Raw genomic sequence first — 72,089 nt, 5'->3', positions numbered from 1 at the left:
TTTAAGTCATCCATTTCCTCTGGGTCTTACAATCTTTCTGGCCCTCTTCTGAATGGGTCCCTGAGCCACCTTTAAGAGAAGAATTTGATAAAGTTGTCCTATTTAGAGCTGAGTGCCTCAAAGTCTCTCACTCTGCATGTTGCTCCTTTGTGGATCTCTTTGTTAATTATTATCTACTGTAAGAAGAAGCGCGTCTGATGAGGGTTAAAAGATGCACTGCTCAACAGGGAGTATGTCATTAGGAGTATTTTATTATTGTTAAAACTATATTTTAATATGTATTTTAGTTGATACTACTTGGGTGAGATAATATAACAGAATTTTTTGTAATTGAATGATTTCTATATTCATGAGTATTAAATGATCTCTTAAAATAAAACTTAATTTAGAATTTATTTTACACTGTTAGAAAAAGCTCTACTGCATTTCTGGATGAAGATGGACATATGAGACCACCACCACAGCAAACAAGCCTTAAGATAATATTGTTAGTCACGGGGAACACAGTGTAGGCTGCCTTTAATATTTCTGTTTGCCCTTTGTTACTGCTAATTTGTGTGCAATCTACCTCCAAATTTCATCTATAAAAATTACCTTCCTTTGCATTTGCAAAGATATATAAATATTAATTCTTTTTTTTCAAATTCATATTTTATTATAGTAGAAGCTACTTGGTAATATCTTCTAATCAAGATAGTTGTCACCTGTTACTTGTAGTAAAAATTCTTATAGTGAAAGGCAACTTTGCACAGTGAAAAATTCCAATGTGAGGAGTCAAAATCCGTGTCCTAACCAGAAGTTTGTACCATTGACCTGTTTCCTATAAAATGCACTGGCTTAGTTTGTTATAAAGAGCAATAATAATGTATATTAAAAGGTCACAGATTAGATGTATAAGAGATCTTATTTTATTTTTAGAAAACATTCACATGTGGTGGAGAACTACACAAGGTTCTGGAAAGATGGTTCAGTAAGTACAGGCACTTGCCACCAATCCCAATTACCTGAGGTCAATGCCAGGAACCAACCCAGTAAAAGTAATCTATTCTCCTAAGTGTCTTCTGACCTCTGACTATATATGCATTTCTGTGTCTACAAAGATAAAGATATAGACACACACACAGACACAGAGAAAATAAATAAGTTTTTAAAACTGCATGAAGCATTTCATTGACTATATTATGCTCACATATTATTTTTAAATTTGAGGTCTAAAATACATATATATTTATATACATGTACTTATATATTCATATACATATGTACACATTTATGTATTCATTCCCAAATAAATACCTATTTGACTTCGCAGTGACTAAAGAGAATGAAGAACTTAAACATTTACGTCTTTCTATGATATCTTTAAAATGTTTATTTCAATAAACTATTGGGTGAAAAGGATCATCTTAAGGTGAACAATAACTTAGCACCTAACTATAAAAGTAAAATAATTTTAAGTGCCATTCAAACATAATATGTACATTTACATTTTGTTCTTTAAGAAACCTTTTATTTCTTTTTATTACATTACTTTTCGTTTACTTATTTATTTCTTTGTCATGCAATCATTTTTACTTCTCTAATAGTTTCTGTTACAGATTCTATTTTGAATAATTAGTACATGGTGCTGATACTTAAAGTTTTAGCAAAATATTTGAGATAATATTTGACATAATTTTTGGCATTAAATACCTATGCCATAAAGAAGAGCTGCTTTAATTTCTAGACTAGAATGAGAAAGTTGTAAACATCTAATAAATAAAAGTAAATAAAGCTAGTTAATTAGGAATGTATTTGATCCACTTTTGGGTAAGATTCTCTTATGCCCTTTATTTGCTATAAGCCACAGCACACCTATGAGAGCTTGAAAAGGCTGTAATTGAGGAAAGTTCTAGAAAATATCTCTATAAATTTTAAAGCAGTGAATGGGTATACACAAGCTGAGAACAAAGAAATTTGATTGTCACAGTGATCTGATTAAATGATATCCTGTTTTAGAAAATACACTTTTCCCTTTAGGAAATGTGAAATTTCAATTTTCTCTTTCACATTTGTTGTTTTATTCTCTTAACTTTTATTTGAAACTATTATCCAAGTTCGTTCCATGTTTTGAAAAGGGAATGCCTTTTAAAGAGAAGAAAAGACAGTGTTCATACACATGTGTATGTGGGCTGGTCTGCTGACTACATATGTGTTTGGAGACCAAAGGATGAAGTCATGGGCCCTGTTTCAAAGCTCTCAACATTTTAGGCTTGAAACAGGATCGTTACTTGAGCTAGGATGGCAACCAGAAGCCCCAGAGATCCTCCTGTTCCTGTCTTTCAAGGTGCTATAGTTGCATGGTATAGGGCACACATCAGGATTTTTTATATGCCCCTATAGATTTGAATTCAAGTGCTTACAGTTCCATAGCAATTGCCTTTATCCAGTAAGTCATCACCCCACCCCCAAAGCAAACGTTTTATAGCTACTGATGATCCCCTCCCCACCCCCAAGTGAACCACACTGAGCTGGAGATCAATGTAAAAGCAAGAGGAGTTTATTGCTCCAGTATGCTGGGGTTGTCCTGCATCCAAAAGGAGAGGCAACAAACTCTGGCAGCCTGTTCAGCCAGTTTTTATACAGTTTTCAGGAGTAAAATAGAGCCACTAGGCATGTGATTGGGAGAAAATTGTGACTGTTAAACTGATTGGTCCTTAGGTTGTTCTGCCCTGAGGAATGTGTCTATGTGCTCTGGGCTTCCCTTGTCTGCAAGTTGTCAACAGTTGCTTCTGTACCCCTGACCTGTGGTTTTCCTGAGAAATGTAATTCAGCCTCTCCCTTCTAGAAGGAAGGGGTGTGTACATGTTCTAAGACCTCTCTTGTCTAGGAGGTAAGGGGTGCCTCTGTGCTCTAAGGACTTCTCCTTTCTGGGAAAGGAGGGGCCCTAGTAGAATTTTCCAAAGGCTCTAAGCTTGTCTCTTTAATTCATGTATACAAAAATTATGAACAAAAACATTTACATTTGTAAAATACAGAGATGTAAGTAGCTGAGGAACTGTTGCCATAAGAATGCTCACATTAAACTCAGATTTGGCACCAATTCCTTTTATGACCAACTTGCTCTTGGTAAGGAAGATCTTTAATTAAGTTGCTGGTAGGCATGTGACCTCAGGATGTGAGGCATACATTTAAGACATTTTAGTCAGATAAAAGAGAAACAAATCCGAGATCTTTCTTTTGTTCTGTAAAATGAATGTGACCTTAACAAAAGATTTTTTTTTTATCATCTGATTTTGATTTGAAATTTTATCAGAGTTTTCAAAATTATTTTGCTTTATGCATTGAAATTTTGGAGAGAAATGAAATTCTGTTGGAAAATAGAAATTATGGAATGGGATAATACTAAAATCTTTTTATTACCTCGTATTCTGAAAATTAATGTTATCATTAATTCAATCACTTTTCTTTTCTTGCCTTGGAGGAAATTGTAACCTTATCCCTGTATGTCATAGCAAATTAAGAGTGGAAAATTAAGAGTCATGTTTCAATGAAAAACAGAAATTTACAGGTAATTCATAGTTTCAAAATATCATTTATACTTCCTACTCTGCCCTAGTAATAGAAGCATGACTTCTTTTGCTTCCTGTGTGGAATCTTTATATCTCCTCATAACTTACCCAAACTCACTGCTTCTATTTTCTTTACTTTATCTATTAAAGGATAAGTACTTACTTATCTTTTAATCCAGATGCATTGCTTTAAGACTGCCAAGTTATTTTCCTTCTCTACATAAGTAATTTTTTTCTTCATTGTGACAAATGCCTAAGATATAAAGAAATAAAAAGAGAGAGGAGAGACAGGGTGAGGGAGAGATAGACAAAAAGAGAGAGGAAGATAGGAAGGGAGGGAGGGAGAGAGAGAGAGAGAGAGAGAGAGAGAGAGAGAGAGAGAGAGAGAGAGAGAGAGAGAATTTGGGGTCATAATTGTGGGCATTCTAATTAGGCTGTACTTTGGGCCAAGGAAAACACAGACATTTTTACAGACCAGAAGCATGCATCTCATTTTCAGCTTTAGAAAAAGAAGAAAGGCATGAGTTACCATCCCATATCTTCACAAAAGACTCATTTCCTATGACTAATACCCTTCCTCCAACAAAGCATCACAATTTATAGGAGTTACTACAACCTATCCTGGGGTAGAAAAGCAAGACTTTAACAGCCAGGAAGTACTTAAAATTCAAACTACAGCACAATTCTAGAGCTCGACTTTGAAATTTGATCATGTGTACTCAATTTTCTTTCTAAGTAGTCAATTCAACATTTTAAGAAAGAGTCACATCACATTTTCAGCAAACCACGTCTTTTCTAAGGCACATTTTTCACCTGAGCTCCTCTCATTTTAATCCTCAAAGAACCCTTTTCTTAGAGCTAAAAGAACATTTGGTAAAGATTGGAATAATTTTTTGTTGTCACAAAATGAGTAACAGTTGTCACTTCCATCTACTGGCTAACTATTGTGGTTATTGGTAATCAAATAAAATGTTACTCACTCTAAACTTTAATAAATACAAAGATTCTGAAACCATGCTCTAGTTCACCCGATATCTTGAATGTTTCCTGGATGTTCACACTTAAAGACCTTTGTACATGCTGTATTCTGAGTCTGAAATGTAATTCTGATACCTTTGCACACTCTACTCAAAAATCTATTTAAAGAATAATTCCCCAACATCACTATATAAAATTATTTTTCTATGTCTCTGCCACACATTCCTGGCACTCATTATCCTCTTATTTACTTAATGATTTTGAGAAATTTTGTTGCAACTTTTATTATTTTTTATTGACCTTTTCATTTGTCTTTTTTTATTGAACTATAAGTTCCATACTCAGGAAGAGTATTTTATCTGTTTTTGTCACATATATTCTCTCAGATTTTATGATAGCACATTGTAGGTGCTCAAAACCTCTTTCTAGGAATCAAGACTCCAGAAACCTAAAATATCTTAATCCTCAACTCATGTATTCACTTCAAAATTTCCAAGAACTGTACCATCAATCCAACTATTACCCCACCTGCTCAGTGAAATGCTAATACAGTCTTAAGTTTCTAGGGTGGAAATTACATTTAAATGTTTACAAGAATCTAGCTTATATAAATAAGTTGAATGACATGGGCCAAGTGGATCCTGTCATCAGACAAAGGGACTGAGAAAGGAAGCAGGGAGATGTTCAACACCTTGGGTACTTTTTACTGAGCTCATTATGCAAATTAGACTGCTCATTTTTTCAGGAGAGTTTTTACTTGAGTTCTCACGGTTACTGAAAGTTGGTAGTTAATTCAAGTGTAAGAAGATATACCTAGAGGCCTTCCCACATGCTGTCCTATAAGAACAACATCTCATTTTATTGGTGTTTATATCCCATATTCTGTTGTGCTTCTACTCTTGGTAGATTGAAATGACATACATATCTTAGACCATCTGTAAGTCTTGACCCTTTTATTTATTTATATATATATATATATATTTTTTTTTTTTGATTACTGAATTCAAAACCAAACCAATTGTGATCCACATTTTCCCTTTCCTTTGTCTTATTTGGGGTGTTTTGGTTTTCTAAGAATATTGAATATTGATATTTTTCAGACAAAAAATACTGCAGTATGGACTTGGGAATGAAACAGAAAAATTAAAGAAAAAAATCAATTATTATTATTTCTCTTTCTATTCTATATTCAAAAAGTACAGATAAATGTGGTATTTGTCTGTTGGCCAATTATGAGCTTTTTCTAATTATCTTATGTAGTGATTTATCTCTTAAGAACAAATTAGAAACAGAGAGCATGTGCAATTGTTTAAAGAGTTTTTAAAATTAATCACATAACTCTGTACAAAAATACATTATTAAAATGCATTACTAAAATTATCAAAATAATTAATTACTATTACTTGAATGATAGGTCTCTAGAAATAGGAGGGTCAGTCAAGAAATAGAATAGAAAAAAAAACTTATAACAGAAAATGAAAAGTATACCCAGAGATTTATACAAGAAATAATGATACATGACTATTATATTTTGGGTGATTATTATTGGTTCTCATGATCCTAAATCCAAAATAATTATTTAGTATATGATGAAGATGATTGATGAGGTCATAACCTGTCTTTATTGCTATTTTAGAAGTAATTTCTTGCAATACCAAGTATGAATCATATAAAAAGCCACAAGGATAATAAATGAGTTTCTATAGTGTGACATTTGCTAAAGGCTAAAAAAGAATTTAAGTTTGTTACATGTAAGAAAAACATGGCCTGGTAAGCTCATAAATCTGAATCCTAAGTGCTTGGATAAAATAATGAGTCAGACCTTTCATAAATGAATGATAAATAATTCCAACTTTGTAGACAAAATAGCAAGTCCCTTAGCTGAGGTGTTACTAGAGAAGTCACTCTTTATTTAGGGTGTACAATGATGTGGAAGACGCAGTCATCAAAAAGGGCAGACTGCCATGTCTCAACAAAACTCAACATGGTATCTGTCTGTCCACAGACAAATGGGTTAAAATCCAAAATGGGCTCCATCACAGTGTTATTTCATCCATACAATATGTTTATTTCTCCCATTTTTAATCAAGTTAGTTGCCTTTATTGAATTTTCTGTTTCACATAAAATACTTAGGCTTCTACTTTTCTGAATAAAACAAAAACTCTGGAAAATATGAGTCACCAGTCCCATAGCATGGTGAATCTGAAGTTCTCAATGGTGACTATTCCCTCCTATGATCTATTCTTTTAATTTTGCCTTCATCTCAGGTCTCCATTATGGGCTATATCCTGATTGAGTGCTCTTTTCAATTTTCCATGTGGCCTACGTCTTTTTCTTAAAACAAATGGTATAGAAGAGAAATACTTAAACTTATTCTCCAGACTCCCTTATAACCAGAAAACAGACAAACAAACCAAAACCCAAGGTCCCCTAGAAATTTGGTGATTGAGATTATATCTGCTCATAATTTGTAGTATGAAAATTCAGAATGGGAGATGTTTCATTACTTTCATTGCCCAATAAACCTTCATGTTTTATGAAAACTGGTAAAAAAAATTTCAAAATTAACACTTTATTTCTTTTCATGTATTTTAAATGCGTTTTGGTTCTATACCGTGTATTGAACAGCAGGCCTCATATATGCTACATAGCTGTTCTACCACCAACATACCTTTCCAGCCACTGAATGTTCTTTATTAGTATATCAAAACTTCAGAAGTAGTATTTAATGATTAGCTACATTATAAAATATAGTTTCATAGCAATACTTTTATGTTTGATTTCATTAAAATCAATTGGTATAACCTGTACTTTCAACATCACCTGTTACCAAGCATGACTTAGAACATCTTGTATTGATTATTTGTAAAATATTGACTTAGTGAACTTTTCAGGTTTTCCTAAAGTTGACATATCTAATTGAGCATCCTTGGAGTTACTCCAGTTGTGGTGAGACAGCCACTAGGCAAGAATTGCCACTTTCTTTCTACAGACAAATTACTGTCCAGAAAAGGACACACTTGCAGAATAGTCGACTGATTATATCTGCCTAGACAGAGTAATCAGCCCTTAATAATTCTGCAGCACTAAGGTCTGTCAGATGAGCATGGGCCAGAAGGCAGAAGAACAGATGCTCCAACGTTTTGAAGTAGAGCGAGTGTCCAGGTGTTCAGAGGTCTCTATAAATTGGCTAAGTTTTAGAAGCTATGCTTTGTGCTTCCCACAATTATAGTCAACTCAGTCATTCTGGATTTCTGATGGGTTTGAAAACATATAGCTATTGACCTTAAGAGAAAAGATCTGAGTGGATGGTCGTCAGCTGACATTCATCCTAAAGCCAGGTTCAGAACTAAATGTTTTAGTTAGAATAGATGACAGAGGAGCTGGTTAGTCAACAAAAGGATGGACTGGGTATTAGGACTATCCTGTACCTCACTGGTACAAATTGGCATAATTATTCTCTAATTGTATTTTGAGAGAAAAGTTTCATTTTAACAGGAAGGGTGATGTGTAGGAGGAGCTAAGGTAGAAGGAGTACTGAGAGGAAGAAAAGGAGTAAGAAGAGGAGAAGAAGAAGGAGAGGAGAAGCTAGGTGATGAAAGAGAGAAAGAGGGGGGAGACAGGGAGGCAGATATTCATGTATCTCCACCAGCCAAAGATAGTTGTTATATCTAGGTTGGTCAGTGGGTTACACCTCTGATTGAACAATTCCAAACTTATAAAGCCTATGATTAACATTATTTTAAAAAAATGTATAAATGCAAAAAGGAAAAGGGGGCATGGGATAGGGGTTTCCTAAGGGGGGTGGGGGGAAATGGGGATAGGGGATGCCATCTGAAGTGTAAATAAAATATCTAATAAAAAATGCACTAATTTAAAAAAACTAATCACAAAAAAGAAATTTAATATAAAATATTAGATAACATTAATGAATATAATTACCAATATTATTAAAATTTTTAACTGGAAGATTTTATTCAAAATAATATTTCTTCCAAATCTTACTTTTTTCCATTGGCAATTAATTAAATACCACCTGCTGTTTTCCTGGAAATAATGAATTTATTCTGTTTTTTTCAAAATATCTACAAGAAACTCGAGTGTCAATAACCACAGTTAAAAGAAATAAAAAGATGTTTTACGAAAAAAGAAACATAACTAGCTTAGTTCACAATTCAGTTGTACAGATGTTTTTACTCAGGGCAAAGTGTTGTACAGTAATCTTTGGCAAGTATGCTAATATGTGTGTTTGCATGTGTGTATGCGTGTGTATATTATATTAAGTATATTATATATGTGTGTGCATTTATATATATATATGTATACATATTGCTTTAATACTCAACGGTTTATTAAAATTAATTAACATTACAATGCCATCAAGAATATTTTTCAGAAAACAACTGTTTTAAATGCATAAAAGTAGAAAACACTCTGCAGCATTATTTGATGTCACTGTTTTGATTCTTTCTATAACTCCTCCATGTTCAAACATGTCTTCCATCATACTCTCCAAAAGCCAATGCAGTTAAAGACAAGGTATCTTAATTTTGTTATGTAATAGTTATGGATTAGAGAATCAACTTCCAATGTTTTTAAAAAGCCAGAATTGTTCTTTAGATCAATAGATACAGAATCTAGATTTCAAATATTGACTCAAGTTAACAGCTCTCCCCTCCAAAAAACAAACATACAAACAAACAAACACCCAAAAAACAAAACAAAAAACAAAAACAAAAAAACAAATCCATAATAAAATGAGTGAGAAAGTTAGTTAATAAACATTTTAACAAAAGACATTATTTTGGGATATACAATCAGAATGTGTTTGGTTACACAGATAATTTCTACACTGCTCGTAAATCAGTCAAATCTTGCCAAAACAGTCATTATTGTAACTTGCATTACTCACATCTTGTAGTGTACATAGCACATTCTAGCATAACAAAAACTAACTAGTAGTAATAAAGCTTATGATCAAGACCAGCTTTATGTGACTGTGTTCAATTATTCAGGCATGTGGTATCTTCAGCAACAGGATCATACTGTCAAATGTATAGGGTAAACAAAAGCAATGATAATATCCTGTAATGTTTGGGATCTCTGGGACCTCATAGAGTTCAGGGAATTACTAAGGGACCATGAGGAGGAGACTTCAAGAAGAAATATAGAATACACTGATATAAACGTTAATTAGAAATAGTGGAAGAGGAAGAACCAAACTGGAGTGAGGGAGTACAGGACAGGCAGAATATGGAAAATAATACATAATACTAAAGCTTTCAAAAACAATGTAGAAACCTACTACTGTGTAAGTTCCCTAACACACACACACACACACACACACACACACACACACACACACACACTATATATATATATATATATATATATATATATATATATATATATATAATATTTAAATTTTATTTATTTATTTATTTATTTATTTATTTTACAAGCGTTAAAATAGGGATAACCCATATTAGGGCAATAACTCGTCTACTAGACATCAGAAGATAACAGTAACCCCATACCAGAAATGTGTTAATTCTTTTGTTAGACAGTTAGGCTACATTTTTCTTTACTTGTAAAATAAGTTTATCACAAATCTTTAATCAGAGCAAATATTGATATTTAATCTCATTAACTATTTTAAAAAATTTGTATTAAAGCTTTTGGAACTTGAGAGACCATCTATTCAGGGATTTCACTTTGTCTGTGGAAATCATTTGCTGAATAAGTAAAGTGAATGGTTCCCTTCTCTGAATTTGTATGGCAATGGAGACAGTCTTCCATAAGGCCAAGCTAAAGCTTTAGTTTCTATGGAATCTATAAACAAAATTTCAGCTCATCTAATATAAAGTTAAACTCAGATATTCAGAATTTGATTGCCAATATTATTTAATTATTTCATTAAGAAATTTTAGTCTTGAGTCAAACTGGATAGTTGCATGAGGAGAATGGGAAAAGATACATATATCTCATACTTCACAAAATTCAACTCTAAATAGATTGAGGACTTTGATGTAACAATAGATATCCAGAATCTTATTTAAAAAAAAAAAAAAAAAGCAAGTGGTAAATATACCTAAACCCTTATTTATTTATTTATTTAATATTTTTATTGACTATTTTATTTACATTTCAGATGCCATCCCCTTTCCCCACCCTAGAGAACCCCAATCCCATCCTCTCTTCTCCTTTTTGCTTTTATACAATTTTTTTTAATGTTAATCAAAGGCTTTATAAGTTTGGTAATGCTCAATAACAAGATGCCCATACAATCAGAAGTGTAACCCAATACTCAACCTAGATATATCAACTATCTTTCACTGATGAAGACACATGAGCATTATCCTCCATGTCCCCACCCCTCTCTCGTCACCTAGCTCCTCCTCTCCTTCTCCTCCTCTTCTCCTTCTCCTCCTCCTCTCCTTACTCCTCCTCTTTCTATCCCTACACCTCCCACCTTAGCTCCTCCTACATATCACTCTTCCTGTTAAAATAAAACTTTTCTCTCAAAACACAATTAGAGCATAACTATACCAATTTGTGTCAGTAAAATACAAGACAGACCTAATATCCAATCTATCATTTTGTTGGCTAGCCACCTCTATTATCCCTCCTAACTAAAAGACTTAGTTCTGAACCTGGCCTTTTTCTTGACTTTAGAATGAATGTCAGCTGAAAATCATCCTCTCAAATCTTTTCTCTCAAAGTAAATAGCCAGGATTGGCTATGAGACTGTAAGTCTTCAACCCCATCAGAAATCCAGAACGACTGAGTTAACTGAAATTATGGGAAGCACAAAGTATAGCTTCTAAAACTTAGCCAATTTATAGAGACCTCTGTACACCTGGACAGTCCCTATACTACAAAACTTGGGAGCATCTGATCTTCAGCCTTCTGGCCCAGGATCATCTGACAGACCTAGTGATGCAGAATTATTAAGGGCTGATTACTCTGTCTTGGCAGATATAATCAGTAGACTATTCCACAAGTGTGTCCTTGTCTGGACAGTAATCTGTCTGTAGATGACAAGAGACACTTCTTGCCTAGTGGCTGTCTCGCCACAACTGGAGTAACTCCAAAGATGCTCAATTTCTTCTTAGAATCCAAGACAGGAAGCTGTCAGGAGCAGACAGGTCTCTAATCAAAATGAACATTAATACAGAAATGTTTGTAACATCAATTCTATGAACTTCTGACGTTTTGAAAACCAAAATATACCTAAACTCATTGGCTTAGGAAAGGACTTTCCTAACAGGACACTCACAGTGTAGGCACAAAAACAAATAATTAATAAATTTAACCTCACAATGATAAAACGCTTCTGAAAAGCAAAGGATACATCATCATTCTGACAAAGGCAGCCTAACAAATAAGAAAAAATATCTATCAATCATTCACTTGACAGAGAAGTACTATCTAGACTGTACAAAGAACTAAAAACTAAATAAATGGAAAATCAAGAAAACAAATAACGTACTTAAAATGGGGTTTAGAACTAAACAGATAATTCTCAACCGATGAGAAAAAACTGACTAAAAAACATTTTTTAAGTGTTAAGCATCTTTATATATCATGGAAATGCAAGTTAAAACTAATTTGAGATTTCATTTTACTTCAATCAGAATGGTCAAAATCAATAAAACAAATGTTAGCAGATCCTGACAAGAATGTGGAGAAAGAGGAGCACTTACTCTGATGGTGGGAGTGTAAACTGGTACAGCTACTATGGAATTAAGTGGGGAGGTTGCTCAAAAAACTGAAAACAGACCTGTGATAAGATCAGCTCTTGCACATATAACTAAAGGGCTCTACATCTTATTCTAGAGATACTTACTCATTCATATTAATTGCAGCTCTATTCATAATAACCAAAAATTTGAAACCACCTAGAAGTCAATCAACTGATGAATGGATATTAAAAAGGTGGACCATTTGCATAGTAGAATAGTATTCAGCTTTTAGCAATGAAATTATGAATTTTGTAGATAAATAGGTGGAGATAGAAACAATCATTCTGAGTAAAAGAACCTGGATACAAAAAGACAAACATTTTATATTTTCACTTAAATGTGGATGATAGCTTTAAAATTGTATATATGGGTGTATTCAGAATATTCCTAGATATTAGGTGGCTAGTAAGAGACCAGGGAGAAACAAAGGGTTATACAAGAAAGATGAAATAGAATGTATTGTTCTAAATGGATAAGAGAGAAAGTAGTAGAGTAGGAGCTGAAATGGAGAGGAGGATGGGAGTCATGGTAAGGGATGGAGTTTAGGGAGCACAGCTTGCATTAAGGGTACCAACTTTTGTCACCCTTACTTTTCAATTGCTTTGGAAAAATACCATGACCAAGGCACCTTAAAAAAAAGTTTTGAGTTTTGGGGAGGAGGGGGAGCTTTTAATTTTAGAATTCTATACATCATGGCAAAGAGCTTAGCAGCAGCAGGTAGGTAGGTAGGCATGGAGCATCAGATAAGAGTTGCATCTTGATTCAGAAGCATGAGGCAGGAAGAGCACTATATGAATAACAGGCATTTTGTTTGTTTATTTATTTTTACTTTGAAACTTCTACTCAATGATACTTGTTATTTTACAAAGCTACACCTCCTAAATATACCCAAACAATACCAAGTAGTCAAATATTTTAGCCTATAGAAGCTATTCTCATCCAAACCAGCAAAGATACATAGTCCATCATAGAAGGTTATGTGTGACTACACAATAGGCTCATGGGTGTTGCTGCAGAAGTATGAGGCAGCATTATCAGGTTACATTATTGTGGAACTCAGGAAGATAAAAGCACAGCTAGATTAAGAACAAACCTAGAATCCCTAGAAGCCACTGCTATGCTTTTTTTCTCTGTACTAAGCACTGTATCCAAAGGTTCCATAGTTTCTCAAAATAGCACCACCAAAGAGTCCAGGTGTTCAAACACATTGAGTATGCAACATTTTACATTCAAAGCGTAACAAGTGGGCAGACAAGAAGAAGATAGGGATATAGGGAAGAAACTGGAGGGAAGAAAGAAAGAAGAGAGGAAGGAAAGGAGGGGAGCAGAAGGGAGGAAAGAAAGAATGGAGAATAAAGGGGAAGGGGGATGCAAGAGGATAATGTTTGTTCCTTTATATTTATATGTTCCTGCTATATTTTTTCATAAAATACTTGTTCAGTAGAGATGCTTAAGCATGACAAATTTTTTACACAAAGATACAAATATATAGCATTCGTAGAAATAAAAGAGAAAGAAATAAAAATAAAAGCTATTCTAATGAACCATTTAAGTGGCTAAAGTATTACATACCAGTAAAGAGTTTTAATTCATAAGACTGAGTTAGCCACATATTTCCAGTATGTGCAATATGTATAAACTTCAACTAGATCTTCTGTAATACAAATGTGTTGCTTACATAAAGTGATATTCTCAGAAAGGAGTTCCTTTTGGCTTTGAAATATTATTATTTCAAAGCTGCAAGTTTTGAGTATAATGTTATCTAAAAAACACCAGATGGTAGCCATATCATGGTATAATGAAATTTGCAAATGAAAACCAGAGAGGGAAATAATATCCCCACTGGTAGACACACTGAAATAATTATTTTGCTAAAGAGATAAAAATTAAATCAATCCATATGTTAAAACAAAAATTTACCATGTAAATATTTCACAAAAGAATAATCTGTTGCATTTATATTAAAAGATTAAGCTTAGGATGCAATTTACAGAAAACCATACAGAAATACTAAGTAAGCTTGTTGTTGTTTTAAGAAGAAGTCCGACCGCAGCTCAGAACAGACCACTCCAGACCATGCGGTTCCAAGGGGGAGAAAGTTTATTCAGGGGAAAGGGCAAAGGTGGGGAGAGAAGAGAAGTAGAGGCCGGCCATGACCAAGTGGAGAGACAGAAAGGTGGGGGAGGGGACAGAGAGGCAAGAGGCAAGAGGGTAAGAGAGAGGAAGAGGGCAAGAGCAAGAGAGAGAAGGAGTAAGAGAGAGAGGAGGGGGCAAGCAGCCCCTTTTATAGTGGATCAGGCTACCTGGCGGTTGCCAGGTAACTGTGGGGAGGAGCATACCTGGCTGTTGCCAGGTAACTGTGGGGAGGAGCATACCTGGCTATTGCCAGGTAACTGGGGATGTGGAGTTTAGACGAAATACTAACATTCCACCGTTTTGGTTTAATTAAAAAGAAAAAATTAGAAAGAGGTGACTGTGAAGCAGGAATAGGGACGTCGTCGTGATATCTGGCTACTTCCTGCTGGCATTGGGGGCGACGTGTCTCTAGGGGAAACACAGAAGAATGGGTATGGGGGTGTTTGTCCGGTCGTAGGAGAATTGGCTGTTTCCTGCTGTCCAGGGTCCATGGAGCCATCTGAGGACAGGTCAGAAGGAGCAGGTCCAGTAGAAGCAGCTGTGTATGTGTCAGGAGATGGACCATCTAGAGGTTGCTTCTCTGGAGTTGTTCTGGATGTGCCTGGACTTGACAAATTGTAGGGAATAAGATTACGTACATTTGGGGGAAAGAAAATTTTTCTAAGATGTACATTTGAAACCCAGAGGGATCCCACCCTTTGGAATAGGTAAGTGGGAAGTTTAGGCAGATATACTTATCCAGATGGCATCTATTTGGTCCATGAAAGGTAAATCTGAGTGGATTTCCTGTAGCTTGTAAGTTTACAAAAGAGATAACAGCATGAGTTAACAACAGTCTTTAAGATGAACCTTTGTTGGATCGTATAGTGGCATGTTTTATTAGAGGTAGGCAAGTTTATAGGAACTCAGATATTAGGACAGTGGCATAGTAAGAAGAGGAAATAAGAAGCATTTAATTGATGGCAACTGAGTTTAAGTAATGAGGTAACAGATAATATCTGTGAAAGCTTAGCTGTCAATGTAGTCAGAAGTCTGAAAGAGTAAACAATAATCTAGCAGTTATATATTATTTTAAAAATGACAGAGTCCACTAGCCAGCAGTTCCCGTGGTCTCCATAGTCTCTTGAGCGAAGTCAGTTTGGCTTCCAAGCACAGAAGGCGCAGGGCTTTTTCTCTGTGGAGTGGATACGCGTGACATGAGAAATGACTTACCTTGGTTTAGCCAAGTCATTTGACTCACAGCATCCAGTTTAGCCCACTGCATTTGTTAGTGACCGTATCATCGCATGTAATCCAGGCTGTACCTTCTAGGTGTCCAAGTCTTCTGAAACCATCTTGGGTCAACTGTTACAGGCTTTGGGAGTTCTGTCGGCTACAAACTTAAATATACTATTAGCAGACTTCTGACAGGATTGAGAGCCATAAGGTTTGGTTGTAACTGAATAGAATTTAATAGCAGTAGTAAAAATCTATTAAGACAGGATAGGAAAGAGGTTTAAGTAGCTTTGGCGGGTACTGTAGGTAGAGAAAAGCACATTTTAGTATTAGCAAGAAAACATTTGGCTAGAAACAGAATAAGAAAGCTGGCAATAGTGGCATACGATCAAATGGCTGGAAAGCTGGGACTATGGGCCCGCAGCTGAGGGCAGAGGTCAGGTCCGCTGTGGCGGTAGGGCGGGACTTCCTATTAGCAGCTGGAAGCCACTGCCCAGTGTCTTTAGCGGCTAGGGTCTGCACTCACTTTACAGGAAAGCTGGGGCTATGGGCAGAATGTAAGAAGTAGACCCAGAGCAGAGCTAAGGAACATAGGGGAAGGGAGCAAGCAGGGTCCTGGACCCGCTGCTTTTCAGGCGAACCAGCTGAGCTAAATGGCCACAGCCAGTCGCAAATGACAGAGAAGGCAAAATGGGGAAGAGGCCTGCATCAGCAGGTGGCGGACTGACCCTTGGGGCAGACACACTAGGGACTAGAGCTTGGAGCCAGTGCTCCTGCGAGAGAGAACAGTCTGTCCAGGCCCGGCCTGGGGTACTCAGCTGCGAGAAACTGTCTCAAGAGGAGAGGGGATGTGTCTCACCCAAGAGGAGTTCTAGAAGGAGGGTCAGGGAAGAAAAGGGTTAGCTCTGAGCTCAAGAAATTTTTCTTGGGACCATGAGGATGGTTACTCTGATCAGTGGCGGATGGCTAAAAAAAAACCTGAGGTTAGGAACAGACAGAACACATGGAGGGATTAGAGCGAAAGTAGATTGGATATAGGGAATTTTTCCGTTTACCAGACTGCTGTATGTATGTATGAAGACCCTTTTAAATGACTGGGTCTAGTGTGCCATTAGGTGGCCATTTTAAGCCATTACCTAGAGTATACCGAATCCAGACTTCATTGTAGAGATGTATCAATTTGGAAGGCCTCAAAGTAGGCGTTAATTTTAGAGATCTGAGGTTTTTAAGGAGACAACCCAGTGGGGTGCCTGAGAGTGCGGCCGAAGACAATGTAGCGCCTATTGGGTGACAGGGAGGGCTTACCAAGCTATCGTATCGGCGTCCCGATAGAAAGGCGGTAAGAAATCAGCCAACGGCCTGGGTAACCAGGTCGTCACGAGGTTACCCAAGGGGCTAGCACGAACTCCCGGAGTTCGGCGGGAAGCAATTTACCCTGGTACCAGGCTTTCGACAGCTGCTAGAGCTAATTGGGAGGGAGGGTGTAAATTGCTTTCGAGGGGAGGGGAGTCACCCAGTGGCCAATGTCCTAAATAGTGGTTCGGCTAGGAGGCTAGTCATAGGGACCAGGGCAGACAAATGCCAACACTTCACCGCCCAAGGAAGACTGGCCAGGTCTTATTTGGATGGCTAGGGTCCCTCCCAGCCAATTGAAATTTCCTTACCAATAAGCCGGTGTGTGTTTGAAGAAATATGCAGTCTGGTATCAGGAAAGAGGAACCACGAGGTCTGTGTGTGGGCCTGTCTGGCTGCCTAAGCCACGTGGCAGAGTACCATGTGGTGGGCCGCAGGCGTACTTAGTCTGCAGCAGCGGTGGAAATTAACGCAGTCGGTGATGGCAGATAGCAGTGATGGAGTCCACGCAGCGTAGAGGCGGTGGCGGCGATGGGTGGCAGGTCCAGTGGGTGCAAGGCTGCGGCGCTGCCAAGCTCGGCCTCGGCCAGAACGGCAGCGGCGGCGGTGGCAGCGGCAGTGGCGGGCCCAAGCCACGTGGCGTCCGCGGTCCTGCCTGGCCACCGCAGCTAGTGGCTGTGGCGGTTCCCGGACAGCGTGCGCCACCACAACCGGCGGCGGTGGCGCAGCGCGGCCCGCGGCAGGCCACATGTCGTCAGTCCTTTTAAACCGCCCGCCGGTGTCCCCACGCCTGCGCCAGGCCGCCCGGTTACTGCATCCAGCAGCTGCCCCGAAGTTTTCCTATCCGAGTCACGGCACCATTGTTGTTGTTTTAAGAAGAAGTCCGACCGCAGCTCAGAACAGACCACTCCAGACCATGCGGTTCCAAGGGGGAGAAAGTTTATTCAGGGGAAAGGGCAAAGGTGGGGAGAGAAGAGAAGTAGAGGCCGGCCATGACCAAGTGGAGAGACAGAAAGGTGGGGGAGGGGACAGAGAGGCAAGAGGCAAGAGGGTAAGAGAGAGGAAGAGGGCAAGAGCAAGAGAGAGAAGGAGTAAGAGAGAGAGGAGGGGGCAAGCAGCCCCTTTTATAGTGGATCAGGCTACCTGGCGGTTGCCAGGTAACTGTGGGGAGGAGCATACCTGGCTGTTGCCAGGTAACTGTGGGGAGGAGCATACCTGGCTATTGCCAGGTAACTGGGGATGTGGAGTTTAGACGAAATACTAACAAAGCTTACGATGCAATTTACAGAAAATTAGACAGCAATACTAAGATTAAATGTTACTTTAGAAAAGACAAAATGAAAATAGCTATTTTCTTCTTTCATCTTTTTTTCTCATAAAACTCAAACATTTAAAGCTATGTTTGTAACTTTTCAGTGTCAAGGTATTGCTGGCTTCTTGTTTGTTTGTTTCTCCCAGACAATGACTATTTAGTTTGTTTATTTATTTATTTATTTATCTTTTACTATTTTGTATGTTTTTGAGACAAGGTCTCACTATGTAGCTCTGGCTGGCTTACCACATTGGTATAAAATTAAGAAATCTGTCTCTCTGTACTTCCACCACCTAAGTGCTTGAATTAAAGGTATTTTGAATCATGTTCAAAAGTTTTGTCTGGTTTTGTACTGCTGAGGATAGAACTCAGGGATTTATGTTTGCTAGGTAAGCATCATTGAGCCATATCTCTAATCCTTGTTCTTTTTAAGGCAGAATCTCTATGGCCTGCCATAAAGAACTACTTGAAACTCTAAAAGGTATGTTGTAATAATTTATTTTCTCAGAAATGGTGCTCTAGAACCCAAGTCTGACAAGAACATGGGACAGAAAGCTTACTTGGTTTTATTCTAATGCAGGTGGGGTCTGACCTCCCAGTCATGAAATTGGCTAGTTTTTAAAAGAATCAGTTAAAGGCAATGAAGGAAAGGAGGAAGGGAGTAAGCTTCTCCAGACTATCCAGTTCCTGGAAGGCAGCAAGTGTGTGTGCATGGGGGCAGGGTGTAAACAAACTTTTACAGGGTGATAGAGATGAGAATATTTGCATAAAGGCTGGACTTGATATCTTCTCTCTTTAATCCCTTTAATTCCAGCACTTGGGAAGCAGAGGCATTCAGATCTCAATGAGCTAGAAGACAGTCAGGATATCTTAGTGAGACTCTGTGTTTCATACAGTGGGGAAAGGAGGGAGGGAGAAGGAGAAGGAAAGGGAGAGAGATTCAGATAAAAGAGGGGGATTTGTGGACTATTGGTCCTTAGTGGACAAACCGCCTTTGATGGAGGAAGGGCATTTCTTACAGAATCAGGACTGAATTTATCACTTCCCCTGACTCTAAAGTTTTATTTCACAACTCAGAAGTGAGTTTCAATGTGAGTAGAGAGAATGCTAAGACAAGCTATGTTCAAACTGAAGGAAGAGAAAATAGATTTATAATACCAGAAGAAGCACAGGATGATCTTGTTTTTTCTTTTCCTCTTTCTTTTCTCTCTAATGCTGAGAAACTCACACAATCCTATTGTTAGCGATAGACTGGAATCTAACAGGAACTTGAAACTCTAAAGGTGGAAGCCATTTTTGTTTTAAAAAAAACCAATCACATGATTTTTTTTACATAAAATTCTATCAAAGTGTTATAAAATAATATGAGTATTATTACCAAATGTCTTCACAACATATTCCTTGAATATATCAACAGGTATTTGAAAGAAATCTCAATGAATATGTCCTGAAAAAGTTGCCATATGTGGGGCAATGGGCTGTGAAAAGCAGCTGGGTGCTTGGTGGAGCATGAGCTTGGAACCCCAGACCATTATTGGACAGCAGGAGTTTGGCTCTGCTCTAGGGCCCTGGTTCTTTTCATTTAGGTTCAGCCCTCCACAACCCTTCCCTTAGAGAGGTCTATGGCAAATAGTGAGGAACAAGCCTCAGGCCCTAGAGAGATTTACATACTAATGAGATGCCTGAAGGCCAGAGGGTGGAGCCAATTAAGCATTCTTTCCCAGCCTCTCCCCATTCTCTCCCTCCCTATTTAATTCAGGTTTGCCCTGGGTTTGAGGGGGGTGCACATCCAGATTCCACCACCATCTGCCATGACATTAAAGCCTGTAAAAACCCATGGACTTTCTCATGTCATTGGGTCCGCACCAGTGAGGAGCCCTGGAGAGGCCTTTAGTGAGCTACAAACACTGCGCCTAACTTCCAGCCTGGAGGAACCCTCAGCAATCCCCACCTGCAACTACCCATAGCCATATAACCTGACAAAGTATGTTTAGTGTATGGATCACTGATATCAACTCCTTTTACCTTTCTTATCGATGGCATCAATTCCTTTCTACAGTATTCTTCATAATAATTTCAATGGAAACATCAATAAATGCATGCCCTGGCTAGTTTTATGTCAGCTTGACACAAGCTAGAGTCACCTGAAAGGAGCAAATATCAGTTGAGAAAATATTTTCATAAGTTCCAGCTCTAGGTCATTTTCTTAATTAGTGTTTAATGGAGGATGGTCCAATCCATTGTGGATTGTGCCATCCTGGCTTCTATAGCAAAGTAGCCTGAGCCATGATGAGCAATACTGTAAGCAATATCCCTCCATGGCTTCCGCATGACCCCTGGGACAACTCCACCACCCCCACAGAGTTCAGTTTAACCCCAGACAATAACTGCCATTCTTGAGGTAGATATCACAATAACCAGTACCCAGTAGAAACAAGACTCTTAATGCTTAAAGTTAACCAATGGATTTCTATATCAGCAAATACTCAAATATAAGAAGCCCACACAATTTAGAGGGTTATCCCAATATTCCTAAACTTTAAATTTCATATCTACCAATTTACTTGATGCCATGTGTGTCCACTTCCACAGACATTTTTGCCTCCCTCATGCTCTCTCATGCATCTCCCTCCATCCCTCCCTCCTTCCTTCCCCCCCACTTAGTTCTGCTTTCCTTTTCCTGTCCAATCAGAGGCTTCCTACTGCAAATAGATTGGGTAGGGAAATTTCTGCCACAGACTTGTAGTGTGAGAATAAATTTAACTTCTTTAACACTCATTTGCTTCACATTGAAATACATGAACTTACTAAAATGTTATTTACTTCATCTTAAACAAAATTTGCCTTCAAATTATGGAGCTGCTGTATTACAATAACTATCTCAGTGGTTACACACTGAAAATACTTGTATTGGAATAGAAGGACGTTATATTTACCTATGCTGTTCAGGTCCTATGTGGAATGGCAGACTTCATGAAGATTCTCACATATAGTCATACCTGTGAAATATATTTTTGTGGTTACAGGTCAATTTAAGCTTTTGTGCCAACCTTGTGATCTACAAGCATCATTCATCTTGTAGCCCAACTGCTATTGCTTTTATCTGCACAGTTGAATTCTTGTGTTTTTTTCACTGAACATTAAAGAGTTTCTTACTCTCTAAAAACATAAGAAATCTTACAATATAGTCTTGACATGTCATGAAAATTATAGACCTCAGTAAGACAAGACAAGTTTTGCATAGATGATATGCTGCTGATGTGTTTTTGTTTTATTTTTGTTTATTTGTTTGTTTGTTTTTTTAACTTGACACAAGCTGAAATGAAGGAATGTCAGTTGAGAAACTGCCTCCATCAGATTGCCCTGTGAGCAAGTCTATGGGGCATTTTATTGATTAACGTGGAAGAACAAAAACAGTTGCAGGCAGTGCTATCCCTAGGCAAGTAGACCTGACTTGTCTAAGAAAACAAGGTAGGCAAGCCAGTAAAGGCAGTCGTTCTTTCACAACCTCTGCCTGCCTTGATTTTTAATATGACTTCCTTTTATGATGGACTGTAACTATGTAAGATTCAACATAAAACAACAACAACAACAACAAAAGCCTCTTCTCTCCAAGCTGCATTTGGCCATGCTATTTATCACAGCAGTAGAACAAACTAGGACGAATCCTTGGCATGGCTGCTGTTTAAAAAAAAAAAAAAAAAATCAACTCAACTCAGAATTGTGTCATTTACTCTTTATTAAGCAATCAACCTTACCACTTTGTTGTCAGACATCTTCACTTTCTCTCTCCTTAATCTCTGCAACATCCATGTAGCAATTTGAGCTGGTTACATACTGATCATGAGCTAATTACTTCATACGAGGCCCAGCTGTCAAAGTCCCTTATAGAGTCATCAAATGCCATTCAAACATCTGTCTTTTAAATTAGAATATCCAATATCTAGATAATCACCTAAACCTCTAAATAATCATGTATAAATTGAACTTGATAGAAAATGAAAATTGTTCTGATTTTTGCCTCTTGTGACTCCTATGCACACTTACATTTTCATATACAGTATTTTTCTGTCTGCATAAACAAATTAGTAGACATTGGTTCTTTTGGGGTTGGTTACATGCTTCCTTTTTAACAAAAGAGTTGGTGTAGCTTAGAATATACTTGTAGAATGTATATAAGGGTATTTCCCAAGAGGAGTAACTGAACATGATGACCTGCCCTCATAGTGGGCATTCAAAAGGCACATTTCTAAAGACATTTAGAAAGGGATCCTCACCTGCTGTCACTGTTTCTTCCTAACTCAATCTATTGCCATTGACATTGTCAGCCTCTATTGAGCTAAGACTCCAGTTTTTTCTCCTTTCTCACATGCAGTCTATAGCAGCAACTTTCCTGGAATCTTCTAAGCTTCCAGTGTCAGACTGAGGCTGTTGAAGTATCCAGCTTTGTTGACTCAGCAGCTACCATGTTCTGCCTCTTCATCATGTAGATAGTCATTATAGAATTATCCAAACTGCATAACACAATTAATAATAGAATTTTATAACATATATACATTACATTAGTTCTTTTCTTCTAGAAAAAAATCCTGTTTATCCAACTATCCTATCATATTCATTTAGTGTAACTTATATTTAATGTCAGTACTACTGATAACTGCTATTACTTATACCAAAAGAACCAACAACCAGCACAATTAGATATACCTCATGCAGAAAATGTCAATAATCCTGAATGAGTACCCTTAATGAGATCTGTAGAAATTATTATAGGAATAAAAACAGCAAACTGTGGTAATGTTTGTTTAGCACTTACCTCTGTGTTTGATGTCTTTCATGTTTAATTTTCACAAATATTTTGTTCTAATTATTAAAATGTACACTTAATGACCCAGGTGAAATTAGACATGGTGGTTCATACCTGTAAAGTTACCACTCAGGAGTCTGAGGTAGCAGGATTGCAAGGGAGATCAAGGCTCACTAGGGCTGAGAAGCCAGCTGTGGGTTAACTTGAGCTACATGTCAAGACTATCTCAAATAATTAATTATAATATAATAAATAATAATAATATAAAGAAGAAAAAGAAAAGAAGGAGGAGGAGGAGAAGGAGGAGAAGAAGAAGGAGAAAAAGAAGGAGGAGGAGGAAGAGGAGGAGGAGGAGGAAAAGGAGGAGGAGGAGGAAGAAGAAGAAGAAGAAGAAGAAGAAGAAGAAGAAGAAGAAGAAGAAGAAGAAGAAGAAGAAGAAGAAGACGAAGAAGAGAACATGAACAAGAACAAGAACAAGAACAAGATAGCAGATGTGTTTCTGTGGGTGTGGGATTTAAGACCCCCATCCTAGCTGCCTGGAAGCCAGTCTTCTGGTAGAAGCCTTCAGACCAAGAAGTAGAACTCTCAGCTCCTCCTGTATCATACCTGCCTAGATGCTGCCATGCTCCCACCTTGATGATAATGGACTGAACCTCTAAACCTGTAAGTTCGCCTCAATTAAATGTTGTCCTTATAAAAGTTGCCTTAGTCATGGTGTCTATTCACAACAGTAAAACTCTAACTAAGACAGGCAGCCAATTAGAGACTACCCTAACATTGAGAGCTGCCCTACCACCTGGCCTGAGGCCAGAACAATGGGTCAATAACAGTTTCCAGGCTTCTCCAGCAACAGTTTCTAGGACATACACAACCCCTTTCCCAACAATGGTTCTGGAATGTCCATACATACAGAGCTAACCAATTAAGATAAATTTCAGCTACCTGTCCCTGGAATTCCCCTAATGTGATTTAAATTGGGAGTCTCCATCATTGTAGATGATAGATACCAACATGCAAAATAAAACACTCTTTGCTTTTACATACTATTTAAGTTCAGGGCATCATTCATTGGTGAATCATAGACTTTTAAAATATTAGTCACAAAAACTGGTCATCTGATCATTATTAAATTTCTGTTTAATTTAATGTAATCTTTTATAGATATTACCTTTCTTATCTCCAAAAGATTTTCAGATTTATCCATTTCTTTATGAGTTTTAGTGTGGCTTGATGATGTTTTTGGTAAGGATGAATGTTCATTAGATGTTGCCTGTAATTTTAAAAATATGCTCCCACCTTTGCTCGTGACCACAGCTCTCACTCCCAGTTTATCTCTGAGATCAATTGTTATCAGTTATATAGTAGGTACTAACTATTGTTTCCACAGTATGCAATACATAGCTTGAAATTATTCCTTTTATCTAGATGGGGGTTTATTAATCATCTTGCCAACATGTGTTTATCCCCATACCTACCTTAATGCCTGATAGTCACCATTATATTCTTAATAGGCTTAAGTTTGTTAGAACCATATATAATTGAAGTTATGTAATATTTGTCTTTCTGATGTTGGTATATTTCATTTGATTCTATGCCCTCTCTGTTCATCCAGATTTTAATAAATATCAGAATGTATTGGGATTCCCTAGAGAAAGAAAGCCAATATAATGTTTAGTTTCAAATAAAAATGTATTAGATTAGCTGATTATTCAGATTACAGTCTCTAAGGAGGATAGTTTAGAAAACTAATAAATAAAAGCTGCAACAATAACTATACAATTTGATCCTAGCCCTCTATCTGTTATATGGTTTGGAAATGTATTCTCTTCCACAAATTGTCATCACAGTATAGTTTATTTTTTTTCCTATGCAGATGCTTTTTAGCCTGATACATCCCATACCTCTATTTTTGGGTTTGTTGATTACAAACAGGCATTGAACAAATAATTCCTGCAAATTTTATTTTTTTTTTTGTTTTTAGTTTCCAGTCTTATATTTAAGTTTTTCTTATATTTGAGTCACCTTTAAATGAGATGTGAGATAAAGGACCCGTTTTGTATCTTCTCTGCATGGTTGTATATTATACTGTAAAGGTCATATTTTCTTCATTTTTTGTTCTGTCTTATAGTAGTTTGGTGAAAATCTACTCTTTTAAGAATGAAGGGGAAAACATTTTTTACTTCTCAATTTTTTTGGCTGTAATTACTCAACCAAAATTAAGTAAGATTATCAAAATCTCTCTTTTTTGTCTTTTTTATATTAATTTTAACTTATTCATTAAGGTTATTACTTCATTGTAAATGCTATTTCAAGAAATTAAGACTGGATCATTTTCTCAGGGTTTTTTTTTTTTGCTATAAATTCTTTCTTTACAGATAATAGTATTCTTTATTTATGAATTATATTCCTTCAATCTATCTAATTATTTAAATATATAAATCCATACCACAAAACTTCCTGATCAACATTTTCTTGGTAGCATTTTTTTATATACTCAAGCTTTTAAAAATACATTTCTTGATACCATGTTTTTTGGCTGATGTAAAGGTATGAAAATTTGCATTTATACCTCTAGAATTCAATTCAACATCTTCACAAAATGACATTTAAAGCAAAGTTTCACACTACAGTACAAATAAAATTGGTAAAATGTTATGTCGGATGTTTTGAGGGAAAAAATTATAGTGTGTGCCAGACAAGGTTAAGAGTGTCTTGAAAGTAAAACACATACCTAGAAAGTTCTTTGCTATGAGAAGATGCTTTTAACTTGGTCTGGAGTTGCCTTGCTAGTAATCAAAAGAAAACTAAAGTCTGGGGTTTCCACTTCATTTTACATGTAACTCCTTTGCCTTGAAATTGTGGGCCAGATCCCTGCTAAACCCTGCTTGTAAGCATGTCAATCATTCAAAAAATGCCTGTCTAAAAACACATACAGAGTTGATTAGTCCTAAATTTACCACTCTATCTCATCTGTGTAGAGAAATTTTAATCTAGCAACATGGCTTCTCTAGCAAAGGATTACATCCAAATACATTCTAGGTCTGTGTGATCTGGCTGGAAACACACATTTAATTCCAAACAATGAAGGTAAGTAAGTTTGTAGAAGAAAGCAGCCATGTTTGACAGTGACATCTAATTTAGGGTCAAAGTGATGAATCAGAGAAAGATTTGACAAAAGGAGTCAGAGGTGGGCTATGCCCAACTTTCTTAAGAACAGACAGGAAGAGACTACTTAAATGCATCACAGAGTCAACACAATGTGTGCAATAGAGTTGAGTTGAATTCAGTTCAGTCAGTTGAGGTAGTTGAGTTTAGTTCAGTTAATGCAGTGGAGTTGAGTTCATGCAGTTCAATGGAAGTGAACAGAGGCAATTGAAGCCAGAGAATAAGAAGGAGCCAGATGATTAGAACAAAACACCAGATTCAGGTTGAGGCTAAGAAGAGAAATTCAGTCAGAAGCTGAGAGAAGGAACATTGCATCTGTCAGCTTGAAGAAGATTACATCTGTCAGCTTGAAAACGAGTTTGAACCAGAACAGCTGGATTAAACCAGCCAGCCAGAGTTCACAAACAGCTACACCGGATGAGGATGAGCTTATTCAAGAATAAGCCTTCAAGGCAACAATCATATCTGATGAATAAAAGTTACTTTTACATGTCTATTCAAAAGAGAAATTTCAAAGTTAAGACTAACTGATAGATTTTAGTATTATCTTTTGCAACAAGCTTAACACAGTAAATAGAGACCTTAAGGATGTTCCTCACCATGAAAAGTCCTTGAACATGAAATCATATTCAATTCTAGAAACAGTTGAACCTTACAGATGGATTACCTCATTAAGGAATCAGTATCCTAAGTGGAAAAAATTACCTCATAATAGAAATTGAAGCTGATTGTCCACTCAAGCTATAAGGACTTATGTTGCAACCATCTCATAGACTCAAGATGGAAATAATGATCATCTAGAGAAGTTTGGTCAAGACTGCCTAATTGCACATAGCTCCCACTGTTTGTGTCCCCATTTCCTTCTCTATTTAAATCGTTTAAACTTAAGTCAATACCCTAAGTTGTCAAGACAACGTAATCCAGTATTGAGTAAAATTATTTTCAATTTAACTATTTATTTTGTTTGGAGACAATAGCTGGACCTGATTGATATGAATCATTAGTTGGAACTCTGGTCTAGTGCTTTCATTATATTTGGATAAAACATATCTTTGGATTTTTGTTTGTTTGTTTGTTTGTTTGTTTTAACAAACATGTGACAATTAACTTGAATACCCTAAGGTACTGTAAAATGTTTGGTAAATATAAGTTACACTGTCTAATGTCATATCTGTTCAGATTAAATAAAATGAGAAGGAGAAAATTTTGTTAGCATAAGTATGCTCTCATACTCTTCCTGACAGTCATGAGGTGAGCAACTGGTACCACCTGCTCCCACCATCATGATGGTGGCTATGGTTACATAGGAAACATAGAAATCACTATGGTCTTTGTGTCATTAGATATAGCTGAACAGGGCTGGAGAGATGGCTCAGAGGTTAAGAGCACTGGCTGGTCTTCCAGGGGTCCTGAGTTCAATTCCCAGCAACCACATGGTGGTTCATAACCATCTATAATGAGATCTGGTGCCCTCTTCTGGCCTGCAGACATACATGCAGGCAGAATGCTGTATACATAATAAATAAATAAACCAATCTTAAAAAAAAAAGATATAGCTGAACATATTAAACTGTTTCCCTCAGATGATCCTCACACAAATGGAAACCTTGCTAATAAAGCATGTATGAGGAAATATAAACCCTAAAAAAAACTTCACTTTAAGGAACAAACTTTGACTTCTGAAAATTTTTTAAAGCCATTTGTTTTTCATAAACGAGAACCATAAAATAATGTATTCATATCGGTTTCTTAGACTTTGATATTTTACTTGGAATCAGTTGATTATTGCCACTTGTAATATGTACTATGAGTTTTGTAACTGGAAACAGAGTGTTCATTTCAGTGGTCTCCTCTATCTCTCACCTTCTACAAACTTTAAAATTTAGCTCCTCTTTTTGAAAAGAAAATTATTTACACAAGTCTTTCTTTGTTTTACATATTTTACCATTTGTAGTATATATGTATTTATTTTGTTTTGATATCAGTGTTTGCAGTATAATGTGTGAATCATCCATACATTACTGCAAATAGAGCAACAGCAGATTGATAGCTGTTATTCACTTAGGAAGCCATGCTTTATTTACTTTACAGGCTGAGATGGAAATATTTTCTTATATTTAGTGGTTATGCTATGCCTTAGATGTTTTTACATTAATGTGGCAATTAAGGATTACAGAGAGTATGGTTTTCCCATGAAAATTATATGTGTGAAATTATATAATATGTAAAATAATAAAATAAATAATGAAAGCATTGAGAAATGATGTTTTCAGTTATCATTTTATTAGACAATAATTCATTTTCAGTATTTTCAATAAACTAATCATGTTAATAAGTAGGGGATGTCAACAATTATTTAGTTAGTCATCTCTGTCCATAATTTCAAATTCTTGGGGAATTTTGTTACTGTTGTTGTTGTTGCTTATCTGTTCTCTGTCTATTGAAATACATGATTCAGTGGTGATTCTTCTTCTGAAAGGAAGAAACAGTTTTCTTTTTTAAAAATTTATTCTTTAATGGTTTTTACAATTCATACTTTATCCCCCTCACAGTCCACTACCCTCTGACTGTTCTATATCCCATACCTATCTCTATCTCTATGAGGATGGCCCTACCTTCCCACTCCCACCTCACCAGACCTCCCCACTCCCTGGGGCCTCATGTCTCTTGAGGGTTGGTTCCAACTTTCTATCACTGAGTCCAGACCCAACAGTCCTCTGCTGTATATGTGTTGACTCATATCAGCTGGTGTATGCTGCCTGGTTGGTGACTCCGTTTCTGAGAGATCTCTGAGGTCTAGGTTAGTTGAGACTGCTGGTCTTTCTATACAGTCACTTTCCTAAACAGTTTTCTCTAAGAAGTCTTTGCTTTGTTGTAGGAAATGACTTTCTAGACAGACTTACTCAGCTTGTTTCTTACTGCTCTGGGATCAGCACCATGATGGGATCAGTTTTATCTTGCCATCTCATTTTAGAGCTATCTTCACCAGCAAATTGTGATTTCAGAAATAATTTTATAGTCCATGGTAGACTGAGGTTTTTAATTTCTTACAGAGAATTTTTTTATTGTCCAATTATCAGAAGGAAAAAGGTTTATGCTGCCCTTGGTGGTAGAGATTTTTACAGACTCCATTTGCAAAGATGCCTACATTAGCTTCTGGGGAGACATTTATTAGAGTCCCAATTTCATCTCTTTTGGTGGGTCTGAAGTTTTGAATTCCTCCATTTTGTGAATGTCAAGCTCCTTGACACAGAGGGCATATTTCTTTCTACTTCCCCCAAATATTGTAAGCTGCCACAGGACCACATCTCAGTATTATGACACTGGATTTTAACACCAAATTGTTGTTTAATGCATGTTAATTTTCTTCATTCGTATTGTTAGAAAATATAATGTGGTGAAGGGGAAGCTTTGAAAGGCTCATGTAAATGTATGCCCTGGGAAATTATGCCTGCCATACAACAGACCTGGGGTCAAACAGGTTTATTGGGGGAAGGGAGAAGAGTAGGGAACCAAGAAGGGATAGAGGCAGACAAATAATCATTTAGACAGGTAGACAGGTGAAAGGTGAGCCGAGGGGGTAGAGAGGCGGTGGCAAACAGGATCTTTTATACACGGCACACACCTGTCACAACTGATGGCAGCAGGACATGTCTTTAGCAATTACTAGGTCACTGAGGGCAGACCAGTAAAATAGTGTATACAAACACCTATACCATGTATATTTTGGATAGTTTTTGAATTGCATATTTTTTGCAATGGAAAGCATTTGTATGTTAATCTGGTTCAAAAGTTTATTTTTAGACTTGAATAATATTTGAAGAAAATTCAAGTTTTTTAATTTCAACTGACTTAGTCTACAGCTACCTCAGTGTACCTTGTCTATTTTTATGAGTTGATTATACCTACTTTTCTTCTTCTTTCTTTCTCTTCTATGACTACTATAACAATAATAAACTTCATCTTCAGCAGAGCATAGTACAGAATGTAGTCAAATTATAGCCACACTGTAGTGAGTACACTTTGGTTCACAAATACGAACCTCTCCTCAGATTACTTTATAAGAGTAAGCATTCTCTCCTGTACAGTCATGTGACAAGTTATCCAATGAATAATATATAATATAGATAAAATATTTAGGTTATATCCCAGACAGAGTAAAGAGGATAGTACAGTGAAATAATTAATCACCAGAACTGCCAACAGAGTTTACAGATGTTTTCCAGCTTTTAACAGCTGTGTCATCATGATAGCAAAATATGAACAACTCTTGTGGGTTGAGGCAAGGAAGAGGAAGAAGCGTGATAACTTTTTAAGATTCCTACAGTAGAATCTTCAGTGTAATCAAAGGAACAGCAACCAACATTGGTAAAGATTTTGTAAGATCCAATATAAGAATGAAAATAAAAAAGGGAAAAAAAACTAGATAGAGGGCTATACTCTCTGGAGAAAAAAAGTAATTCACAGTAGCAAATGAACATATTATGCTTACAAAAATCTAGAAGGAAATTATTATAACCAAATTACATATAAACACTAAAATACAAAAGTATGTCTTAATATGGAATGGTTTGAATTACAGTCTTACATATGATTTATTACATTATCTAGACTTCAAAGTATGACTGATGTATAAACAAAATATCTGATCTGGGTCAAATTTGAATTTTAAACAAAACTGTCTATCTATCATTATGATTTACAACTTTCAAATATTTAAAGATTTTTTTTCTGAAAATATCAATAGTAATTTCATACATGTAGATTTTATATTTCATGAATATAACATCTGTCAACATTTAAAAGGTCTGAACAACTGAGTGAATACTTGTCTCCCAAATGAACAATTTTTTGACTACAGAAATGGCATTTGAAATGTAGTTGAGATCCAAAAGTTAATATGATTTAGGTTTAATGTTGCTACTAAACTTTATTACCTTGTTACTAGTAAAAATTTTAGACCTATATCAAAGAAACAATTATTTTTCAACTTTCATCTTCATAAGTTTGGACAGATTTTATTCACATATTTCAGCCCAATTATAAATTTCTTTTTTTATTTTTATTATATATTTTATTTAAATTTCAGATGCCATCCTCTTTCCCCATTTCCCCTCCCTAGAAAACCCCCATCCCATGCCCCCTTTTCCTTTTTGCTTTTATACAATTTCTTTTAAATGTTAAACAAAGACTTTATAAGTTTGGTAATACTCAATCAGAAAAAAAGCCAGGTTCAAAATTAAGTGTTTTAGTTAGGAGAGATGACAGAGGTTCTGGTTAGTCAACAAAATGATGGACTGGGTATTAGGACTATCTTGTACCTCACTGGTACAATTAGGAATAATTATGCCCTAATTGTATTTTGAGAGAAAAGTTTTATTTTAACAGGAAGGGTGATATTTAGGAGGAGCTAAGGGGGAAGGAAAAACTAAGAGGAAGAGATGGAATAAGGAGAGGAGAAGATGAAGGAAAGAAAAGCTAGGTGATGAGAGAGAGAAAGGGGGGGGCATGGAGGCAGATGTTCATGTGTCTCTACCAGTCAAAGATATTTGATATATCTAGGTTGGGTATTGGGTTATACTTCTGATTGAGTGTTACCAAACTTATAAATTTCAATAATTGACTATATCAAATATTACATTCCAACTGTCACTATTTCATCAGACAGTAGAGATTGACTAAACTGTCAACTAATTATTCTTGGAGTATTGCTACATAAAAATGCAGTTTTTTACTTAATATTCATTACTTTTGTTCATTTACAAGGATTTTTGCCATTGTCTTTAAATGAATTAATGACAATATTTAAAATTTATGTTTTAATTTTCAGTATAGTAAATATCATTAGATGTAATCCATGTGCACAAAAGCATTTCACAAACCCTCAATAATGTTTAAAACCATGACACAAAATATCTAATTATTCATGTTTTTAAAAAGTGGCAGAATATATAGGAAAAAAACTTGTTATATTGTTTAACTTTCAACAATAATTCTTAGCTCAAAAATCAAAGACATTTTCATTGCTAGAAAAAAATAATGTGGGTCACTTGTCTGTTATCCAAGTACAAAATTTACAGGTAAAAGTGACTTCTGTAAAGTAACAAGTACAAAAACTACAGGTAAAAGTGACTTCTGTAAAGTATTATCATGCAAAAATTTATAGGAAAAATTCAGATAGTAATAAAATAAAGAACATTAAAATGTAGTGATTTTTGAAATTAGAAGTAAATGGTATGTGTAAAGAGATGATTCTAATAGGTAACACCCATATATAAAAACCTACATATATTGGAATTATTAAAAGTGAGATAGGAACAGGCAATTAAGAGTATACTAAAAAGCAAAACAAACTCATTTACTGTGTTGGTTGAAAGTAAGATAGCAACACAGATACTAACTAAAGGGAAAATATTGCCTGAAATAGAACATAAGAATGGATAACGAATGGGAAGAACAAGACAGCATTAGGTAATCACTGATGGTTTATATTAATTAATGGCTCCATAAGAACAGAAGAGAGTGAAGAGGCGAAACTGATAAAGACATCACGCAAATGCACAAATGTAAAGTAATCATTGATTTAAAATAAAACACCATCCCCAAACATGAAAAAATTACTCAAAAAGTAAGACTGACTAAATAAAGCAGTGAAAGATTAGGATCTTACAAACCTAAACTGGCAGAATATAACCCAAATATGTTTCCTAAACCACTTAACAAAAGCAGAAATAGATATGTGCCTCACTATTTGGGGGGAGGGGAACAGGACCATTTCAGGCTCCATATCCTCTCCTTCTAGGAGTCTCAGCTAGAGTCACCCTTATAGACTCCCTGGAGTCTACCTTCATCTCAGGACTCTGGTATGTCCTAGAGATATACCCCTACCAACCAATTTTTGTTCACTCTCCCAGCTGGCCTTCTCTTCCTAGTTCTCCCTACAACTAATCCACCACACAACCTATTTCCCTTCATATCGCCTCTCCCACCCAGTTCCCTCCATCCATCCATCTTCGGTATCTATTTTATTTCCCCTTCTGAAAGATTCAACTATCCTCCCTAAGTTGCATCTTGTTATTTGCTTTCTTTGGGTCTGTGGAGTGTACCATGGGTACACTGTATTTATGGATAATATCCACTAGTATGTACATATCATGAATATCCTTTTGAGTCTATGTTACCCCACTCAGGATAATCATTTCTAGTTCCACTTATTTGCCTAAAAATTTCATGATGTCCTTGTTTTTAATAGCTGGTTAATATCCCATTGTGTAAATGAGCCACATTTTCTTTATTTATTCTTCGGTTCAGGGATATCTGGATTGTTTCCCGTTTCTGACCTTTAACAGATTTATTGAGGCATAGTTTTTGGAACTACCAAAACTGCCTGTTTAATGTGTACATCTGATAATTTTGAACATTTATACATATACAGGGCACCATCACTACATTCAAAATATTAAAGATATATTCATAACCTGCAAAATTCCCTGGTGTCTGTATTGAGTTAAGAACACTTAGAATGATGTCATGTGATTAACAAAAATTTAAGAGCATGTACAGGTAACATTGACTAAAGAAGTTGGCTATGAGGCCATAGCCAAAAGAATGGATTCTACCTCTAGATGGAGACATGCCACTCTCTGCTCCATTAAGAGTTCATCCGGTTGGTCTAGCAAATCACCTGGCCAACAGACCAATGCTCTGAAAATCAGGTTACCTTAAGCAAAGATAGAAATAATAAAATAATTAATTCTTTAAAGAGATAATGTACTTTTCATTTCCAGAATCCCTGTTTTCTCTTGAAGTACCTATGAGCCTCTGTGATGCTCTTTGAATTCTGCCTGCCTTTCTGACTCTTAACTTGCAAAAATATAACTTTCCCCTTTTCTTCTTCTTTTTTTTCTTTTATTGGATATTTTCATCAATAACATTTCAAATGTTATCCCCTTTCTAGGTCTCCCCTCTGGAACCCCCTATCCCATCATCCCTCTTTCTGCCTCTCCACCAGCCACCTACCCACTCCCACCTTCCCACCCTGGTTGTAGGCCAGTGTTTCAATGGATAACCCATCTGACTAAAGATCAGAAGATTCCAGGTTCAACTCCTGGCTGGATGGTTAGGACTGGTACTGCCTTTCAGTTCTTTTCTCCCTTTTATCATTCAGAATCTGGTCACAGCCTAAGTAGGCTTTGTCTGACAATGTGGCTCCTTGTCTACCATGTGGCTGACCTCTATTTCTGACTCAACTCAAATGGCATAGTCTTTCTTTCTCCCCCTATCTCCTTCCACTCAGCATCTGCCAAGATTTACAACTTGCTTGACCTGGAGCTTTTCTTTTAAACTCTAATAAAATTTTCCTTGAGTTTCCATTTGAACCTGTCCTTCAATACTTTCAATAATAAGACTAAGCATCCAAAGACGGGATTCAATATCAGGCTCTCCGCTGTTCTGCATGTAGGGCTTTAGTATTCTGGGCCCCTTCGCATTCCCTTCGCCTGCGAAAGAGACACGTGAGGCAGTGTTTGGGTGGTTACTACAGCGAGGCTTTATTCTTGTATCAGCAGAAGCAGAAAGACCCCAAGCCCAGGAAAGGCACTGCTATATGTACCCTAGAGTGGTGTGTTCACTTCTGATTGGCTGTTCACTCATTACCCCATATTACACCCCGGGATGGGCAGTGACTTTGGTGCGCTTTTGCCTTTTGCACCTGCGCAGTTAGTTGTTTACTTGTGGGAGCACAGGATTCCTGCGCCATCTTGTAATGGCGAATGTTGTCAAGCTCACCACGGCTCCTAACACTTTAGAACATCGTCACCTTGCACAACTGAAATCTTAGAACAATTTTTAGGGAAAATACAAAGGTTAAATTTTTGCTTTAAAAACTAAAATCCAAAAACTTCACTGTTATCCCAGACTACCTTGCAGTCTCAGAACTTACCTGAAATGTTCATACCCTCTTGCTCTGGTTGCCCTTTCCAGTTCTTTGCCTTCAAGACTCAGGTGAGTATACAGGCTTAGCAGCAACCCTAACTCTTCCTTGAAGCCTTGGTGATTGATTTCAATAGAAATTGGTTTAAATACAACCATCTATTAGATTAGTTAACTAAATCAGACATATTCTAGTCAGTCTTCATACCCTCACTCCCTCTAAAAAAGCAAATGCCTTAAGAACAAGATAATGAGGGGTGTATTAGAGGAGGTCAATTATTGAACAAATGAGCTAGAGACCAATGGGCATGCCATTTATTCTATTGCATCACTTTTGAAATTCAAGCTTTTTATCTGAGCAGTATTTGTAATTATAAGAAATTACTTCCTTTTTTAAATTTAGATTCACTTATATCAGATTAGATTGCCTCTAGGCATTTAATTAAAATTCTACACCCCTGGATAGTTATTGCTTCTAGATTCTTAAATGTTTATAAATAGATTTGCCGACACCGGAATCTTTCTTCAAAACTGTGAATGTTACTGAATTAATGGGCTTCTTTGGAGCATTTTATAGACATATAAAACTTAAATTACTTTTTATGTTTCTTTGGCTCCCTAATTCCAATTCTTTTTTCTTAGTCAGCAATCTCAATACATTTTGTTTGTTCATATACATTTTTCATAGTAGACTACTTCATGAAATATTTGAGAGGAGAGAAAATACCTAAAAAGTTAACAAAAGAATGAAGAATATTGTTAACAGAAACTAGATCTTTCAGTGTCCATAAAATGTTAATGTTGCTGCAGTGTTTACTCAACTGCCTTTAAATACAGGATTATTTCTTGAAAAGAACTGTTTTATAATTAATTTTATTTGTATTTACTAGTGTCTAGATGTGAAAACAGAACCGAGGATGTGTGGTGAGAAGTGATGGAGTCACGTGATGAATCCTGGGAATCAAACTCTAGAGAACAGCATCTCGGTGCATATCTGAGTTTATTGCATAGCACAGAAGCTTATATAGTGTTTGAGCCAATCCCAAGCCCCTAAATCTTCAATCAATCATATCTCACCATACCATCACAATGCCCCAATGAAAGCTTTGCCTGACAAGGTTATTCAGAAGCAGCAAGGGAGGGGGAAACCAGCACCTGTTAGGAGTTCTGTGAAGAAAAAAAAAAAGAAGCAGTTGCTGTCCTGGCCTCAGTTCCTTTTTACTATCAGGGTTTCTGGAGGTATTTTAGGTCAGGACTCTTTGAGAAATTGTGGTGCTTGCTATCCAGCTCACCAACCTACTTTTTCCTTTACAAGGTTGACTTTCTCATACCCCACACCTATAAAACCATTTATACTATTGCATTACTTACTTGGAAATGTCTCAGCACAATTCTGAAAATATATATATATATATATATATATATATATATATATATATATATATATATTTCTTGAAAGTTCCAGTACATATCTGGAGTCAGTTACATACTTTAGTCACCAAGAGGTATTCTAAACTCTTATACTTTAAATGACCTACATAGATCAAATATCAACTTAGCATAAGTAAGAGAATTTAATGATTCAGTGTGACAAAATTAATCTTACAGATTGACGAAAACGTGAAAGCCATTGTGCCTCAAAATGTTAGAAGTTTTATTTTATGTTTAATTTCAATTTTTAAGAAGGCAGTATTTAGAAAAAGATAATTTCTTGTAAATCATATGACCTTTATATGAAGTTTTACTTGTCTACTGAGATAGATCTTACCTAGAGAACTTCAATTTTAAAAAAGAACCTAAAATATTATTACTTCATATTCAGTCAAAGAAATTAGCTTCTCAGAGACCATGAGTGCTGTGAGAAGAACATGAGCTCCATGGGTTGAACCAAAGGTCAATTGTCACAGTTCTTCTGACAAGATGATTATAGCAGATATTCCTCCTGCTTCATAAAGGTCTCTATGACACCTCCAAGCACTGTGGGTATATCCCAAGAGAAGCCAGAAGACTCAGCACATTTTTGAATGAGAGAAATCCATTGCAGCTATCATATTACAAGCCAATTCCTTCTCTCAAAGAAGAAACCAGTTGCACAGAAACCCTGCTGCTGGTGTAACTTACTTTGTTATCTGTATGTCTAGCTACAAGCTGACTGGTTATCAGGAGACGAAGACAAAGACTGAGATCTATAATTCCAACAAGAGTGTTAGAAATGATCAGGGCTTATGGCTGACTAGCTTTCCAACTTTAAAATTCTCCCCTCTCTCCCTCTCCCTCTCCCTCTCCCTCTCCCTCTCCCTCTCCCTCTCCCTCTCCCTCTCCCTCTCCCTCTCCCTCTCCCTCTCCCTCTCCCTCTCCCTCTCCCTCTCCCTCTCCCTCTCCCTCTCCCCCCCCCTCTCTCTCTCTCTCTCACACACACACACACATAGCATCATGTAAACTTTGATTTACACCCTACTCTATCTACAATAACTTTATATCCAGAACTACTGCAAAAAGGTAAAACTTTCTAAAGCAGATAAAATCAGCTTGGCCACATTCATGATGAATATTTTTATAACAGTTTTCAGAGGGCTTTATTTCAACTCAATCAACCATAAGTTGCCTTTCATATAGATGTCCTGTATTACCACAGCAAGTGATACAGTGTCTTTCAAAAAATAGGAATCTTGATTGATTTCTTTTAGGTCCAACATAATTTGCTATGACCTACTTCTCTAATTCTTTCAAAATGCTTTATGCATCTCCACACAATCGTATTTTTTTTTAATTTTTTATCACTCTTATTTTCTTTTAAATAAGTACTTAACCTGAATTTCTCCCAAATTCTGTTGTGTGATCATCACTTGGCACAAATGGCTTTAAGGATATAGTGCTTGCACCAATAATAACAGAAGAAGAGTTTAAAATTTTGAAACAGTGTGTGGGTCATGGGGGAGTTGTAAGAGAGAAAGAGGGTAGATATGATATGAATTTTATATAAAATTTCCCCAAATTACAGAGAACATAAACTATGAAAACAGACAATATAAAAGATGTAGTGAGAGGCCAAACCTACTCCATCTTGGAACCAACCTCCATCATAAAAGAAAACACAAAAGAAAAAGAAAAAAAAAAAAAGGCCTGAGAACTTGGCCTGCAGCTGCACCCAAGCTGCACTCAATAACCAAGAAGGACACTATGGCTTGTTCTTGGCCAGAGTTACTCCCTAGCTATTTTCTAGCAACAGTTAATCAAGGATTAATCTTATTGTTTTAGATGTGCTTTCAGACAGTTTGTGATTATAGACAGTCTTGCTTCAGAGCACCCACTTGTCAGCTTATAGTCATTCTATCAGATGCTTGCCAAGATGGACCACAACACAGCTAATGCCATTTTCTGTAAAATCTTGTCCCGATGAGAATTCAGGGCTGCTTCACTAAACCATCCTGCACTGGTGGTGAGTAAGCCCAAACACAAGTATGTAATAAAGAGTCTGTAATGTGATTGCGTAAGAGTTGGATCCTGGTTGATCTTTTGGGCTTGCGAACAAGGCACATTAGTATTACCAATAAAATATTATATTACCAACAGTGTTTAAAATTACATACATATTCAATGAAGATGATGAAGTAAACATTTACATTTTAAAGATAAATAAGTTTACTGAGTTTTGTGTTTTTAAAAATAGCAAATCAAAATTTTCTCTGATAAGTGATATTAGTGACAGATTACTGATTAACCAAAGTCTAATTACCTCAGGTTATGACATATCCATAACTTTGTTAATCTTTTCGGGTATGTTTTTAGGTTAAGAAATTTTCTGTTGAATTTATTTCTCAAGTTTTTTTTTTCCTTAGAAAGTTTGAAGACCATCTGTGGAATTATTTTTAAACATAAATGTAAAAACCCTCCTATTTACTTATTTAGTATGCAAAACTCAGAATACTCTCAGCAAAATAAAAAGTGTAACAGAAAAAAGTTGTCATTGTAAGAATTCTTTTTGATCATGTAAACATTTGTCACAAATCAATTTGTTAGATTTTATTTGGCCCATATACCTCTAGTTATAATTGTTACCTAACTTTCCATTCTTTTAATTCATTCCTTTTATAGATGTGACATTAAACATCCTGGCACAAGTTTTAGGTCACTTACTATTCATGCAAACACATGCATATATGCACACACAAATACAAAGACACACAAAGAGGTGTACACACATGCACATGTACATACAACCCTCTTTTTGCAATTGTTTTATTATTTTACTATGTCATTAATTGAAATAAAGTTAAATCACTTTCTACTCCTTCCTCTGCTGCTCTGAGCTACCATCCCTCAATCTTGAGCTGACAGACTTTGTTTATTATTGTCCTGTACATGTGCATATACATGTGTGTGTGTTCGTGTGTGCATGTGTGTGTGCGTGTGTGTGTGTGTGTGTGTGTGCAAGTACAATCTTCTGAGTCAATTTCTGTTGTTTGTATGTATATCCTTTAGGTTAACCTATCTGCATTGGTCAATCAATAAGGGGGCTCATCCCTGGTGGAGGCTAACTCTACTTAAATCAGACCTTCAAGCAAGTCTCTTATCAAGTCAGAAATCTTGTAAGAGGCCAAGCATCACCATTTAACTGGAAGAAGAAGGGCTAAGATAAATTCCTGTTCTTATCACATTGTAGGTCAGAGCAATAAACAAATAATTGCAATCTGACACAATAAATGGATAGCAGCCACATTAATAGAACAGTATAAAATTATTGAGGAGGAAGTAACTCCCTCTAGCTAGAGAACTGGGGAGTCAGGAGAAAGTCTCACAGATTATTAAAATTTCCATCTACAGCAATAGTAGAATTAGACATTTGAAATAAAGTGATGAGTAAATTAAAAGGCCATACCAACTGGTGTGGTGTGCCCACAATGAAGGAGACATAAGCGTAACACAGAGTTTAATGACAAATTAGACAGCAAGGCATCCAGAACTCAGTGGTAAATGGCTCAGCTTCTATTACAAGGCTGCAGGGAGCCATAGGGGGCTTTGAAGTGTTTCATAAAATGAGGCAGGTTTGTATTTTAACAACTAGGTCTCATAAAGTATGCATTTACAGGTGAAGAAACTGCCAAGAGAAGGAAAAAAGGAAGGCTTCTTAAAGGGACAGGCCAAAGTCAGTTAGCAAAGCTGAGCAGATGAAAAAAGTCTAATACCTGTTGAAGTTCATAAGATCAAATTAAACATGTTGAAGTATTGTTTTATAATCACTTTACTAAAAAAGCATTCTGTGATAATTTAACACATTTTTGTGCTCAATTATACAAAAAGGATGTGTCAACTATCCAAACACACCTTAGATTTAATTACATTAGGCAAATTAGCATTTCTAAAAAGAAGAGCCTGAACCAGGTGGAGGTGGGAGCAGTGGGAGAGAATGCCTTTCTTTAATCCCAGTACTAGGAAGACACAGTCATACAGATCTGAGTTCCAGGACAGTGGGGCTTCACATAGAAACCCTAACTCAAAAAATCAAAAAAAGAAGAGAAGGAGGAGGAGGAAGAGGAGGAGGAGGAGGAAGGGGAGAAAGAGGAGGAAGAGCAAGAGGAGGAAGAGGAGGAAGAGCAAGAGGAGGAAGAGGAAGAGGAGGAAGAGGAGAAAGAGGAGCAGGAAGAGGAGGAAGTGCAGGAGGAGGAAGAAGAGCAGGAGAAGGAAGAGGAGGAGGAGGAGGAGGAGGAAGAGGAGGAAGAGGAGGAGGAGGAGGAAGAGGAGGAGGAAGGGGAGAAAGAGGAGCAGGAAGAGTAGGAAGTGCAGGAGGAGGAAGAAGAGCAGGAGAAGGAAGAGGAGGAGGAGGAAGAGGAGGAGGGGGAGGAAGAGGAGGAGGGGGAGGAAGAGTAGGAGAGGGAGGAAGAGGAGGAGGGGGAGGAAGAGGAGGAGAGGGAGGAAGAGGAGGAGGAGGAGGATAGCCTGGGTAAAACCATTGTTAAAACCCACATAGGTGGGCCTGATAGACATCTTACTTGAAGGCTCTGCATTAGAGAAGCTTTGGCAAGGGAGGAGTGAACAAAGACCTGCTTAACAACTATTCTGAATCCTCAACTCAGGGCTTGGACCATGTAGGTAAGTATTTCTTTTTCTTTTTTTCTTTTTTAATTGAAAATAGATTTCTTTCTTCACATAATATAACCTGATCATGGTTTCCCCTCCCTCTACTTCTCCTAGATCCTTTTCACCTCCCATTACATCCTGATCTGTCTCTCATTAATAAACAAACAGGCTTCTAAGGGACAATAATTAAAGTAAACTAAAAACAAACATATTAAAATTGAAGAAAACAAACCAGCAGAAGGAAAAGAGTCCAAAAGACAACATAAGAATTAGAGAACCATTCTTCTTCACACTCAGTAATCCCATAAAATCACTAAAGTGAAAGCAGGGGACATTGCTTCAGTCTCTATAAATTCATATTTTCTGGTTATTATGGTAGTTTAGATAAGTAGGTAATTTGATGATAATGGACAGAACCTCTGAACCTCTAAGTGGACCCCAATTAAATGTTTGCCTTTATAAAAGTTGCCTTGGTCATGGTATCTCTTCACAGTAATGAAAACACTAACTAAGACAGTTATGTTGATTTAGAGGGCCTTATTTTCTTGGTATCTTCTATCACTTCTTGTTCTTAATACTCTTTTTACATTCTTTTCCATAAGGTTCCCTGACCCCTGAGTGGGAAGAATTGGTGGAGACGTCATTTTAGGACTCAGTGTTCCAAAGTCTTTTACTTTCTGCATAATGTTTATCTGTGGGTCTCTGGCTATGTATTTATTCCTTTTCGTTAAAAGGAAAAGCTTCTCTGATGATGGCTGTCCAAGGCACTGATTTATGAATATAGCAGAATAACATTAGAAGTCATTTTATTAATTTTCTTTCTTCCAAGTTTCCTGGTCTACCTTGTTTCAGGTTCTTTGTTATCTAATCAGTATGGGATACATCTTTCGGAATGGTTGGTGACAGGACAGTATGATAGATAAAATAGTTTATGGTTGGGTTAGTGCTAGTTTAAAAAGATCTTACTGAACCAAAGATGCTAGAATATAGCGATGAAGCCTCTGTGTAGGCATCAGCTTGACTTCTGAATATTCAATGAGTTCTATAGGTGTTGTCTTCAACAATGGGTACTTGCTATCAGTTCCTGGAGAACAACTTATAATGTTGGGAACATCTTGGGTTGTTGGAGGATGGAATCCCTTTGACCACCAGCTCGATTATATGCAATTCAATCCCAGTACTAGAAACTTCATTTGATCAAAGAGATGGCCATCTGTATACTCAGCTCTTAACATACTCCAGTCTTCTCTCTCTCTTTTATTTCTCTCTCACCCTCCAGTGAATACAGTATAGTGGTATTTAGGGAGCCAAGGAGTCACACTGTAATTTGAATGTAACTGTCTTTTCACTCCTTGTTATTGTCCCTAGGCCACATCCAACCACATACACATCAGTTTCAGAAGCACAGCATGCATCCAAAGTATCTGGGTTTTCACAGTGCTGCTTGCTTGTCCTAATGAAAGGATGTTAATTGAAGAGAAGAAAATGGTGAACAGAACTGATACTATGTAAATCCTAGAAATTTTATTTATTTTTAAGTTTATATGGAGCTGAGTATACTATTGCCACACACCTATAATTTCAACACTTGAAAGGTTGGGTCAGGAGGATTGCAGTGAACTTGAGGTCACCCTGGGCAATGATGTGAGTTAAAAATCACCATGAATTACAGGGTGAAACATTGTCACAAGATACAAAAGAAAAAGAACAGAAGAGAGAGAAAGAGAAAAAAGGAAAAAAAGAAGGAAAGAAAAGAAAGAAGTTCAAATGGCTACTCAGACTTTATGTAAATATTCTAAATTGTCATGATATAAGCACAATGTGAGAAGAAAAATAATAAAAATGAACAGTAACAAAAGCTATTTATCCTGTGGTTAAAAAAGAAAGCTGACTTAAATACCCTTCCACATAGCAGTGTGACAGTTGTTTAGTTCTGACTGTGCACTGAAGAGTGAAGTGAACATTTATGGTTGTATCATGTGATGCAGACTTATGTGATGTTTTGCTGAAGCAAGATGTGAGAGAACATATGATGTTTATAGAGAGTATAAGTAGGAATTAATACACAGCAATGGGGTGTTTGCATGGCTTGCCATACAAACACTTCTTTGGTCTCATTTCTTCACTGATCTTTACTTCATTGAGAGAGGCACAGCAGAGAACTTCTCCTGGTATTGCAGCTCATTCTGGTCACTCGCACTGACTTGTACCAATTTGGCCCAGGCTTGTACTGGATTGTGTCACCGCTGCTGCTGCTGCTGCTGCTGCTGCTGCTGCTGCTGCTGATGATGATGATGATGATGATGATGATGATGATGATGATGATGATGATGATACATGGTTGGTGATACTTTTGGAACTGGACTGTTGGTATCTTGACACTACTGAACTGGATTGCTGGTATACTGATAGCAGAATTTGGAATCACCCCAAAGAACTACTTCTAAACAGTCCACATCCCCTGCTTCTATTTACCATCTTTTCTCCCCTACCTTTGGACAGTGGCCTAGAAAGGGGGGTAGAAGCTTTTGAAAAACCCTTATTAAAGTAGGTTTTGAAAAAAATCTAGGCCTAAAAGGAGACTTTTGTTTAGTTGAAATTGATGTATACTCAGGTAGTACTTATTGGCACTGAGTTCATTTGAAATTTTAATTTAGGTATTAGCAATAAAAACAGGCCACCACCAAATATTCAATTAGCTAGTCAACATATCCTGGGGGCAGCACTGCAGAAAGGAAATGTCACTTCAACCAAGTTGATAAAATATTGGCTTCATACTTACAGAGTATTTTAAATGAAAAATTTAGACTTGTTTTTTTCACAAAATTAATGCAGTGCAAACAGCATAACAAATTATAGTGTCAGTATTATTCATGTGGCTGTCAGTCATCATCTGGTCCTTTAGAAATAATCGCTGAAATCTTCCTATTAATAAGTAACAATAAATCCTTCAGAGGAAATATTACAGCATACACACAGATGCCGAGTCAATTTTAAAATCTCATATTTAAAATAAGAATTCTACTAATACTTTCATCCTCTAACTGCTTATTTAACCAATGGCTTTCATGCATACTAAGGGGACACAAAAAGATAAAATCTTATCATTTCTTTGGCTACTAAGGCATCTTCTATTGTCTACATTACGAAAAGCTTACTATTGAGAAAGTATTGCATATTTAAATTTAGATACCCAGATAAGCTTGAGATAAAACTCAATGATAAACAATATAATATGTGAAAGACCCTGGAATTGAATTCCAACACTAAAAAAGCAACAAAAATGGTGAATATCCTATTTCACCTTGAAGTTTTAATACTGAAGTTGCATGTTAAGCTAATAATAGCTAGTAATTTATTTTAACTCTTTGGACAACATTTATAAAGAAATTGAATTTGGCAATAGAAATCAAATTATACAATAAAAGAGATAGGAAAAATTAAAAATAAAGCAAGAGAAGCTGGGGAGATGGCTCAGAAGTTAAGAACAAGGAGTGCTCTCACAGAAGACCTGGGTTTTGTTCCTGTAACCCTCATGATGTCTCATGATCATCTCTATCTCCAGTCTTTGTGTATCTCATGTCCTCCGATGTTCTGTCCTTGTCTCTAGGTATGAGGGTGATACATAGGGTGATATATATATATATATACATATATATATATGTATATATATATATGTATATATATATATATATTGTCTTAGTTTGGATTTCTATTGCTGTAGAGAGACATTATAAGGAACTTAACTCATTTAAAAAACAAAAACAAAACTACAACAAAATTTTAATTGGGGCTGCCATAAGGTTCAGAGACTTAGTCCATTATCACGGCAGGAAGCATGGTGACATTAAGGCAGACAAGATGCTGGAGAAGCAGCTGAGAGTCCTATGTATGAATCCACAGGTAAAAGGAAGAGAATAAGATACACTAAACTTGGTTTAAACTTTAGAGACCTCAAAGCCCACCCCCCAGTGGCACTTTCTCTGACAAGGCCACACCTCCTCCAACCAGGCCACACCTCCCAATAATGTCAGTCTCTATGAGTCTATGAGTACCACATACATAAAATAAAATAAAAAATAAAATAAGAGTAAATGATCTGTGAACTAAACTAGTCATCCTATTTTTTCTCTTATCCAACTGATTCACAACAGTACCTATTTAGAAATCATCATGGTTTGGGTCTTATTTTTGTGTAGACTTTATAGCCATTGCTCTCATTCAATTCCCTTGAGTAGGGTTTTTGCTGTAGACATTCTAATTAATGAAGAGATGAAATATGCCATAAAAATTTCCCTACAAACAACACTGAAGATGTAATGTTTATGTTCTTGGTAATACCTTCCTTATTCTACTTAGGCATTTACAAGGGCCTTGTGTTTACTCCACACATGACACTATTGTTCACTTTACATCTATCTGTCCCATGTATGACTTACCAGCATCTGTCTGAAACCACAGATTTTACAAGCCTGTTGAAAGGTTCTTGTCACTTTGAACACATTAGATGGCAGCTAAGTCTATCACAAGTGGCTCATATTTCATTGATTGCAACCCTTGTTTTACCTGGATAAAGTTTCTCGAACCATTCATTAAGGAACTCTTCATCAGCTGGCACAAGGTAGTTCTGAAAAATAATCTATGTAAACTGTAAAAGTTCAAACTGAGCTATTTGATGGGTTGGTCCTTGTAGTAACGTTTAAAGACACTTTAACTTCTAATAATTTCATGGATGTGACAGAATGATAGCTAGGAGATATATATGCTTGGAACAGGATGAAGTAGACTTTCCACCTTTATATTCACTCAATCATACAATGACTTTTTTTCCCTCCTGATTATAGTGTCAAAAAAGAAAGAATAAAAAAAAGTGCATGTTCCTGTTAATTTGACAGCAGGTGCTATAGCATGCCAATGCATGGGTTTTTTTTTTTTTTGTTTTGTTTTGTTTTGTTTTTTGAGCGGGGGGGGGGGGATTTCATTCTGCTCTCAAAAGAAAAATAGTTCTAAGTGTGTGATACAAGATGCTTTTTTTGTAGCAATTGTTTTAAAATTTTTCTATTATTCTCCAGAAACTCATGCCTACCTTTACATCTTAAAGTACTGGGCTCCAGACTACTTCAAAATTTTATAAATGCAATTTAATAAAGCCAAATAGACAATTCTATGGAGGAAACACAGAGGAATAAGCACAATCTACAAAGTTTTGATTCTTAGAGGATCTTAGAGGATATTGTCTAATAGTTATATAAAACTGCCTATGGCACAGAAAAATACAAAGAGCCTTTGAAAACATAAAAATCTGTGCCATTTTTTTTTTAAATTAAAAGCACGATATCAAAGATGTTGGTTTATTATAAAATAAACTCTAAATTTAACTAAATTCCAATAAAATATCATAAGAAAGTTTTTTGAAATGATGATTACAAACTTTCTTCCATAAAAAGTAAACTTGAACAAGAGTCACTCCTATAACTCTAAGGAGGAAGGACATTCAATACTGTTCACATTACCAGATGCAAGAGCACGAGAGTGAAAAACCAAAAGGTATTCAAGACAAGAAAATAATAGATCTGGCAAAAATAAAGCCCTGAAATTAACTCAAATCTACCTAAAATTCAATGTTGATATTATAATACAGTATTATTTTTATCAAAATGGTAGGAGTGTGAAATTTAAACGCCTTAACACAATTTATTTTGCTAAAGAGATTAAGGACACAAATTAATATCAAATGTTACAAAGTTAACCAATGAACACCTAATTGATTTCTGATATCAATTTTAATGCCCAGAATAGAAACATAATAACTATTCCAACTGTAACCTAGCCTTGCACACACAGTAAAAAATGAATCATCCCATTCTTCAGCCTTTAAGGAGACTGAGAGAAGAAAAGCTTACATGGTGTCTTGATATTTGAATCATCAAAGCCTATAAAACTGATAAATGTAGCCCCCTTTTCAGAAAGTTAAGTCACTCTTCCAAGATCCTCTAGCTAATTACTAGTGAAGCTAAGTATTTGTGATAAATAACCTGATCCAATCATCATTGTTAACGCATTGGTTCAAGCTTAACTGACTGACATACAAAAGCTGTATGTGTTGGTGGTACAAGGAGAATATCAGATACATGTATTCAAAATGTGAGAATCAAATCAGGGTGTTCAGCTTTTCTATGTCTACATTTACCAGTTCTCTACATCTGGACGCTACAAAATCTTCCCTTCTTATTCTCTAGGAATCTTTCTATGTCTCCCTAAATCTGGTTTCATTTACTTGACAGAATGCCATATAGGATAAAATTTAATTACTTTTGAAGAGAAATAATAATTTTTTGTAGGGGCTAGAGAAATGACTCAACAGTAAAGAACATGAGTCACTGTTTCAGAGAACCCAGATTCAATTTCCAGTACCCACATGGCAGCCTACAACTGTCTGTACCTCCAGTTCCAGGCACTCATACATGTTCATACAGACATGCAGGCAAAAGAGCAGTCTACAAAACTAAAAATAATGCATTTTTAAAAAAATTTACTCCTTAAAAATAAATAATTCAATGTATGTATATATGAATACTTTTATCTATTCGTTCAATGATGAATATCTCAGTAAAACATTTCCTATTACAATTATCTCCTTATATATTCATTTTATTTATTATAGCTATATTCCCAGAAAAAGAATCACAAAAAGCAGTTGCATTTTAAGTTCAAAATTTAAAGAGATTATGAACTAAAAGTAAGTCACAAATTTATTGTAGATTCAGCTTTCAGCAAGCTCAGTTTTCTAATGGTGAGTAACTAGGAGCAATGACAGGCCTCTATTTTGTTTTGCAGACCTCTGAGGCCTCCCTGACAAGTTGCTCATAGGGAGGTTTGAGTACTACTTTGTTTTGTGCTACAGCTTTCATTTAATAGCCCATCTACTATGGGAGCTACATTCTCTGGTCACACAGGGAAATTCTGTTCAAACACTTTTTTCCTTAAAATTGTATTTTTAAATTAGTCTAATAAGTAGTAGGTTTCCATAGGCATTTTCATAGGTCCTCAGTTTAGATGCTACCCACTATCCCCTCCTCTCTCCCAATCCCACACAGTGTTTTAATACTCATTACCTCCTCCTCTTCCAGTTCACATGTATTCCATTATACCCTAAGTCATCTGTGATCTTATGGCCCTCTCTGCTTATGCAATCTCACCCCCAGTATTCCATCTCATGACTTTCAGTTCACCTATAATCTCCTATCCCTCTTGTTTAATAGCTCGCCTGCAAATTTCCCTTTCTAGCTTCCTGTTTTGTGCTTGCATTCCAAGGTAGACGCACAAAATGAAAGATTTTATGCTACCTTCTGCATGTGAGAAAGTGGTGTGTGTCTTTCTGAGCTTGAGTTATCTCACACAGTAACATATTTTCCAGTTTCATTCATTTCCCTGAAATTTTCATGATTTTGTTTTCCTTCATAGCTGAATATAGGTGTATGTGTGCCACATGTTTCTTATCCATTCATTAACTGACAGATATCTAAGCTGATTCCATTTCTTAGCTGTTCTGAAAACACCAGGAACAAAGATGGATGCTCAGCTGTCTCTGTAGTAGAATATATAGTCATTTGGGTATTTTCCTAGATCAGGAATGACATACCTGGGTACATGGAAATTCTAGTTTTACTCCTTTTAAAGAATCTCCAGACTGATTTTCAAATTGAATACACTAGTTTACACTCCCACCAACTGTGTATAAAGTTCCTCGTTCAGTATAATCATGTGAGTATTAGCTGTCATCTATATGACCATTATGATTGGGGTAAGATGAAATCATACAATCACATTAAATGACAGTTCCATAGTGTGATGACTTACAATCTGCTGCCCAACTACCACAACAATGCTCAGCTTTGAATGGGAAGTCCAAGAATCTAGTCGTTGCTCAGTCCCACGAGTTTAGTTGTTTCAGCTGGCCTTCTATATAATCTGGAATCCTGAAGATGTAGGTTCCAACAGATGTGCTAGCAAATTAAATACAAGCAGGTGAAGAAGAATCGTCCTTCTTCCAACATCCTTATGAAGGTCTCCAGAAAAAGATATGGCCCAGATTAAAGGTGTATACCACCATGCCTGGATCTGGGGCTTCTTTTGTCCCAGGCTGACCTTGAACTCAAGGATCTCCTTGACTCAGTCTCCTAGGATTAAAGGCATTTACTACCTTGCTTGGGCCTAAGCTTTTCATGGCCACTATGCTTCAAGATCTCCATTTCAAAATCCAGGTCAGAAACTTGTGTCTTCTAGCCTTAAGATCTGGATTGAAGGCGAGCCCTCCAATTCTGGATTGTAGTTCATTTCAGATATAGTCAAGTTGACAACCAGGAATAGCCATTTCATCCTACAAGTTTTCTAATTTTTACTTTTGTAAAAACTTTTAGATTACAAAATATAGAATTTTGGAAAACTTCATTTTCACTTAATGTCGGACATGATATATCTTATACTATGAAAATCTAAGGTAAATATATATATATATATATATATATATATATATATATATATATATATTACTTCCAAAAATATTCTCTGATAAGGGGAAACAAAATAGTCATCAGAGGTGGATGGAGGGACAGATCTGGGTAGGAGGGGGTGAGGAGGAGAATGGGGATGGGGATCAGGTGTAGGGAGAGAGGGTTGGGGAGATGCCTGGGAGTGAGAATGTTAATCAGTAGGGGCCATCTCTGGGAGTAACCAGAGACATTGGACTGATAAGGTTCTGGGAGTCTATAGGGGTGACCTTATCTGAGATTTCTAGCATCTGGGTATATGGAAACTGAAATGGCCACCTCATGTAGCCAGGTAGGATTCCAATAAATAGGGGAGGACATCAAAAGGACTCACCCACAAAAATCTTCAACCCAAAATTTGTCATGGCTAGCCAGTGACTGGCCCAACTTGAAACACAGCCCATGTAAGACAGCCAGTCCCTGACACTATTAATGATACTCTGCTATACTTGCAGATTGCAGCCTAGCATAACTATCTCCTGAGAGGCTTCATCCAGTGGTGCATAGAAACAGAGGCACAGCTTCACAACCAAACATTGGGTGATACTTGAGGAGCATTGTGGAAGAATGGGAGATAGAATTGAGCAAGCTGGAGTGGTTGAGGACACCACAAGAAGACCTACAGAGTCAAGTAACCTGGACTATGGAGACTTACAGAGATTGAAACACCAACCAAAGAGCATGCAGAGGCTAGACCTAAGCCTCCTACACATTTGTAGAAGATGTGCAGCTTGGTCTTCCTGTGGATCCCCTAACAACTGGAGCAGGGACTGTCCCTGATTCAGTTGCCTGCCATTGAATCCCCTTCCTGTAATTGGACTATTTAGTTGGGCCTCAGAGGGAGAGGAGGGACTTAGACCTACAGCAACTTGTCCCCAGATGTTACCAAGGAGAAGGGGAGGATATAATGGGGGAAGAGATTTGTAAGAGTGGGAGTGGGAGAAAAGTGGGGACAGAGGAGGGGTGGGTGGGAATGAGGGCAGAGATGAAAGCGAGTCCACAGCAGCAGTTTGCTTCAGAACTGGGAATATGGCTAAGTGACTGAGGTTGAAGGAGAGAGGATAGTGAAAAACTTTTTATATTTGAATGAAAATGAAAATAAAACATAGCCAAACTACAGAACACAATAAAGACAGTTTTTAGAGTGAATTTCCTGTGAATAATTGCCTACATAAATAAATTAGAGAGACATTGGTAACTTAATAGCTTACCTCAAGAATCTCTAAAACAAAAGGAGAAAAATTACACAAAAAAAGGCCTAGATGGTAAGAAATAATTAAACTCAGGGTTTAAATCAATAAAGTAGAAATGAATAAATAAAGTAAACAACACAAAAGATTAATGAAACAGAATTCTTTGAGAAAATATTTAAGCTTGACAAACCCTCAGCCAAATTAATTAAAAAGTAGATAAAAGATGTAAATTATCAAAGATATAGACAAAAGTGGGTATAATTACAAAGCCAAGGAAATTCAGAAAATTACAATGACATACTTTAAGGATATGTATGCCACCAAATTGAAAAATCTAAAACAAATGGATAATTTGATCAATGTGCAACTTACCAAAGTTAAATTAAGATCAGATAAGCAATCTAATGATTGCCTACCTGTTTCCCTGGCCTATCTACTTCCCTGCCACATAGACAAAGAATTCAGCAAGTACCTGAGGAAGATGTCAGTGGTCAAAGAAATGAGGTGATGAGGGGGTTATAGGAGAAGAACTGAGTGATCTGATGGAGATCTGGGCTAAGAAAAAGGGGCAGCAGGTAGTCTGCTCCAGTGCTGAGAATGATAGTGAGAAATTTGATTCCAAGAAGAGGAGGGAGAGTAAATGTCTGAAGATCCCCTACATCCTATGCTTCTATTTATTAATCTTCAATAACAAGAAAAAAGACAGTATCCAGGCTATGCTCCTATATAGTTAGCTTACTTGACACACCATAAAAAGTTAAGAATCATATTATTTTTAGTCAAGGGTAAATGTGGGGCAGAAATCTCGTGGGCGGGGGGAAGGGAGGGAGTCCGGCGACAGAGTCTCAGGGCGGTCCGGCATCAGGGCTTCCCGCGCTGCCAGCGAAGGATCCCACATTTACGCAGGTGTCGGTGGGCGGGCCGGCGGCTGCATCAGCAAGGTTCCAGGGTTCCAAAAGCTGGGAATCAGGCGGAGAGACCATGGACACGTGGAGTCCGGTTTTCCAAAGCTTTTATTGTTCATGACATGGTGAATGGGCGCAACTGGTAGGCGCTTCCCCCGCCAAAAGCCAGGGGAGACCAGTCTTATAGGGAAGGGAGAAAGGGGAGGGAATAACTTAATTAGCTACACCCCTGGCCTTTTGATAATTCATTAATATTTAAATCTCTGGAGGTAGAGACTTGTTAGCCACACCCTCTACCTGTCCTACGTGACTGAAGGTAACAGGTTAAATGGAGTTACCTCGTCCAAGGCCCAACAGGTAAAGATATTTAAATTTAATTCCCAACTCTAAGTTGGTAGGTTTAGTAAAATATGAGAATAATTTAAAAACTTGGAGAATTTTAGCATAAAATTTTAATAGCTCTGATATCATAGCATTCACATTGCCTTTATCTTACAATAACTGACTGACAGGTTTATTAACGTCATACTCTTCTGGTAGTCAAAGTTCACATTTATAATGGCTACTACCTAGCAAACCCACTTGCCTGTGTGGGCATGTATTCTTTGTTACATATGTGGCCTATGGACCACTGCTCATTCTGGTGTTTCTCACTTCCACTCTGTATTTATGAGCCTGGTTAAAACCAGCCACCTACCCAGGAGTCAGGTACTGCCTGTCCTTTAGCATACACCAAGCAAACAGACAATGTTGCCCACTGCCTGAGTCTGCACATGGATTATACTGCTGCTACTACAGCTCTCAGTCCAAGGTCAGGTTCTTTTGTCACTCTAGATTTCCTTAATAAAACTCAAGTTCAAACACAAAATAAAATATCATCATCTACATAGCAGAGCATAGCAGCTAACATCATGGTAGTTAAGAAGCAGGGAGGAAGAGAAAGATCCAAAAACACAATCTCCAAAGACTGATTCTCAATGTTCTACTTCCTACAAGTACTTCTTATTTTGTAGGAGTCCAATGGACTATGAATTCCTTAATGAGTTGTCAATTGGCCATTATCACCAATCACTTCTCATTAGCTCCACATGTTGGGAAAGCAAGCCGATCTCCTATGAACACTTTAAAGGACACACTTTATATCCAAACCATAATACTTCTGCTAAGTGATATTCTAATGTTTACACTGACCTCTCAATATTTAATTAATCAATCACATAACAACCCATGTATGTTGCACATATAACTCAGGTTATGAATGTTAAGATATGTATTTTATGATAAATTATATAAGTGGGTCCATTACTGCAAACATTTGAGGCATATTCTTCTTAGTGGTTCCAGGGGAGAGTTGCAACAGCTAAAGGGAAGCAGAAAAATAATGAGACTGAAGAGGTGGTTGAAGCAAAACCTGGACTCTGATCATCATTTCTGCCGTTAAATGTGGAGGAAGAATCTATGGGTTCAGAACACTACTTGTTTGGTATGCATGAAGACCTTCCTCAGGGAGAGGTGGGAGGGGACAAATGTCAGTGAGTGCAAATACCCTCTAAAAGCTCAGAATCTGAAGGAAAAGGGCAAACAGAGTACAATAACCTTTATGAACAACCTACAATGGGTAAAATCACCACTACAGCCTCTGGAAAGGAAGGCGACTTCTCAACACCTTGAATTTGGTCCCATGAAACCCAGAAGCAGCTGTGCCATCTGCATCTAATTGATAAACAAAGGACTGCAGTGACAGACTGTTATTGTCTAAACCTGTAATACTTGAGATAGCTGATTGCATCAGTAGTGAATTATATATCCATTGTAGAATACATTCAAATGATGTTCTCAGTAAAGGAAGCAGTGGAATCCAATGGAATATACAGATATATGTCTTAATTCTCAATATGTCTATTTTCTACATATAGCCAATGGTTTCAGATCTACAAAAGCTTCTTTTTATGAAACTAGAGCCTTAAAAGATAATCACATGATATCATCCTGTCATTATTAATAGAACCTACTAACAACAGCAACAGTAATGTAGTTTTCAAATCAGTCCTTTGTTACATTTACGTTCTAGAGGGATCCTTAATACAGAAGGTAAGTCTTCTGACATCCAGCCTCCCCACCTTCTCAAGAAACAGAAGGGTCCTTTCAGAGCACTGGTTGATGGACATTTTCAGTCACATTATTAGGAAGCAGATTTTGGTATCTGCAAACAACAGACACAGCCATTCCTGTGTGCTGAAGAGTAAAAATTAACACAAATGTTCCTGACAGCTGAGGCTGAGCTATTAAAAACTGTGGGAACGCTCTCAGCAGAGACGCTACCAAAATAGAATGCACCCTCCTTTAAGTGAAGAGTGACAACTTGTAAGAAGTCTCTCTGCTTCACACTCACCGCCTTCCATGGCCCAGTTTCTGTTTCATATGGTATGTAGCATATTTTCTACCTGCGATTTTCCTACGATAAGTATTGATTTTATATCAACATCTTTAAAATTTGCTAGCAACTTGCTTAAGAAAAAAAAAAAAAAACAGGTATTCTTATTGACCAAGTCTTTTAAAAGGTCATTTTTATTATATCCCCTAAATAATCAATATGCTCAAGCCAGGAACTGGAGATATCATGTCTCTGACCTAAACTGGCTTTTCTTAAGTCCAGTCTAAGATGAAAGTATAATGAACAAGGCTTTTCTACATTCATTAACTCAACAGCCATTGATCAATGAGCAGTTACTGCATTGTAAGCACTACTTTTAAGTCCTGATATATGGGGTATATGGTTCTTTCTTGTTCTAGACTAAGATGAGATGAGGTGGTGAAAGCTGCATAGTCCCGGAAATAAAGACAGAATCCATAAACAAAGGCACAACATGCAGGGCCATGCGAGGAGGCATACACCAGGTGGAAAGCAAGGGCTCCATAAATGGTACAAACAGCTTAGTGAGGAAGTACCCAGTACCATTCCTAGGAATAATTTCTGCCTAGGAAGTATTATTATTAGAATTATTTCTGTATCAGAAATCTCTCTTGAGTGGATGGGGAAGTAATATTGGCATTAAGTGTGCATGCGTATCCAAAATCCTGAAATAGAAGCCTTAGAAATGTACAAATGAAAAATTAATTCTCTTGTCTTTTCAGGCAAAATGTTGAGTAATATAAGCACACCATCCTTCTTCCTCATACTCAGTGGGACTCTAGAGGTGGGTGCTGAAAAACCTGGTCCCCAAACACCTTTTAAGTATTTTGTTTTATTTTATTTTTTCATTGTATATGTCTTAAGTGTTTATAGATGCATAGCTTGAAGGTAAGTCTGCTTACCACCTGCATCTAATCTTCTGGGACTGCTGTTACAGGTAGTAATAAATTTATTTTCTGGTACTGAGAATTGAACCAGGATCCCCTGGAAGAGAAGATGGTGTTACCAGTAGCTGTTGAGCCATCCCTCCAAATAATTTCTATACAAGCTCTCAAGAAAGCCAATGTTTTGTATCCTTAACCTGAAGGAAAATGCTATTAAAAGGAGTGTCCTAAGCCAGCCTTAACTCATAAGCATTGGTTTTATTTGTTAGACCATTGGGAAGGTAATTTAGTAATTAAGAAAAGAGATCCTTAAGCAATATATTTAAGCTAGATGCAAATATACCTGGTACACATATTCTTAGTCCCCTTCCCAATTTTACCCAAGGCTGACAATGGAAATGTTAGTAAAAGACCTTATGTATTAGGCTTAGATTCACTAGTAATGGAGGAAAGAATATTTTACATAGGAAACTAGCCACCACATCCCTGCTGGGGGCATGCAGAAAAGCATCAAAATACTAGCAACATTTCTGAGGCTGTGTAAAGGAAGAATGGTGTGCTTGCTTGCTTGCTTGCTTTTATGTTTTCTTGTAGATAGGGCATGGGGGAGGCATAGGTAGAAATTGATTATAAATATTTCCAGACGTCTAGTGTTTCTGTAGTGTAAGATGCCAACATGGCAAGTCCCCAAGGTCACCTTCAGTGCAATGCTTTCCCAGGAGGACTCCCAGAACTCAGAAAGTCATCCTGCTCACAGTCACAGGGTATGCTTGTGAAAGGACACAGTCACAAGCTAGCAAAGGGAAGAGGCTTAGCAAGCGTAGTCCACAGGGGTCCCAGGTGCAGTTTCCAGTCCTTCCCCTCAATGGAGCCCACACAGAGGGCTGCTGTGGTTGAATGGGAAATGCTCCCCGTAGGCACATGTATATGAACATTGAGTTCTCTGCTAGAGGCACTGTTCTGGGAGCTTGTGAAACATTTAGGAAGAAAAGCCTCACTAGAGAAAGTAGGATCACTGGAGCAAGCATTGAGGTCTTACTGCCCTGTGCCACTTCTTGAACCATCTCTGCTTCCAGATCTGCAGAGTGATAATCAAGCTACTGCAACAGGCTCCTGACAACACTGACATGGCCACTACCATGACCTTCCTTTCATCAAGGATTGTAACACTGTATCCCCTAAGACCATGTGATAAAATAAAACTCTCCTCCACTAAGCTGTTTCTTTACTAGGTATTTGTTCACCATAACTAGAAAAGTAACTAAAATAATGGCTCTGTCCTAGTTAGATTTATTATAGCTGTGATGAATCACCACGGTCAAAATCAACTTAGGGAGTTTATTTGGTTTACAATTGTAAAGCACTATTCATCAAAGAAGGAAGTCAGGACAGAAACTCAAGCAGGACAGCATGGAGGCAGGATCTGATACAAAGGTTATGGAGAGGTGTTGCCTTGCCGACTGACTTCCTTTACATAGGTTTTCTTTTAGAATCCAGAACCACCAGCCGAGGGATGGCATCACTCACAATGAGTTTAGCCTTAGATTTTATTTTCCCAATTGAAGTTCCCTCCTTTCATATCACTCTAGCTTATGTTAAGTAAATGTGCATTTCCAAGCAGAAGAGCTTGCAAGCTTTAGTGTTCAGAGTTTTATTGAGGCATTGAAGTATAGCATAACTCCAACTGCTTCCTGTCTGAGTGTCCTGTCTCTAGCCCCTCAGACATACCTTAGGGTACTTCATGATCCAACTAGCCCTACTGTAAATTATAATCCTAGCATGAAGTATCACCATCACCCTAAGCAGTAGACAGAGACTAAGTTTTATTAGCAAGATCTCCCAAGGGCTTAAGAGATTATCCAGTAGAAGCTAATAGAAGGCTAAACCATTGTTGTGGAGGAGTTAAGATTTTATGGAAGACTGAGCAGGTGAATTTATCAGTATCATAAAAACTATCATCATATTTTGGTGAGTTTTTTTTTTTTAACATTTTGATTAACTTAATAAAGTGAAACTTCATCTTCCTCATAGCATCCAGCAACCTAATGATGTTAGAAGCACTGTGCGGCATATTCTGAAACTTTTCATTTTAATTACAATATGTAATTAATATGAGATCTAATTGACTCTAATTATGCATAATAGTGCCACAGTAGTGAAATCAAGTCTCAAACCCCATGAGCTTCAAAGTGGGTAGTTAGATCAGTCCCTGGTCACAATGTGTAAGTGATCCCACTGTTGAGCCATTTGTAATAAATTTTCCAACCACAGGAGAAGATGAGGAAAAGTGTGAGATTTGTAACACATAAGCCTCTAATAGATGCCTGGCTGAAGTGAAGTAACTGCAAAGTGAACTAGAATCATGTCTTCTGATTATAGACTATAATCAGGATTATGACCAGAGGTTCTAACGAGAATTATAGACTCAATGACCAAGCCAAACCCAGAAATGGTCTCTTCAGTCCAATATCACATATGTCAGAGTTATGAGTCTGTTTGCATTATCAACCCCAAAGGAAAAGAAAGAAGAGTGGGATGGGCAGGCTCAGCAGTGTCTGCATCATTAAGTTCTCTCCAAGGAAGTGACAAAATGACTAGTGGCTATATTTTTAAATCAAATCTAGAGAGCCCTCAAGTTTCAGAAAAGCTGTTATTTGAGTGGCTGTCTTCTCAGCCACCACCCCCATACATATGTTGAGCACATTATACCATCAACAGAGCATTTTTAAATATAAAAAGCAATACTGATTTTGTATCGTGTACATCGAGAGGTCCAGATTAAAAATGGAATTCTTGTGGAAAAGTTCAAAAAAGGACAAATGCAGTACATGTAATTTCCTCAAATTGGAAAAATATGAGAAAGTGAAAGTATTATCGACTGCTAAGACCCACAACTCAAAACTCTAATGCCTTCTTAGATAATGGCAAAACCGCATGTCAATTTCTTGTCTCTCACAGGTAGTAGTTTGGATAATCTGCAACAATTGCTTTTCAAATACTAATTTTTTTTTTCTTTTGTGAAAGAGTGTGGAAGATGCACAATCATGAAACCCGGTATCAAACAGGTTTTAAATCACAACCAACAGGGCTGCCCAATAACAATCTGTGAAATAAAGACCAGGTCACGAAACTGCTCAGTTAAAATGCAGTGCTATGGACGAATACTTCTAAATGTAGCTTCTATAATTTATTAGTGACTATAAATCAATGTGTTAGGTAATTCCTGCTAAGGTGTGATGTGGCCAAATAATAGTATTAATTATTTTTATCTAAAGGGGAAAACTGAAGATTTTCCATGCCTATTGTGCCTTTATGGTACATACTGTCTGTTGTCTACATGACATTGTGTTCCTTCTCCATATCTAAATTTTGTGGAGTAATCTCATGTCCACTTTTGGGAACTTCCTGCCTAACAAGTAAGAGCCATTTGACTCAGTCCTGCTGGCAAAACAGCTATAAAGAGATTTTTTTCAAGAAAAACTCCCCAGAATCTTATTTTTTTTCCATTCTATGTAAAGTAAACCCCACAAATTCTACCTTACCAGTTCTTCCTATTTTGAACATAAAAATCATCTCTGGAGTTTCAGCTACCATTTTGAGATTATGAGGTGACTAAAAGATGAAAACTCAAGATAAAGAAACAAAGAAATATGAGATGTGTATCTTTTGTCAGTACGTGATGCCACCACAAGAATCCTGGAACCATAGTGGGCAGTGCTGCACTCCATAGCAGTCACGTGGCAATTCGCCCATCACCATGGCTCAGAGAAGACAACTTGGCAGAAACACTCACTCTTAAAGGTTCCTGCCCCAAAATAGCACAAGCTACATCTGCTCCCATCCCAATGGCTAAAGCACATTACGTAACTATACCTCACATCCAGAGGAAAGTAGCAAAATTCTACCATGTGTCAAAAAGGAAGAAAATCAAAACATTGATTAACAGCTTCGAAGAACAGTTACAAATTTCCTTATGTGAGGAAAAATAAAAACCTGTTGTTGAGTCACTTTGGATTGAATTTTCTATAACGTCTAACCAAAAAAAAATGTTTTAGTCAATAAGCCCTTAAATTGTCTGAATTGCTAAGATTGTCTATGTAATAGTGTATAAAATTACATGGCATTGTTCTGATCTTGCTTACACAGCCATTTCTAGGAAAGACTCTTTCACAACAGGTTTCCTGGTATTCTAACTCTTACAAGACTTTCATCCCTCTTCCATGATGCCTACTGAGTCACAGAAGCAAGAGCTGTGATGTAGATTTATCCGTTGGGGTTGAGCTGTCCTTGATCTGCCTTATGTCCATTTGTGGTTTGCTGTGATCATCTCCAATTCCTATAAAGGGAAGGTTCTATGAGAGGGGGTGATCACTACATGTATCTGTGTATATGAGGATAAGATTTGGAATGTAGTAAACAATAATGCTGGTTTGGCAAAGTGATGTTAGTAGACTATTTTCTAAGCTCCATGACCTCACTAGCCTCAGGCAATTGGCTGGGTTTCCAAGTACCTTCCAAGTACAATTTTCTTGCTGTTAAGTGGATCTTACATCCAAGTAGACCGCTCTTAGTTACTACCATGTGAGTGCCTGAGTGCCCCTAATTCAGCAATAGGGACTTACCTTCAAGTTCTGAGAGGAGTCACTTGGACTACCCTGAATAACCAAACAGAAGAGAGTTTCAATATCAAAAGACATGTTAACATGCAAGTGGGGAAGTTTCCTCAGATCCAACACTAGTCAAGGAATTTTACTTAATGACTTTATGACTTTATGACTGCTGGGAGAGAGAAAATTAGCCCCTCCCTTGGATGACCCCCTCCATAGATTCTTATATGTTAGTCTCTATAGTTAGATTCACAGATGATGTCGCTATTTGGGAGGAGTTAAGAAGCATTGCCTTATTGGAAGGAGTACATCACTGGGTTAGGGGCTGAGGTTTCAAACACCTACAGCATTTCTAGCTAGCGCTCCATGATTCATGGCTTGTGGATAAGGGTATATGCTCTCATCTAATACTCCAGTACTGTGCCAGCCAGCAGCTGTGCTCCCCACCCTAATTCTCACAATAACTCTCTGAAACTGTGGGCCCCAAATTAAAGACTTTCTTCTATAACTTGCCTTGCTCATGATGTTTTGTTACAGCAATGGAAAAGCAACTGAGACACAATTTAGTATGGGGATGGGGTATTGCTGTGACCTCTCTGGTCATGCTGCTTCTGGGGGTTTCAGGCAGGGGGATGTGAAAGATTTTGAGACTTTGGACTAAGAAAGCGCTTGAACACTATAAAGCAGTATTTAACAGACTATCCCAGTAGAAGTTGGAAGACAGTAGTGCTGAAAGCAATATAGACTAAGTAAACTCAGCTCAAGAAGTTTCATAGCAGAACAATATTAGCAACTGGGCTAATGGCCATTTTTTGTAATATTTTGACAAATAATGTGACTGTCTTTTGTCCATGTCAAAAGAATATGCCTCTGGCTAAATTGAAAATATTGAATTAATTTTCTTGGTGGAGGAGGTTCCAAGACAGCCTAATATTGATTCTATCATAAGGTTATTAGTAAACATTCCTATGTGGGTCTGCAAGGGAAAAAAACCAAGCAGGGCAAAAAGATAAAGACAACATAAAGTTTAAAGCAAAAGAAAGAGCACCAGGAAATGAAATGCTGTAGTCAAGGCTTGTGCTGAAAGAGGTAAGACTAAAAAAAGTTCTGTTCTGAAATGGAATAAAGGGAGAGAAAGACCCCACCCAGGTAAGCTTCCAACATGTAAAAAAGAAAGACCTGAGAACATCTCTACTCCTAAAACAATACTACAAAGGAAAGGTTCTGAAAATGTAGGGGTCAGTGTCCACCTATGTCATCAGCCAAACTTGATAGAACTGTCCACATGGTTCTGGCTTTAGAGTCATACAGGATATACAAGTAAACGGATTATGGAATCTTCCTCTGCAGTTGAGGAGAGCTTCTGAGTCCAAGCATGTGGCAGGGCATTCCTTGAATGGAGACCCTGAGATGTCGTTGCATAAAGCTGTAAAAGTGAAACCTAGATTGCAATGAGAACCCCAAGGTGTTAGAGATACTAGAACCATAAAACATCTTCCAAAGCAAGTTGTAAACATGAAGTGAAACCAGCCCAAGAAAGACATCTGCTGTAGGAAGCAGAGGCAGAAGGGCAGTGTCACCCAAGCAGGCAGACACCAGATATGGAACTAAAGTATTTGGAGTTTTACTGTGGGATTTTGCTGTGATCCAGTATTTATTCACTACGACCCCAGTGTTCTTCTTTAGCCACATTCTGTGCCATTATATGTTGCCAGATTATAATTTTGGTATTAGAGGGTAACTGGTAATAGATTGCCTTCCATCTCAGAAGAGAATTTGGGTTTTTAGATTCATCTGCTTGAATAGTTGATCCAACTTGCCATCCTTATATAATAGAAATTAGTCATCCCCCAAACAATATACACATCAACAACAAAAGTTGTATTAATATTTTTGTGGATATTAATGATAATATCATTTAAAAAGCCTAACAATTTGAAAGTATATTGCATGGGAGGAGTTGGAGGGAGAGTATCTGGGAGGGACAAGAGAGAAGAAAGAAAAAGTGAAAAGCCATATAATTCTATTTTACTTAAAAATGTATTTAAAATGAAATAAAAGTTATATATTGAAGTAGAATTCAGTTCTACTCAGAAGCATTACAATTTTTTAAAATTATAATTGACTTTCAAGTGATTACTCTTTAAGACAGATTTTAAAAAAAATCTCTAAAAGCAATGCTTTTCTTTGGCCCTTTGTTGGAACACAAAACTGAAGTTTTGACTTTGGACTTTATACTCTAGTTCTATACTGTAGAACTATCCCAGAATTTTTAGGAACAGCTAATTCATTAAATCATCACAGTTATAAAGGACTGCTACTGGATCAGCCTTTAAGAGATATTTTGGCCAATAAGAATGAAATTACTTAGCTTTGAAAGTATAAAATATCTCTAAATTTGTCCTATCTGGGGCATCAATTAGAATGATGCTCTTTGGGTCTCACAAATGCCCTATATGGAATATACTGTTATACACATAAAACACATGAGAAATTGAGCCTTATTAAGCTTAAGTGATTTGATGAGGATATGGCTCGGTGGTAGAGACCTCCCAGGGCCTGTATGGGAGCCTGGCTTTAAACTCCATTTCAGATAAATCATTTAAGATGTGAATTTATTAATCCCACTTCGATAATAAATGGTACACTCATGAACCCCGTATCCAACCACAAATCACAGTCACAAGCTAAGTGGTCCTAATCCTCTACAAGGATTTTCCACATCACTGATGACCTTTTGTTAAGTGCTAAGTCTTGTTTGTACTGCTTCAAAATCATATTTTAATTTAGCTTTTAAATTGTCATTTTCTAACTCCAACGCCTGCTCTTTCAAACCTACACTCTACTGCCTCTCTTGTACTCAGGAAACAAAATTAACTTCACAGAGAACATCTAAACTAGTCATCAGAAGAAGAACGTATGATCTAGAAGATTGAATAAAGCTCAAAATGAACATGGCTTACAACATCAGATGTCATTTTAAGACCCAGATACAGAGCATTAAAAATGTGAGGGACAAACCAATAATAACAGAGCACAGGCAGTACCCTGTCTGTGCAACAGTCTTTCTCATTCTACTAGGATTTACCCAAACACTCATAGGAGTATGAATTTGTTTTTCTATCTTATGCATTGTGAACTGTCAGGTATGTCCTTTTGCTTTTTTTTTTTTTTTACTTTTTTAATTTTTTTATTGGATATTTTATTTACATTTTAGATGTTATCCCCTTACCTCATTTCCTGACACCACCCCCATCCAGGAACCTCCTATCCCATCCTCTCTCCTCCTGCTTCTATGAGGATATGCTCCCACCTATCCCCCACTCCCACCTGCCCACCCACGAATTTCCCCACACTTGGCATACAGCTTTCATGGGACCAAGGATCTCTTCTCCCACCTATGCCTGACAAGGTCATCCTCCCCTATATGTACAGATGAAGTCATGGGTCCCTTCCTATGTGCTCCCAGACTGATGCTTTAGATCCTGGGAGCTTTGGTTGGTTGGTATTGTTACTCTCCTCATGGGGCTGCAAACCCTTTCAGCTCCTTCAGTCTTCTCTCTAACTCCTCCATTGGTAACCCCTTGATCAGTTCAATGGTTAGCTGTGAGCATCCACCTTTGAATATGTCAGACTCTGGACGACCTCTAAGGAGACAGCTATATCAGACTCTTGTCAGTATGCACTTCCCGATATCCACATCAGTGTCTACCTTTGGTGACTGCACATGGGATGGATACCTAGGTAGAATGGTAGAATAGTCTCCAGACAACCCCTCCTTCAGGTTCTGTCTCACACTTTGTCTCCATATTTGTTCCCTTGAGTATTTTGTTATTTCTTCTAAGAAGGAATGAAGCACCCACATTTTGGTCTTTCCTCTTCATGAGCTTCATGTGGTCTGTGAGTTAAATTTTTCAAGCTTCTGGGCTAATATCCAATTTTCAATGTGAATACCATCTGTGTTCTTTTGTGATTGGGTTACCTCACTCAGGATGATATTTTCTAGTTCCATCCATTACCTAAGAATTTCTCAAATTCATTATTTTTAATAGCTGAGTAATACTCCGTTGTGTAAATGTACCACATTTTTTGTATCTATTCATCTGTTGAAGGACATTTGGGTTCTCTTCAGCTTCTGGCTATTATAAATAAGGCTGCTATGAACATAGTGGAGCATATGTCCTTGTTATATGTTGGAGTATCTTCTGGATATATTCCCAGGGGTGGTATAGCTGGATCCTCAGATAATGATATGTCCAATTTTCTGAGGAACCACCAGACTGATTTCCAGAGTAGTTGTACCAGCTTGCAATCCCACCAACAATGGAGGAGTGTTCCTCTTTCTCCACATCCTCGCCAGCATCTACTATCACCTGAGTTTTGATCTTAGTCATTCTGACTGGTGTGAGGTGGAGTCTCAGGGTTGTTTTGATTTACATTTCCCTGATGATTAAGGATGCTGAACATTTCTTTAGGTGCTTCTCCGCCATTCAAGTTTCCTCAGTTGAGTATTCTTTGTTTAGCTCTATACCCCATTTTTAATAGGGTTATTTGGTTGTCTGGCATCTAATTTCTTGAGTTCTTTGTATATATTTGATATTAGCCCTCTATTGGATGTGGGATTGGTAAAGATCTTTTCACAATCTATTGGTTGCTATTTTGTCCTATTGACAGTGTCCTTTGCCTTACAGAAGCTTTGCAATTTTATGAGGCCCCATTTGTCAATTCTTGATTTTAGAGCATAAGCCATTAGTGTTCTGTTCAGGAACTTTCCCCCTGTGCCCATGTATTCAAGGTTCTTCCCTACCTTCTCTTCTATTAGTTTCAGTGTATCTGGTTTTATGTGAAGGTCCTTTATCCACTTAGACTTGAGCTTTGAATAAGGAGATAAGAATGGATTGATTTGTGTTCTTCTACATGTTGTCCTCCAATTGAACCAGCAGCATTTGTTGAAAATGCTATCCTTTTTCTCCTGGACAGTTTTAGCTACCTTGTCAAAGATCAAGTGACCATAGGTGTGTGGGTTCATTTCTGGGTTTTATATTCTATTCCATGGATCTTTCTGACTGTCTCTGTCCCAATACCATGCAGTTTTTATCACTATTGCTCTGTAGTATAAGGCATTCTAATTTGTGATGTTCAACATCCATAGAAACAGAGTAACTTGGAGTCTGCCCTTTAGCCTACAATAGCTGGTGTGATAATAACACAATCCCGTGGTGACATGTTATGAAAGCACCTACAATAACATTTGGTAGTGGGTGAAAGAAAGTCAGCTGCAGGGAATCTATACAGTGTCTTATAACACTTTTCTTTTTTTCTTTCTTTTCTTACTTACATATTTGTGTGTATGTGAGTATGTGCCATGACACTTTTTTGGAGGTCAGAAGACAACTTGATAGAATACATTCTCTCATTTCAATATGAATCACAGGGATTCCACCTATCTCAGCAGACTTGAAAGTAAGCCCCTTTATATGCTGACCCATCTGAGCCTAACCTGAGATGATTCATGAAATACAAATTAAACAATATTTTCCCTTCTTAAACATTTTTGATGTTATTCCAAAGAACTTTTACTGAAGTCTGGATGTCTTGCCTTGATGCCATGGGGTCTACCTATATACAATCTTTCTCACCTGTTTTCTATTCGCTGTAAAGTAACTCAATCTCCAGAAAGCACAAGGATTTTGTGATTCTAGGTCAGTAGTTTTCAACCTGTAGGTCATGACCATTTTGGTAAACCTCTATCTCCAAAAATAGTTTACATCATAATTCATAACAGAAGCAAACTTACAGTTGTAAAGTAGTGACAGAAGTAATTCATTTTCTTCACCGGTAATGCAATGTCTTCAGACCACTTTAAGGATTTTTCATTTTTATCCTGCAGATTATGAGGAAATGTCATTTTCACAGAAAGGCCTTTACTCAGTCCTCTCTCTGCTGTATCACAATAAAGGCCATGGCTGCATTAATTTTTTCACATTGTTTTTATCTGCCTCTGTCAACTCAAATGTTACCACTAGGAGATCTTACAATCTTCTCTGAGTATCTAATTTCTAAAAGTGCACCTACACATGACCTCAGGGAAAAAACATTTATTGACAAATTATACTAATTAATAAGTAAGCTACCAGTCTCTGTAAATTTTGTCTCAGCAAAGAAGAATGTTGAAATATCCAGATGAGTAGAAATTCAAGTCATATATCAGAAAGAGCTTTTGTGTTACATCTGATGTTGGCAATTGTTTTATACTATCTTTTTTTAGGTTTAAAATATTTTTATTGGATATTTTATTTATTTACAGTACAAATGTCATTTCCTTTCCCCATTTCCTCTCCCTAGAACCCCCTACCCTATACCCCCTCTTCCTTTATGCTTTTATGCCATTTTGATTACATGCATGTAATAAGGTCAATTCTAAATTGAGGGTCTAGCAATACAATTGATGCAAATATTTGATGAACAAGCAATACAATAAACACAAATAGTCAAAAAAAAAAAAAAAAAAGAAAGGCATTAAACCCAGTTACATGAATACTCCCATTATCACTGTTTCTAAGTGCTTATCAGAATGACCAATGTAGCTGAGCCTACTTCCCTGTCCTAGCCCAAGATCATTTTCATGTCTGAAGCCTACTTGCTTGCTTGATCTAGTCTAAAACTTAGAATCCTGTCTGAAATTACTTCTTTGTTCTGGCCTAATATTTAGAATCCTGACTGAGATTACTTCTTTGTTATAGCCTATGATTTAGATTCCTACCTGAAATTACTTCTTTTTTTCTAATATAATATCAGATTCCTGCTTGAAGCCTACTTCCTTGTCCTTGGTCAATGCCATATTCCTGTCAAGCAGGCCCTTTCCTTGTCCTGAGCCCATGTCAGCTTCTTGCCAAGAAGCCCCAAAGGCTCTCCACCTCTTCCTTGTTTTTATTTCATTAACAAGACTGAGCCTGTCTTGGGTCATTCTGACAAGAATGCCTTTCTTACCCGTCATGGAATATGCACTATCAATGGCAATGCACTTCTGTCTTAGGTTGGTAAGGCTCTGTGCAGAATCTTACCTATCCTTGGCTTGCCAGCCTGTTAATTTAATAATTTTGTCTGGGGGTCAATTTTCAGGTTTAAGCCATGTACTTTGGTTGCCAACATGTTGATGTTGTTAAAGATAAGCTTTAACATGTTGGGCAAGAATAAAAGTATTCTCAGGACAAGAAGGGCTAGCCTGATCAAGCTATATATGTCATTCCTAAAGTTTTTCCAAAATGGAAATACTGAGCTCAAGCCATGAATAATTTTATCGGGATTATCTGCAGCATCAAAGGTCAATAGAGCAGAATTCTTTAAATTCATAAACTCATTATGCAAAGTTAACACACCCAGAGAGGTGTTAAAATATTTGCTTTATACTATCTTAAATGTTAACTTCACACTTCTCCAGCAACTGCTATGAGATTAAAAATATTTGCCACACTGTTCTACATAAAGACTTTGACAATGCATTTTCTAATATTTCCTTGATCAATAGTATCATGCATATAAATAAATATGTCTAGTTAGAAAAAATATACCATGCCCAAGATTTTAAAAACATATTCTATGAACAATTTGAAATCTTCCTGGAGAACTAAACAGGAACGTAAAGATGCTTGTTAGAAAAGCCATGTTGGTGAGTTAGTGCGAAGATTTAATTAGAAGAATGGAGACAGATGTTACATAAGCCACTGGGATATACAAATAATAAATAGTTTACAATGGATGCTTAAATGTCACAAATGAAAATACAGATGAGGAGTTGGGGAATGGTTGCATCGGTGACATAAAGCACTATACAAACATGTGGATATGGATTCTGATCTAAAAATTCCCACTTAAAAATCAGATGCCTCAGTTTCTGGATATTACGAAGAAAGCTGTTAAGAACACAGCTGAGTAAGTGTCCTTATGGGATGGTGGAACATCTTTTGGGTATATGCCCAGGAGTGGTTTTTGAGATATAACTATTCCCAATTTTCTGAGAAAATGCCAAATTGATTTCCAGGTTGGTTGTGCAAGTTTGCATTCCCACCAACAACAAAAGATTTTTGCCTTTGCTCCGTATCTTTGCGAGCATATGCTGTCCTTCAACTGAAGAATGGTAAAGGAAATGTGGTTCATTTACACAATGAAATACTACTCCACTATTAAAAACAAAAAGACATCATGAATTTTACAGGCAAATGGGTGGAATTGGAAAAATTTCATCCTGAGTAAGGTAAGTAAGACTCAAAATGACATATAAGGTATATACTCATTTATAAGTGGATATAAGCTATAAAGTACTGGTTAACTACACTATAATCAACATACCCAAAGAAACCAAATAACAAAGAGGACCCTAGGATGATGCTTGAATTTTTCTCAAAAAGGAAAATAAAATAGAAACTGGAAGTGGATGTAGGGAGGAAACTGGGTGGGAGAGTGGATGGGGAAAAGAGTAGGGCTGGGGTGTAGGGTGTGGATCAGATGTAGGGAGAGCAAGGAAGAAAAAATGGAAGTTGGCGGTGAGAACAGGCAATCACTATAACACACCAGAGACCTGGGATGCATGGAGGCACTGTGAGCCACCTATGGGGGCAACTCTAGCAGAGATTTCTAGCAGTGGGGAATTTAGATATGGAAGTGGTCACTTCCTATAGCCAGGAATGACTTCAGTGGAGGGATAAGGACATTAACCCACCCACAACACCTTTGACCCAAAGTATGTCCTGCCTACAAGATGTGCAGGAACAAAGATAAAGCAGAGATGGAGGGAACAGCCAACCAATGACTGACCAAAATTGAGACTCATACATGAGAAAGAAACAATCCCTAATAGTATTAATGACACTCTGTTATACTTACCGACAGGAGCCTAGCAAAATTGTCCTCTGAGAGGCTTCATACAGCAACCAGTGGAACAGATGCACAGAACCACAGCTCAACATTAAATGGAGCTTAAGGTGTCTTGTGGGAAAGGTAAAGGAAGGATTGAGAGCCTTGAAAAACTAAGGACACCATAGGAAGTCCAACAGAGTCAACTAACCTGGACCCTTGAGGGTTCCCAGAGACTGAACCATGAACCAAAGAGTGAACACAGGCTGGAGCTAGGTCCCCTGCACCTATATAGAATACTCACAACAGGGTTTTAATGCTGGTCTCCCAACATCTGGAGCACGCTGGTCCCTGAATCTGTTACCTGATTATAGGAATATAACATAACTATCCTTTGAGAAGCTCCACACAGAAACCAATGGAAAGAGATGCAAAGACTCACATCCAAACATTAGATAGAGATTGGAGAGTCTTATGGAAAAGTTGGGGGAAGGACTGAGGGACCCAAAGAGGACATGGACTCTACAGAAACACTAATTAATAGAGTCAACTAACCAGACTCTTGGGGGCTCCCAGAGATGGAACCACCATCCAAAGAGTAAGCAGAGGTTGCACCTAGGCCTCCTGGACATATGTAACAAATGTGCAGCTTGGTCTTCATGCAGGTGCCCCAACAACTGGATTAGGGGCTGTCCCTGACTCTTTTGCCTGCTTGTGGATCCAATTCTCCTAATTGGACCACCGTTTCTGGCTTTCATGAGAGAGAATGCACCTAGAATCGCAGTGACTTGATGTATATGTATGCATGTGAAGGAAGTGGATGGGGAGCAGGTACCGTATGTGCAGGTGAGGAGTGAAGAATTGGGCAAGAATCTGCATGAAGGGGTATTGGGAGGACAGGGGCATGTGATTTGGGATGTAAAATGAATTTTAAGAAAAAGAGAGAGAGAGAGAGAGAGAGAGAGAGAGAGAGAGAGAGAGAGAGCAAAAAGAAAAGCCTCTGAATGCCTATAATCTCAGCAGTGGAGTGCTAGAAAGAGGTAAATACCTGGGCTCACAGTCCAGCAAGCTTAGCCTACTTGGCAAGCTTTGGGCAAATGTGAAATTCTTTTTCAAAGGACAAGGTCCTTAGAAACAACATCCGAGGTTTTCCTCTGGCTTCCAAGTGCACACAGGAACACATGTGCACCCCATCATACATACATACTTGAACACATAAACAGAACAAGGGAAAAAACACATGAAAAAAAGCAGAAAGTCTAAAATGATTATACTGCCTCCCAGATGAATGGTGATGTTCTGAGGACTTTAGGGCAAGACAAATGACTTTATTTGTCTCACTGCAAGTGTCAAAACAGTCTCAGTGAGAGTCTCACCTGTTTGTTCAATTGTTTGCAATGCTGAGAATACAACTCCTCAAAGAGAACTGGTGTAATGGAATTTAAAAAACTATGGCACCTCATTCCTCAGAAACACCACAAAATTAGTACTGACTTCTTTCAGGATTTTAGAATGCATTTATGTACTCTGCATCAAACAGAAACCCAATGGAAAAACACCAAGGCCTCTAAAGATGATCTCACAAACTGGCAATCCATATTAACATTTTAAAAATAATATTGTATTTCCCTAAAAGGTAAATGTTAGTATGTTTACTTAGTGTCACATGTTATTTGAAAAGTGTAACTTTTTACTTTGTTTCACATGTAGTGAAATGAGAGAGAGGTGGAGTGATCAGAGAGAGGTGATATAATTATAGTTTAGTCATTATGCTATATAGATGAAGTGATAAGTAAAGGTGAAGGATGGGATCTCAAAGTACGTCTTAGTCTGCCAGCCAAATGAAATTGATTCTGGGTCAGGTCACTGGCTAGAGAAGGCCAGAAATAACTAAAGGCTTGCTTTGTTCACAAGTAACAGTTGCTTACTTATTAAATCTCACTGAGATCGAAAAATGATGTCCTTGGGGCTAGAGAGATGGATGGTTCAGTGGTTCAGAGTACTAACTGCTCTTCCAGAAGTCCTAAGTTCAATTCTCAGCAACCACATGGTAGTTCATAACCATCTGCAATTAGATCTGATGACCTCTTCTGGTGTGTCTGAGTACATTAAAACCAGGCAAACAAAAAATAATGTCCTAAATCTCCCCAAGATCAAAAACGTAAAGACCTTTTTACTTACTAACCTATGCCAAGCAAGAGCAAATTTGTAAACTGAAACAAAATATAATTTTTAATATGAAAGAATACTGAGGATTGTTAATAATTTCATTTTATTTTAGTAGGAACAGGAAAATCTAAATACAATATTGAAAAGTCTGTCAAGAAAATTCAATTATAAAATGTGGACAAATTACAGAGAAATGTTACTACTGGATCCAGTGCAAAACTGGATGACCTTTATAGTCTCTGATTATATTGAATTAATAGACAGTATAGTAACAGTAATTTCTTAAAATGGCATAGTGAAATGGCAATGTATTCCATAAAGTCTCCATGGAAATGGAGACTCACAGGCTTGTCTCAAGTGTACTCATTTGACATGATAAACACATTCTTAATGGATAAGTCTCCACTATATTTGTGAAGTAAATCTTCATCTCAAGATATTCATTTATCTGCTTCTGACACAAAAGCCTCTGCTGGCCTCACAACTGTTGATGTACTGTTGATATGAAAACAACAAGAAACTAGCCCCACCCCATACCACAATACATGTCATTATGCTTTAGAACTAAAACAGAAGTATGAGAAGGACTGCTAGGTACTGTCTTTGATTGTTCTTATGAATAAAGTTTTATTAGAACACAGGTAAAGCAAATATTTATGTACTCTCTATGGCTATGTTTCCACTACAGCATGAGTGGTTGGGACACATAACACACCAACCATAAAATCTAATGTAGTGATTAGTTCTCTATCTGTTTATAAAAGTAGTTTGCCTGTACCTAATTTCCTTCAAGCTCTTAAAATCAATACTGACCATGATGGCCTGTGTCCATCAAAGAATAGCTACCAAGAGAGTCAGAAAATTTTGATAACATATAACATACATTTCTCTTAAGCTGTAAGGTTCTCTTCAAATCTTAAAATCTGGAGAAGCTAGTAACATGTATTTTTAAGAAATAGACTGACATGTTGCTGACAGAAGCAACTTAAGGGAGAAAGTACTAATTTCACTTATAGTTCCATAGGGATACAGTTCACCAAGGGAGTGAAGGCCTGGTGGCAGAAACAGGAAACTGACTGGTCACGTTGCATCCACACTCAGGAAGTAGAGAGTAAACTTGGAATTGAGACAAAGTTATTAAGCTCCAAGACCCATCCCTAGTGATCCAATTCCCCCAGTGAGGTTCCACCTCGCAAGAGTTCCAGGGCTTCCCTAAGGGTGCCACTAGCTGGAGACTAAGTGTT

This window comes from Arvicanthis niloticus, chromosome 13, assembly GCF_011762505.2.
Source record: "Arvicanthis niloticus isolate mArvNil1 chromosome 13, mArvNil1.pat.X, whole genome shotgun sequence".
NCBI lineage: Eukaryota > Metazoa > Chordata > Mammalia > Rodentia > Muridae > Arvicanthis > Arvicanthis niloticus.
The sequence above is the reverse complement of the archived record's forward strand: the minus strand, read 5'-3'. Positions refer to the sequence as shown.